Source organism: Condylostylus longicornis, unplaced genomic scaffold, assembly GCF_029603195.1.
Source record: "Condylostylus longicornis isolate FDR11 unplaced genomic scaffold, ASM2960319v2 ptg000110l, whole genome shotgun sequence".
NCBI lineage: Eukaryota > Metazoa > Arthropoda > Insecta > Diptera > Dolichopodidae > Condylostylus > Condylostylus longicornis.
This window is the reverse complement of record NW_026578078.1, coordinates 2,229,029-2,301,117: the sequence shown is the minus strand read 5'-3', so window position 1 is coordinate 2,301,117 and position 72,089 is coordinate 2,229,029. Positions and strand designations below refer to the sequence as shown.

Below are 72,089 nucleotides of genomic sequence, written 5' to 3'. Positions count from 1 at the left end.
ATAAAAACAATGGTGATTTGAATAGACTTGTAATAACTGCATGGGAATTTAAAAAAAAAATAAAAGTTTTACCGACTAGAAATAGTAGTCTTACAGTCATTTTTCACAAAAATTTCAACAAATAAAAAAAAAAATTAACTGTTATTTGATATTTTATATAAATTAAATTATATTTTCGAAATCAATTTGAAACCAATGAAATATTTTAAATATTATAGTTTTAAATATTAAAAATTAAATTTCATAATCCACAACAGTATTCTTAATTAGATAACAGAATACATAATAGTCTTGAAAACACACCCATATTACTAACAAACATAAATTCAATTTATAAAATATTAAATTTCAATTTAAAATTTTTTATGTCTTCAAAAATTTGTTTCCCTACAACAAATTTTTTGGTAATTTTTAACGATCCAAAATAACATTGAAAATGAAGACGGAAGTCTAAACATACATATTGATAAAACAAACCAATATTAGAACCAATAATAATTAGAATTAAATTTCTCATAATAAAATGTGAATGTCAGCGAAATCAAAATACATACTATATTTAACGAGCAATTTTTTAATTTTTCTTTCTCATGGGAACAATAATATCATACTAAAAAGCGACAAATATTCAAGGTTCTACCATATATGTACAACTATATATGAGACTCTTCCCTATTCTATAATATACTTAAAATATTGTACTTAAATATATAACGCTAATAACAAAACAAATTACAAAATAAGTATTTTTTTTAATATTAAGAACATTATTTGTATACGCACTTTTATATTAATATCCAATTATAATAGAACGAGCGGCCCTTTTTGTACACATACGAATAACAAGAAAATTATTGAACCAAATGTTTGTGAACTTGAATTAAAACAAGTAAAAACGTTTCAGTCGGTATAAACCGATTGAATAATACCCTGCACCTTTCGTTATTGTGTAGCAATTACTCGAACCTGTGAAGTCATTCTGTAGAAACTTCACGGATATGTCTGACCTATAATTGGACATCCGACTGCCAAGTTTCATGAATCTGACTTTATAATTTTTCCAAATATTTAAAATTAGCTTTTGGAGTTGTATGGCAAGTACCTGAACCTGTCAAACAATTCCATCAAAACTTCACAAATATATCTGATCTACAATCGGACACACAACTGCCAAGTATCATGAATCTGACTTTATTATTTTTCCAAATACTTATTTAAAATATGCTTTTGGAGTTGTTTGGCAAGTCCCCGAATCTGTCAAGCAATTCCACTAAAACTTCACAAATATATATGATCTATAATCGGTTATAGTTTTAATAGTTTTATATTTAAGTTTCATCAATCTGACTTTATTATTTTTCCAAATATTTAAAATTAGCTTCTGGAGTTGTATGGCAAGTACCCGAACCTGTCAAGCAATTCCTCTGAAACTTCACAAATATATCTGATCTATAATCGGACATCCAACTGCCAAGTTTCATGAATCTGACTTTATTATTTTTCCAAATATTTAAAATTAGCTTCTGGAGTTGTATGGCAGGTACCCGAACCTGTAAAGCAATTCCTCTAAAACTTCAGAAGTATATTTGACCTATAATTGGACACATGACTGCCAAGTTTCATGAATCTGACTTTATTATTTTGCCGAATATAAAAAATTTGCTGTTGGAGTTGTATGGCAGCCACCCGAACCGGTGCAGCTATCCCATTATAATTTTTAGAGCATGTGTAGAATATGATTGGACACATGTATACAAAGTTTTATATTTATAGCTTTATTAGTTTTTGAAATATTTAAAATAAACTCTTTGAGTTGTATGGCAGCTACCCGAACCCGTTGTCCGAATTAGTCCAATAACAATAGGGCTCGTCCTTGGCACAAAAGAAAAAACTTGTGAAAGTTTGGTGTCGATTGCATTATTCGTTTTTGAGTTATCGTGCGAACGGACGGATGGACGGACGGACAGACGGACATGTCTAAATCGACTCAGAATTTTACGCTGAGCAAGAATATATATATATGTCCATACCGCAGATGACTCCTTCAAGTAGTTACAAACTCCATACCAAAGTTAATATACCCTTCACGAAGTGCAGGGTATAAAAAATATCATTTTTATTTTTGTAATTTTAGATTTACATACATATAAGTACATTATGTATATACGATATAAATATGTAGGGATCATATAAGTATATACATACATATATATAATATAGATATTAAATTTAACATAATTTACTACAACCTTCACGTGTCCATACCTTAATTTGGTGACGTATTTTGTCATGTTTAATAACAATAAAATTTAATTCAATTGTTTAATAACTGATGTAATGTGTTTCTTCTCAATATTTTATGTACGTACGTACTTGCTTACTATTCAAGAAATTTTGTTTTGTAGGTGTATTTATTTAGTTATAGTTACTGATAATTTTAATTACTATTTAACATGAGAACTTTTAAATATGTGAAAATTTACTTAAACACCACTAAATGCGAATACTAACTTTTAATAAACATGCATATTGTACTTTAACAAAAAAGACTTCAAAAATGAATTCGACAACCGCAGAAACTTCGGCTTAAATTATGAAAGCTACCAAATTTTATATATGATGAATTAGTTTCGAAATTTAACTTCTAATTGTAATAATAGTAATTACCATAAACACTCACACAATTTTATTTTTTTTTTTTGGAAAATATGGATCTTTTAAAGGTATATGGCAAATTAAAATGACGTTAGTATGTACATATAAAACATTTTCATTCTCAACTACTCGGAGATTATTTTTGAGTAACAAGACCTACATAAGTACATATTATAAATTTATCCTTCTAACCAAAATAAAATTAAATTGAATAAGTATGTTCTAATTTAGATCTACTAATCTAGTAGATCCTTCCTAGGATTTTTTCTTTTTGCGAAAATGATCCATTAATTTTTTTTAAATAAAATATCATGCTATAACGTAGAAGGGGCGATAAATGATCTTTTGAGTTAAAACAAAATCAAGTTGCAACAAATTGATTTATTGATCTTCACATCTAAGTAATTTTCTTTACATCGGGTTTCATTTTTTTCAAAATCTTTTAATCGAACTTAAGAAAAAATTTACCATTAATGTTACATTTGACTTATATTTAAATGTATGATCTCAACTGTAAAAAATTTTTTCTTATATATCAAATTAAACAACTTTTTAGATCCTGAATAAAATGTAAAAATTCCAAAAAAAAAAAGAAAAACGAAAAAATGAAACCTGTTCGTTGGCCACCTGATGATTTTATTCAAGTGAATCATATTAAGTGAATCACAGTTAAATATTTTTACAAAATGCTTTTATGGTTTCGCCAAAAGAACAACAACTGAACCAACCGATTTATTGCATTTCAACTTGTTTTTTTTTTTAATTATTGTGAATTTTGGGTTCTTGATTAAGAATTTTGTGTTCCCCGAAAGAAATTATTAGTATAAAGAGTTGAAGCACCTTTACATTTTTTTTTTTTACCTGAAACATTAAGATTACAAGTTTTAGTTGTTTTTACCCTTTTTTAATTTTAAATTAAAAACAAAATCGTTATATGGATGTTGTCAAACTTTTCATTTTTGATTCATACTCAAAAGCATTTACTTAATGGAATTAATAACGTACATAACGAATAAAATCATGAGTAGGTGTGCCATTTACATGAGAAGCAAAAACCAATGAATTAGAATAAAATACTTTTGTTTTTTAGATATTAATAATAATTTTTGCTGTCCGTAAATTCAATTCCCAGAACAATTTTAATTTGATCGTTTTTGATAAAAATTTTATGTATACTCGTACGTATACTCGTGCGTATTATTTCTTAGACAGAGTCGTGTAAAAATTAACGAACAAGTATTTTAATAAAAAAGTTAAATTTCACCTTATTAATAATTCTAATGATATTATTAATACTTAATTAAATAAGTATTATGCGGGGATATGTTAAAATTAAAACTTATTAAAAGAACTTTAATGACTTAAATTTCATAAGTATGAATTTTCATAGTTATATTTATATATACCTATTAAAATTATTTGGTAACAACTTATTTGATAACGCACGATAGAGCGAAACTATATACCACGTCTAAGACTGCCTTTTTGATATTATAGTCACATTTGTATTTTTTAATATATTAAAACTTTTTTCATGTATTAACGGACTAGAACCTTTAACAGACATACTCAAACTATAAAATTTTAAACACTCTGTGAATTCGCGTAATTTTCATACAGAACATGTACACTCTAATAAGTAGATATATAAAAATTGTCAGTTACTTGAATTTTTGTTCTTATTTTAATAAAATATTTCTTTTTATTGGAAATCCCTTTACCAGTCCATATCGGAAATAAAAACATTGGTTGATTTCACTTCATAAGTTCATATACATATATATATATATATATATATATATATATATATATATATATATATATATATATATACATCTACAAATCTGTATATATACATTGATACAGATGCATGTTTATTTTATGATTTTACAATGTAAAAATCGTCTATCACTGTCAGTAAACATGTCCATAAATGGTCTTGTAAATGGAAAATTTTCATATAATAGCCTAAGTTATTAACATACTACATATACACTCATTACACGTATGTTCATATGCATGATGTGTGTGTTTGTCTGCATACAATAAAAACATAGATTTTCGCTCAAATTATTTTGAAAATATTTATTTTTTCATTCATCCGAAACTCGCACCCTAAAAATATATTGTGTGTGCTAAAATGGTTTGAATCATATAATAAAATTTTTAAAATGCCACATGCCATTGATTTTTGATTGTATATTGATAGGAATAGACATTGACAGAATGTAAATTTTGGCTTACAAAACAGCCGCAGTTGTTCACATTTTATTTTAAATGTTCCATTTTATTACCAAACCCAGTTTTTGTATTCATTACTATAATATTGAAATTATAAAAATCTATACTCTAATTTTACAAATTAAAATAAAAACTAAAAAATACATGTCAGCTGCACATTGGTTAAGTATTTCATGGTAGATTTAAACTACATTTCAATATTGGAATTTTTAGAAAACCGGATGCAAGGTGGTTTTTTCTGATATCAAAAATACAATTATTAGAATCAATGAATGTAAAAACACGCGTTATTTTAAACAGAACAAAAGTAAATTAATTGGGTTTTTTGAATTTTTTTTTTGTCATTAAATAAAATTTTACTTACCCTATACATATAACAATGGTTAAATACATCCTGAATAAGGGAGCATTTAATATTATTTTCTTTGCACATGAATAATTGGAAGAGCCAGAAAACATTCAACTGTTTAATTGAAGAAAATCCAACAACGGAATTGTTTTTTAATTGCGTACATATTTCTTCTAAATTATTTCTTGAATTGTTTTCAGTCATACGCGTACATTCCTTAAATTCACATCACCAAATTAAAAAATTTTCCAACAGCTAAATTTCAAATCAAACAGTTTGAAAACACATGAACTCGATTTACAGTTTAAAAGAAAAATTATAATAACAGCAAAATTTCCTTCAAAATGCGTTTCAGTTGATTTTGCAGATATTCCCTTTCCTCACTTAAGTAAATTGGAATAAAATTGTGTTGGGTTACAAAAAATTTTTTAATTTTTTCAGTTTTAATACTTTTCTGTTTTCAAATTTTTAAAAGCACACTTCGAAACTATTTTATTTAATTTTTTTTTATGTCAAAATGAAAATTAGTAAAAAATTATTTTATTAAATGCCCACAGTGCCGCTACTTACTAAAAGACTTTAAAGGATTTTTTGATCTAGGCATATTTTTTATATTTGCTCCTTCGTCTTCGGTTTTGTTGACATATCGTCATCATACATGCATGTATATGTATAACTATCTGTTAAATTTATAATAATAATTTCGTTGCAATCACAGTCATTGACTAAATTCCGATTTTCTCATGCAAAAGGTATCACAAAATCTGGTTAACATGGATTTTTCATTGAATTTGACACATTCTTAACGGAAATATACATATGTACATAGAATTGTTCAAAATGTATTAGAACTTCTATATATCTTTTTTACTTGAAAAGTTTAAGGTATTCAAGGAAACATTAATTTTAATTTTAAAATACTTAAATTTAAGAAATTTAAATTATCTGTAAATGAATCTACATTTATTTAACTAATGTGCAAATAAATCAGTACATAACCGACCGCAATGTGTATTGTCTAGTTAAGTGAAAGTGTTACAGAATATTATAAAAATGCCTGTTAAATACTTCTTTCCAATTTTAGGGCATTGGTGAACTTGTAGTTAACATAGCTAGAAATACATAAATTTGGCTCTTAGTAGAGCTTCGATTTGTGCTACCTGAATTCCCAGAAATGCCCGCCAGTTAGTTTCGGTAGCAACCAGAACTCAAATAACAAATTTCAGGAAGTTCTCAATTCGTTCCGTAGATTTGATAAAAAATGTAAAATCGACCCTCAGATCAGTTTTAACTTTAAATATTAAATTTCAACGAAATCGATTGATTATTTTTCTTTTATACGCAAAAATGTATATTTAACCCAAAGTAAACATCCAGTTGCTGGCACTTGATTTCTTCCAATAGTTAGGAGATTCCGTGTACGGTCGAATGAAGCTTATATATGAAATTTCACGTAAAACGGTTGAATATCTTCTTCAAAATGATCAAAAATATGAAACAGACCCGCTAAAAAGTGCAGTTCCCGAGACCTGATACATCCCAAAAGTGCCATAGTCGAAATCCGTGTCATAGTCGAAATAAACTTACATAAAAAATTTCATCAAAATGGGTTCAGCCGAACTTGAGATACTCGCGTGCACACACAGACTGACAGATCAACAGGTTGCTTCCCTACCATGGAAGTGTAAAAAAACTCGATTCTTGCGGAACATGTGTTCTGACCGAAAACTCGATATGCAAAATTTGTTGGCATTATATAAACTAACTATTGTATACACAGTGCGGTCGGTAAAAATGTATTATCCTCAATAACTTTTTCAATGTTGGAATTTGAAAATATTGTTACTGGCAGTAATATATCTAATACTTACAATAACTTTAATTGGTCTGATGAACTATAAGATATTATTTTAAGTTAATTTTCAAAGCTTTAAATCAGTTTTGGAAAATTTTAACGATTTCGCGAAACAATTAACTATATGAAATTATATTCGTATTTCATAATACATTCCAAAATTTTAATTTTAATTCTTACTTGTTATACTGAATTAATTAATTAATTAAATGAGCCTCATTGAGTTCATTGACATCACATTGTTTTAATTTCTATTTTTTATTCAAATTTAATATAACAACATTATGAGTCAGTATAATAATTAGTGTTTGTATACGGTAAATATAATTTGAAGGTCATCTGCGCAATAAAGATCATAATTTCACGCAACTGCTACTAATGTAATTCATATAACAGTGAATAATTAACCTGTTTTTCCATTCATAAAGCTGAGGAAGCATTTTGAAACATTGATACAGTCATTTATACGGAATTGTCCTCATTTATGTTTGTGCGGTACTTAAATGAAAAATCTTACAAATTTTTTAATATGGGCTTTTTCTGTACATCTGTATGTATTTTTGATGAAGAAAAAATTAAATATAGTTCCAATTACGTGTAAATCATTTAACTTGATTTCTTATAATTTTATATATTATTTGCTTACTTGTCAAATGAACTATAGCTGTAATGATTTTTATTATTGACTGCAGTTCATTCGACATATCCAAAATCTCTCAGATTTAAATCAAAAATATTACAAGGTTATATTTTGACATTTAATTTTTTTCTTTCGATTTATTACTTTTACTTTTTTATTCAAAATAAGTAAAAAACAGTTTCTTTTAATGAAAATAACAAAAGCTAATAAAATAAATGTTTTAACAGTAAGTAAGTATTACAATATAACAGATTTTTTGTATAATATTGTTGAACTACTGTCGAAATTCAAATTAGGTTTTTTATATTGAGTATTGTATTAAAGAGCAACAAATGAAAATATTTTTCTCATATACGAGTAGTACAAAATAAAACTAAATTCAAATCATCGTGATAAAAATGAGGTCAGTATGATTATTGGTGTTTTTCATTAATAAAAGCAAACATTTTATTTGTAAAAAAGTATTAAAAAAAAACCATAAAAAATCTTTATGTAAACACTAAGTATGAATTCAAAACATTGTCACGTGGATTTGAATGAATTTTTATTTTTACTGGAGCACATCAATGAAAATTTAATTACCGTGAAACTTTTTTGTAGCAAATTAAATTTTTTTTATTATTATTTATAATGTGAAATTCAAAAACAAGGTTTTCATGAAAACTCAATTTAAATAATTAATTTGCTAAAAAATTATGCATTGTTATGAATTTTTTTTAATATGCATTACTACGTACGTAATGTGAATTCATAATATAATGTTTAAGGTGCTTTTGTAAATACTGTTAAGATAACAAAGTAACAATAAATTAAGGTTTTAATGATATTATTAATTTTTATATATTTATAAATTTATTTTTTGAAATAATATAGTGATCTCATATCAAATATGTCAAATAACACTATTGCTGAAATAACACTTGCATAGTTTATGGAAGTAGGCATAGCGTCGGCAAAACTATGATACCACGTTAAACTGATGCCTGGTTTATCACAATTTCGTCGATGATTTTTATGTACATAATTTCTTTTTGAAAGACACAAGTAAGTAAACAAATTCTACTAGTATTGGTCATAATTTAAAAAATTTTAAACTAAAATTTAACTTAAAAAACATGTGCCAAATAAATATGTATATATGTAAAAAAGGGAAAACGAGGCAAAAAAATTTTTAATTTCTCCAAAGTTAAAATAATATTGAAATGAAAGTTTCATTAAATAACTTTTCAAAGAATCAAATGAATTAATAGAACTTTATGTTGATGCATAAGTAATTTCATGGAATCAGGTTTTAACGTACTATTTAAGTAACTAAGAACTTGTATTTGTAAAGCTTTAAATTTTTTTAACATGCAATTTACGAGTAGTATTTATGAAATCGTAAAAATAAATCAAATTTTCTTCAGGTCAATTACAAATATTAAATATCGTCATGAGAAAAGTGTCGTTAAAATATTGAACAACAGGTTAAAACGAATAATAACGCTTCTGTTTCACTAATGAAAAAAAACTAATCTCACAATAATATTCTTAAATAAATAGTTATTCTTATACAATATATTACAATATATCTGTGGGTGGTGAAAAATGATAATTTTGTAATTTAAACAAAATCAATTTGAAAATCACGTTCAAAATTTTTTATATGACACTTATTCACTGGGTAACCACGTTTCTCAAAATTAAAAATTACGTTATTGTAATTATATCAGTAAATATATGAGTTGTTTACCAATATTACCTATGTACTTATAAGTTTGATTATCGTAACTCAAGCTTTATTTTAATAATTTAATTTTGAACATTCTATTATAGGTATAGACGAATTTAATATTCTGGCTGACATTCAACACTTTTTTCAATGTTAATTTTAATATTTTGCATACTAATATTGGTAGGCGATAAAATTATAATAAATTAAAAAAAAAATACTATATAAAAAATTAATTTTCTAAATTTACAAATTTTAAGAATTTGCTTCTTTTTTGTTTTTGTACAAATTGGTATTTTTTTTTTATTTTATTGTTTTAAATTTTTAGGTTTTTAATATTTACACTGTGTATTTGTACATATAAGTACAATTTAACTCAATAACTCATGACACTGAAAATTTTAAAATCTTAATTAAGGCTCCTGCTTGTCACGAAATTTAGAAAATGTCATGACAGGCAAAACAAACAACAAAAAGACAAAAACAAACGAAACCAGAACAGACGAAAAGATTTTGATGAAATGGGAATCCTCAAATAATAGAGCATTATAGGTAAATGTCGCTATTACGTTCTCAAAAAAACCAAAGAAATGTCAATTTCAAAAAACGAATTTAATTATATTTAAGAGCTTAAAATTTATAAATTATTTATATTTTACTTATAGGTATGGATAATTTACTATGTACGTATTATCGACAATTTTAGTATTAAAAATGAAAATTATTATTAAAAATAAGTACATTTAATTATATAAGTACATTCACTGTACTTATACTTAGTTATAATTAAAATCTTAAAAAATAAACACGTGAAGCAATAAAGTTTTTCACCACATAAATAACTTATTAAAATAAATGAAATATTTCCCGGTTAAGTGGAATTAATGAATAAATTAAATTTTTTTTTCTTTTACTTACTTACCACAAAACATGCAAATAAATAAATGTGCTTTTAAGAAACAAACCTAATAAAACCATAAAAAAATATTTACAAATATTTACATAAATAATTCTAATAATGACTAATATGTATGAAGTGAAGTAATTAATGTAATAAATAATTTATTAACATACATACATAAATTAAATTAAATGCACGCTGTAAACATTATAAAAATATTTTTAAGTACATAACTATGTACATACACATTTTGTACTTATTTATTTACTAGATACTTACTTATTAGGTTTTAGCTTTTATTTAACGTTATTGTATGGATTTGTCGTATTTTATACCGTAAGTTTAATATTTATTTATTGCGAACATTCACTGGATCTAAACATTGTCAAATTTATTTGGTACTTTAAGTAACTATTTTAAAATGAAATTTCATTTTCAATTGATCGAATCAATTTCAGTAGAACGGTGATTGCTAGGTATATCAATTAATATTTCTCATTTTGGCAAAAATATTATCATATGTACATGTATGTATGTATGTATTTGTTCTGCTCGTCGACAAATTAACAAACAAATAATTTTTCATGAAAATACGGTTCTCGAGGCTTATATTTTTTGGAGTTATACATATGTATATTCCGTACAAGGCCACTAAATTTTAAATGTATGTACTTATAAACGATATTTTCACTATATAAAAACGATATTTAATTTAGATAAAATTTATTGGAATTTGTTAATATTATTTATAAAATACACAATAGTTCACTATTACGATATTTCAGTTATAAGCTTCTTATTTCTTATACTCTTTTATTTCTCTATATTTAAATCAATTTTTAGTTTATTTAGTTTTGAAAAAAGCAGATAAACTTAATAATATTTAAATTTTCACCATAAAACTAAAATCAATTGAATTACAACTTTTCTATTTGTAACCCATTTCCCGTTATTGATCATCACAAAAATGAGAAAAGTAGTAAAAAAACGTTTGAAGAAGTTTCCAAAAACACGATTAAAAAAAAATACAAAAAACTTCTTTTTTTTCTTTAATTTGATCTTGCACTTAATTTTGTTTTTTTTTTGTGCTTGGTTATGTTTTTTTATGTGTTTTAACCTCGCATTCCTCTTATTTATTCGCGTTTAAGTTTTCATTTTGTTTTTTTCTTCGCTGAGTTGTTTATATTTTTTTTTTTTTCGTTGTTAAATTTTTGAGTGTGTATATCTTCATAATACATAATATGTATATAATTTATATGTATTTACTTTTATAAATTCTTAACACAACATTAAACGATTTGTGTTAAAAATTCCATTAAAATAACAATAATAATAAAAAAAATAAGAAATAAAACATAATCAGGTAAAAAATGGACAGGTTAGTTACAGCGGTCTTTATAATTTAACAAAATTTATAATCATTTACATACATATGTGTGTGTGTATAATATGTAAATTTATATATATACATAGTACATAAAAGCGTAAATACAAAACCTAATATATGTATACAAGAGCACATTCTTTTTTCACAAATGTATGGAGATATAGACCAACAACAAATTTTGTATTTAAGTTTAATCCGTGACTTTAAAACATAATTACTTAATTTTCCCCTCAACAGAGAGACTCATTATGAATTTTATATTTTTTTATGACTTCGGCTTACTCATATTTCTTTCTTTTGTTTCATTTCGTTTTTTCTTAGGAATTTTAATTTATTAATATGCATACCTGTACATTATAATGAACTATAAACTTTATATATATTGTTGTACACTAACAAGCACCCATATATAATATAAAAAAACAGCATACTTTTTAATTTAAGTTACAATTAAGTAAAGTAGAAATTGTAATTACACAAAACCAACATCAAAAGAAATTTTTAAAAATGACTTAATTGTAACCCAACTTGAAAAACAAAAAAAAAACTTTTACAACGTGTGAAAAATTTTGAAGTCGAGAATTACCAGAATTACTTTAATTAATACTCATACTTACTAAGTACCATTTTTGTTAAAAACGGTTTGATGAAATTTTCGGACTTAAAATGATTTATTTTTATTTTCTAATTATAAAACACTAAAATTATATTTGCTTTAATTAATAATTGTTGATTTTTATCGTATACGAAGAGTAGCGTCAGCACTGCTATCAGGAAATCTTTCTTTATTTAATTAATATTTCAACTTAAAATCTTTGTTACTTCAAGCTTTACCATTTTCTTATTAAGTTAAGTCAGACGTTAAGTGACCTGAAAACTCATTAAAATATTTTATTATTTATGGGAAAAATAATTATGTTTCAGCTTCTTTTATAAAAATGTAAGTATAAATTAGATGTTGTTTGAATTTTTAATTTTAGAGTTTGTGCTTAAGTAATGTTCAAAATTAAATCCAGACTATGTAAAATTTTGGAGTTTACTAAAAATTAAATACTGATTCTGTAGTTATTTACCTATCATTAGAAATCATAAAGTTGAACACACGCACATATATAAATTTTTTATAATGAAATGAAAATTATCATTGATGTAAGTAACAATATTAGGTAAAGTATATGTAAAACACAAGTATGGCATACATATGAAGCAGCTATCTAAAATATCCAAACCATCTAAGGTATCTAAAATAAAAATTTTGAAGAATTTTAACAACATTTCTTTTTTATTTCTAAATCATTTTTTTTTTGTTTTTTTTTTCAGAGATACGTTATGTACTTAATTAATTTACAAAGTGATAAAATGGTTGGGTACATAAACATGTATTAAGTATTATATCGAAACGTGGTGTAATACTTAAGCATAATTTTTTAATAAAGGTGAATCCATCCTAATTTACTATTTACGTCCATAATATGTCATAATACAATTAAAATAATTTAATAATTAAAAATATTTTTGTTCAGACATACGTAAGTCCGAATTTTATATAACAAGTTCATAACTTCAATGAGGGTAATACACCTTATCTCTGAAATAGCAAAAATATTTCAAAATATTTAACTTTATAAATTGGAAGATAAGTATTTCGTTTAAAATTCAATGTTATTTATGGCAAATGTAAATCGCAAAACGCATAACTGCGTTATAAATAATTAATTATGGTGGCATTAGCATGGTGTTAAAAATTAACTTCTTTTTGAACCATATAGAATTTAATATTTGAAGTTGTTGTGTAATTTCAATAAGAACTTGAATCTGCTTTTTATGACATCAATTAGATTTTAAAATTACACGACATTGAGCTGGTAAATAGTAGATATTTTATTGCGATAACTAAATAAGATACTTAGTGTTTAAAATTTTTACCAAAACTAGTTTTATTTTGAAATATTTCACCTCACGCAAAGTACTCCATTAGATTTTACAAGCATTCAATGCATATTATGTATAAAAAAAATATAGCTCTTTCTGAAAACAATTACACAGACAAAGCGTATAACTTAATTAAAACTAGATTAGAAAGATAAGAAATATTAAAAAAAAATTTCTCAATTTGACATGTTAAAAGAAAGTTTAATTTTAGTACAGGTAAAAAGGTATATGTCTAAGTTTATTACAAAATATCAAAAAAGGCGAAATTTTAAATAAAACAAGATATAAAAACATAATATTACCATTAATGTAATTTAGTAATTAAAAAAATTTAAAAAAGCTGAAACCAATCTTCTTTTTTTACATGACATATTTTTTATTCGTATATGTAATTAAGTTGATTTCAAAATAAATCCACACTTAATTATTTTGTAGTGTCTAAACAAGTTACAAGTAAGATAATAATATCAATTTAAATTAACAAATAATTATTACTTACTTTTACTTTTCCTTATAAGTTCACATAATAAAGGGCCATAAGTTTTACAAAAAGGAGCCTTTGTGAAATTATTAATAACTTTTTCAATTGTAAGTAAGTAGTTACTAACGTTGTATTAATTATGATGAATAGAAATTTAACTTTTAGCAAGTGCGGAAAATGTTAAATTTGGGTTATGTACCGCTTACATTGCTTGCGATTTCACATGAGGGACGATTGAAATGTTAAAAATTCAATTCTAATTTCTTGTTTTGGAATGCTGACAACATCAAGATAAAATTTACACTTACATATTTTCTGATATTCCCTATAATCACACTAAAACTTCATTGGATAATAAAAGATTTTCGAGTCGTCTCACATACTCATGATTGAGAGAGTTGTCTCATTGAGAGAGAGTACTCATTTTTAATTTTAATTAAAATTCTTGTGTAAATAATAGAAAACAAAATCAGGTAAGTATGCTTCTAATTAATTCAGTTCAGCTCTTCTCCATAATTTAAATGTGAATTAAATTTCTAAATTTTATGTGAATGTCAAAATTAAATCAGTAAAATAAGCACAATTTTTTTTGGAATTTATAACAATTTACGTTATTTAATACTTTCCAGGAAATGTGCAAAATATTAAATTTTATTAAACAAAAAGCAATTTACTCTTTTTTTAAACAATTTAAGCAGATAAATTTATTTTATATGCGTACATATATACATAAATGTGAAATACAACTGACAATAAATTTAAAATAAATTTGAAACTTTTTTTTAAATTTTGCTAAAGTAATTAAACCGCACAAAAAAAGCTTCTGAACTTGAAACCACAAAAATGTGGTTTCAAGTTGAGAAAATCATGTTTTAGTTTGGGACAAATATGTACTCATTCAAAAAATTGTGTACTAATTACAAGTAAGATAAACGACTATAATTCGGACCTAGTTTTTACACCTCAATTACATATGTTTAAAAAGTTTGATCTTTTCCCTTTATTATTACTTTGCTTTCGGTCGGTTTCAAAAGAATTTTTAATTGAAAATATTAATTTTTAAGTTTTAGTATGAAGTGTCGAATCGCCCGTTAAAAATTTGTGAAAAATTATTAAAGACACAAATATTTTGTACGTTGTAATGGTTCGCGTTTGCAGTAACAAATTATTAAAACGGTTCATATTTGCAATGATAATTTAATTAAGAAGCACATTCTTACTGTTTTTTATATTTTATGTAGCAAATATATATATCTTTGTTAAGTAGAACAATACGTGTCGATATCGTTGTTTCTAATATTATCCTAAGAAAATGTACCTTAAAAATAACGTCCTATTTTTTTTTTAATTACATTTTTTAACCCCAAAGGAACACCAAAGAACCAAAAATGGTTTTTATTTTTTACAATAAAGAATTTTTTAAAATTATAGTTTAGATAAATATTTAAATAATTTTAAGAAAGTATTTATTTAAAAATTTGAAAGTCGTTTCCGAACGTAATTCTGAGCTATAGGACCACTTAAGGTACATGTCAAAATAAATTGCCCATATTTGCTCCTAAAGTATTTCAACTGTTTAAAATAAATTACTACAAAAATTGGAAAAAATGTGAGTAAGTATAAGATTAGTAAAGTTAAAACTAAAATCTATGTTCTCAAATCGAAATTTTGACTTGAACGCATTTTTTAGAACACTTATCTCACTCTTGTTTTGCGTATGTAAACTCACTCTAGCTGACGAGCTAAGTATAAATTATTTATTAATTTAATAAATAATTTATTATAAATTATTTATTAGTTTAAAAAGAAATATAATTAATTAAATATGATATGGGTACTAATGTACATTAATTAAATAATTATTCTATTAATTATTCAATAAAAGTAAACGCTTATTAGAATGTGTGGCTCTTTTATCAATAATGAAATCAAAGTTAAATTAAAATTATGTTTGTGCATTTATGCAAATGTTTTTCTAAATTTTTTTTAAAGTAATTTTCAATTCAACAACATAAAGTGAAATAATAATGTAATACATATACATATAAGTGTACATGCCAATTTGTATACATGGCTATATAAAATTTATTGAGAAGGGGTGTGGTGTTAGGCATAATATGAAATGCGATACTTAATTTACTTATGCTTCAAAGAACATTTTATATTATTTTTTTATGCGATTGTGTACAAAAATACTTATTAAATAAGTATTTTATTACTTAAAATGCAGTTATTCAAAATAGATGTTGGGAATAACTGTAAATATTTTAAATTGAATTCATTTCTAGGAAAGAAAATATTATTGAAGGTAAAATATACTTACATTAGCACGTATTATGTATATGTATGTAAATTCTAATATGCATGTATTTACATGCATAAATATTAGAATTTGGTAGAATAATGTTTTAAATTTCAATATTTAATTAAAATAATAAGTTGTAATTAACTTGTGAATATGCAATGCAATCTAGACTTTGCCAGGAAGATTCGTTTATTTTGTTTTGAAACTCTTAAGCAAATTTACACTTTGCGAAAATATAATTTGTATAAGATAATATATAAGGTACAGTTTCATCATAAAATCGTTTGAAATTTTATGGCTTTCTTTTATAATACATGCTAATGTACATAAATTTATTTAGTACGTAATTTCGTAATAAATAAATATACCATTAATCGTCATAAATCAAAGTTAGGTTCTAATAATGATTCAAATGTTAAGAATACCTATAGAATCTATTTTACGCTGAATAACTATGACTAAAAAAGCGGCGGGAGAAATTGCAAATTATTTGTGAAAAAGTTTTTTTTTTTCTAATTTTATGTCGTTTTTTTTACTGAATTGCAGTACATAATTTTAGCCATCCGCATATCTACTAAGAAATCAATTAAATTTATGTTAAAAATGAAGAAGTAACAATAACTCTTTAATCTTTAATATTAATTCTCTATTAAACGCTTATTTTTATTGCAATTTGTTTTTTTAATTAAAATGAGAAAATATCACTAAATCACTGTCATAATCCATAGCTCACTATATCACATATACTTAGAAATCACTTCCAGTTCGCAGAACCTTTAGAATACTATAAAAATAATAATTTTTATTAAAATCAACAAGCGTGTAAGTGAAAGTATTTATAAACATTTTTATATTATTTCATATTATTCTTACGTTCACACAATTAATATAAGCAAGGTTATTCACATTAGTGTTAATAGGTTATGAATTTGTCCTTTCAATGTAGATAAAGTTTGCATTATATAAAAGGATAAATTTCTGCATACTAAAATATTTTCATTACTCTTAATCTTTAAACTGACCTAAATTGAGCCTGCTTTATATTTTACAATAATACTTGTTCTTCTTTGGAATAAATAAGTAAGTATAGTTATTACTTTACTAAACGCGTTATTTAAAAGAAAAAAGTTATAGAAACATAAAAAAACTTATATTGAATGCAATTGTTGGCAGCGATAATGCTATTTCCTATGACATAAAAAACATTTTATTTCTTCAATACACAAATAAGAATAGAAAATACGAATGAGCTAATCAAATCCTTTATAAAGTTTATTTTCTAAGATAGAAATGAATTACTTTGTTTTTACCGACCGTATTGTGTAAACAATAGGTAGGTTATGTGATGGCAACAAATTTTGCATATCGAGTTTTCGGTGGGAACGTACTTCTCCATAGTAGGGAAGTGTAAATAAACTATTTTTAGCAACCTGTCGGTCTGTCGGTCTGTCGATCTGTATGTGCACGCGTGTATCTCGGTTCGGTGTATCTAAGTTCGGCTGAACCGATTTTGATGAAATTTTATATGTAAGTTTGTTTCCACCATGGCACGGATCGATCAACTTTTGGTTTGGTCAGGCCTCGGGAACTGCACTTTTTAGCTGGCCGATTTTACATTTTTCACCATTTTGAAGAAAGTATTCAACCGATTTACTTGAAATTTTATATATAAGCTCAGCTCGACCGTCCGCAAAAATTCGTATGTTTTGGAAGAAATCAGGCATCGGCAACTAGACGTTTACTACGGGCCAAATATACACTTTTGTGTGTATAAAGAGAAATAATCAACCGATTTCATTGAAATTTAATATATGAATTCCTCATATTAAAGCAATGAACATATAACTTTTTTGGAAAGATCAGGGCTCGAAAACGGATTTGCGGGCCGATTTTACATTTTTCACCATATCCACAGAACAAATTGATGGAATTTCTTGAAATTTGATATTTGAGTTCTGGTTGTTACCGAAACTAACTGGCGAGCATTTCAGGGAATTCGGGTAGCACAAAGCGAAACTCTACTAAGAGCCAAATTTACATTTTTCTAAGTATGTTAACTATAAGCTTACTAATGTCCTAAAAATTGGAAAGAAGTATTTAACAGACATTTTTATAATATTCTGTAACACTTTCATTTAACTAGACAATACACAATGCGGTCGGTTATGTGCTGACCACATCAGATTTTTTAAAATTGCGGTGCTTATTTAATTACTTATAAAAAACTGTGATTTGTTTTAGTTGCATGCAAATTGGTAAAATAAAATTATCCGGCTTTCTATATGTTTGTAAACACAGGCACATATACCTATTTGAACGAGCATGTATAAAATCAATTTCACTGGAGTGTAACGAAAATTCATAAGCTATTTAATTAATGCTCAAATATTTACAAAAATAATATTATTTAATTAAGTATATAGAGTTACTTAATTCATACACGTGCGAGTGAAGTTGTCAAAATGCGATTGAGTTATTATCTTCATCTTAATGGAAATTTCTTCATGCAACTGCAGAACAGATGGATGACGTAATCAAAGGAACGAGTTAAAGGCAGAAAAATTATTCATTAAAAAAATTTTTCTCCTCGAACTGGACTCGAACCAGTGACTCGAACGAGCGGTAGGTCACTGGTTCGAGTCCAGTTCGAGGAGAAAAATTTTTTTAATGAATAATTTTTCTGCCTTTAACTCGTTCCTTTGATTACGTCATCCATCTGTTCTGCAGTTGCATGAAGAAATTTCCATTAATATAAATTAGTAGTGTAATAGGCACATTCTTATTGATTCCGCAACTATGATGTTGTATTAGTAAAATTCATAATATTATTATCTTCATTTAAAGCTAAAATGAAAAATTAAAAATTGCAGCTTAAATTTTATTGCAGTTTAAATATTATTCTTTTAGAATGGGATTCTTTTAGATGGGAACACATTGATTGTAAAAAAAAATAATAATAAATTTATATTTGACATTTATTTTGTTCATTTTATTTTTATACCCTGCAGTTCGTGAAGGGTATATTCACTTATATTTACTTTTGTCCGTCCGTCCGTCCGATCGCACGATAACTCAAAAACGAATAAAGCAATCGGCTCCAAACTTTCACAAGTTTCTTCTTTTGCGCAAACGACGGCTGCTCTTGTAATTGGGACAATTGGAACAGCGGGTTCGGGTAGCTGCCATACAACTCCAAAAACTAATTTAAAATATTCAAAAAAATAATATTTCAAAAACAAATTTTAAACTCAGATTGCTAACGTGCATGGTATAATTCGGTCGGTTTATGCCGATTGAAACGTTTTTACTTGTTAACATTTACATAATTTATTTTCAGTTTCACAGTTGCAAAAAGCATCTAACTATTTAATGCATTTAACTTAAAATTGTGTAGCTTATAAGAAATAATTTAATGTTAAACAAACCCTGATACAATGAGCGATTTAATGTATTGTATCGTAAGTACAATGCATAAAAAAACGGAAATTTTTTACTTAAATTTAGTTTTTTTATTAATTAAATTATTTACTTATTACATAATAGGGAAAAGTAAGCATAACAAATGAGTTATCAGCACAATTATATGTTTGTAAAAATTATTAATTTTAAATGTCTGAAAATTATATAAAAATTAAAGTTTAATTGTTGTATTTTCTACCATAGTATGCATTGTTGTAGGTTTCTTTAAAATACAATTAAATAGATTTTGCTTTCCTGAAAAATCTTTTTTATTTGTAATAAAGTTGTTCTACGTAGCAACTATAGCCTTTGAATTGTTAAATACAAAGGAAAAGCCAATATGAATTTTTCAATAGATGCTTAATTAATTTAATTATTTTTTTTTTACAAAGTATTTTTCAATGTTTTGAATTTTTATTTTAATTAAATATGTTCAATTGTAATTTATTTTTTGTTATAAATAATATTCTTAATATTTTCTTAATATAATTTTCTTAATAAAATTTCTTTTATATGAACATATACATAGTTGTATATATGTACATTTGCTTATTTAAATATTACTTAATTGCAATATTATTTCTCTCTCAAAGACCGTTTTTTAGTGAGACAAAAAAACTACATTCCTTAATTTAGAATATGAAAAGGATTTTTTTTGCTATGGGGACAAGTAGTAAATGTCCTCTTTCAAAGATTCTTTTAATAAGGTTCACTTGTCTAAGTACATAACTAGTTATATTTTTTCACTATAGTTAAGTAGGTGTTGTTATGTTTATGTAAATAATTTAACTATTTTAAAGGGTCATTCATTCAAATTTCAAAATTTACTGACTTAGTTTTTTCTTTTATTATTTGAATGGTACGAGCAACTATGAATAAGAAAAATTTAAAGGACAAGGACATTTTAATTTTTTATAGTGTTTGTTGTGCTTTTTTTTAATTCTTTTTGAAAATGACTTTATTTATTTTTAGGAAACTTGTATAGAAGTGCCAAAATTTAGAAAAAGGGAAATAAGTACCTACTCTCTTAGGGTTGTAAAAGAAATAACTATATAGTTATATTATGCCTTTTACAAATATATTTTCAACTCTTCAAAATATTTAACAGTTTGAATGATTTAAATTTTCATTAAGAAAAATTTTGAATCATTAAGCAATCTAAATAAGTATTAGTTAAATATATGCACCTTTAATTTTCAATAAAATATCGTATTAAATAAAAGTATAAGTAACTGGTATAAGACGTATATTATGAAGAGAAACACTTATAGATTAATTTAAATAGCAAATAGACTAAAAATTTTTGTAAATAAATAAGAACCACTTTCAAAATTCTAAACGAAATCAAGAAATATTCACAATATTTTAACATAAGAAAAGATTTAGAACCAAAATATTGGATAGGAATCAGATAGAATTAAATATGTAGTAAAATAATTTATTCTTACAGTAAATACTTATTTGAATACAAAAAACATAAAAGAATAAGTAAATTTAGTTAATTTTATAAAAAAAAATTGAGTATTTAACTGGCTAATTTAAGTACATTACGTATTTCGTTAAAAATTATTAGAATTAAAAGGATGTTAAGTATATTTTTACTTTTCCTAAATACAGTTCCGCTTTATTTATGTATTTTTATATAGCGATATGCGTACAGCTGTGCAAAAGAAATTATTTTAATATCAGAGTAGGAACAAATTATAATTTTAAATATCTGATTCTAATTTCTTCGATTAATTCAATTCGAAAAATTGCAATAATTAACTAATTTTCAATATTAAAACTACTATATCATTTATCTCATTAGCTTCTTATTTATCAGTACTTTTTTAATAATACATAAAATCGATGATAACTCAATTACCAAATTTGTCAATGATGCTCATTTCACCTTAATATTTCATCTAAATTTTTCATGTAAATACATAGGTACATATTTAAATATTTAAACTTGTTAACAAGTAAGACTACTTAATTCCATATTTCGTTAACAAAAATTTTACTAAACTCTAAAAATCACCATTATGGTAGGTTGCGTATTTGTAAGCATTATATTTATACGTTCATATACATATGTATGTATGTATGTATAAGCTCAATTATTATATAAAATTAAAAAATCAAAGTAGTGATATGCGAACAAGCTAAACACCAAGTTACCTAATGCAATCAAATTTGTTAAATGTGTTTGTTTAAATAAATAAAAATGAAAAATAATTTCAAACATTTTTAAACATAAATAAAACGTAGAATATCTATAAAAAAAAATTGACAAGAAAAAAAAATACCTATTTTTTAATGATTTAATCAACAAAAATACAAACAGGTGGTCTTTTAGACAAAAATTCATTTGGTTGAATTTTTTATATTATGCGACTCACGATCCACATACACAAATATATATGTGACAAAGAATAAGTTAGTGTTAATAAAAAGTATTTATACACAGCATATTACACCCGAATTCTTATTTTCTTCTTATGATATCATTATTTTTATTTTACCATTTTAGATTTTGCATTACAAAGTGCATAGAATTTTCATTACAAAAATCTAATGTTATGGAGATCAAATATTTATAAAATTAATGAGTGACTACACTAAAGTATGTACTTATGAGTACCTTTAAAACAATGTATCAACAACGTGAATTAATTTAAAAAACAAAAATTATTAATTTAATCTTTGTATAAGAAAATATTTATATGTAGTCAAGTTCATTTTATAATTACTTAATTTATTAATACATATATGTATATGCACTTAGCTTCAATTTTAAAACACAAGTGCTTACATGGTGTCTAAAACTTCAATATTTACTTCTTTTATTATAAATTTTAAATAATAAAGAGAGATTGACATTTGAAAGGAAACAGAGAACATTTCGTCGGCCATTTCTTCATGTCTCTGTAGTTCAGGTAGAGCGTCCGCCTAGAAAGCGGTACGTCATTGGTTCGAGTCCAGTTCGAGGAGAAAAATTTTTTAATTAATTTTTCTGCCTTTAACTCGTTCCTTTGATTACGTCATCCATCTGTTCTGCAGTTGCATGAAGAAATTTTCATTAAGTTAAATTTATAAAACTTAATTATTTAAACAGAAAAATTTATCATATATTTCCTTAATAACCACTTTCGGAGATGCTTTACTTTGGAAGCAATGCAAAAACATCTTCATATGAAAACTTCTTGTTAAAAGTAGATTTTTTGTTTTTTCATACTTGAATAGACAAAGAACAAAACTGGAGCAGATAAGTAAGTACAATATTTTCTTTGAAATACAACTAAATATAATGCATTGCATTTCATCTGCATAATTCTTCTTGCTTGAGTAAGTAATACCCTTAGTATTTTTAATTATTTTTCCTTTCTTTTCTCTTTTTTTCTTATAGTTTAAAATCTATTTGAAATTTAAAAGATAAGAAGAACAAAATATAATCAAAAATATTTTATAGATCGAAAATAAAATACTCACACACACAAATATGTAATGAGTATTAACATGCGGACATAAAAATATATTTAACTATAACCATGCATAATTATAATCATAAAATTATATACATAAGTATTATAAAACAATTTTGAAAATTAAATAAAGAATAAAAATTTATAACTATTTTGGGAACATCTATAAAGACTGGAATTCTTTGTAATAAAAAATGTAAAAAATGCCATTCTATATAAATAAACAAATAGAATGGCGGCATTAAAATAAATTTAAAAGTTAAAAATATTAAAATTTTTTTTTTTAAATAACGACAGTTCTTAGTTCTGTTTCAACTAAATAATTTAAAAGTTAAACGATAACAAAATGTTTTTTTCATTTTGTCTTAATATTTAAAAGCAAACTGGCACATTCAAAATACTATAAAAATAAATCTTAAACTTTTAAAAACATGTAAAAACATTGAAAAGAATAATTTAAATGTTTTATTAACAAGATTAATGATAGGATTTGTTCTCTGTTGTCCAACAAAAGAAATAGTTACTGCAAGAGTGAATATTATTTAAAATTTTAAAATGTCAGAAATGTTTGCATAAAATATACTTATACATACAATTATGTGTACATCCGTATGTACATTATCTAAGTACCTGTTTATAATGGTTCCAACTACTGATGCATTTTATGAAAATTAAAATTTTAAAATTTCTTTAACTTTTGCAATATAAAAATAAATTTAAAACAGAAAAAAGAATATATGAGTACGAGTATGTATGGTATTGTTGTGGATTTAAGTATGCTTTCCCGATTTTAAATACTTATATATACTTACATAATATAAGTATATCAAAAGTAACATTAAAGAAAGATCCTTAACGTTAAAATAGAAAAGTACGTATGTAATACGTGTTTTATAGATCTACAAAATACATTTACTTACATACGTATGTAAATGTATTTTGTAGATCTTTTATAAAGATTTTTTTAATTATTTCTAATTGACTACTTTTATCTTTTTCAAATTGTGATCTAGGACTTTACATCCCCGCTTTATTTCGTATGCACTTTCATATACAAGTACCCAACAGTTATTTTTAAAATAGTTTTCAGCTTTTTTTGTAATCTTTAACAAATAAATTTATAATCCTTAACATACATACATATATACATAATATATGTACGTATATGTATGTTTGTGCTGTAGATCAAAAATACTTATGTGACGTGGCAACACTTATTTCTGTTGTAAACAAAAAATAAGACTAAATACATACATATGTATTTCATCAATATGTTCATAATATGTACGTACTTATGAATGTTTAATATGTATATATATATAAATTTATACTGTACACATTCACATAAAAAAATCCTTTAATGGAATTATACTTATATTACTTATTTACAAAGAAATATGTAATAAGTATGTAAAGTATGTAAGTATGTATTATTTTCAATAAAACGTGATATTTTAAATAAAATCGAGAAGCATGATCAAAAAGTTGTCGTTACAAAAAATTTAAAAGGCAAAGAAAGGAAAAGGAAAAAAAAATAAGAAAAACCAATAAAAAACAAAATTTTATACTCAACTATAAAACTATCATAGTTTCTTCCATCCCAAACATGTGCACCTACACAACTATAACAGACATTTGCACTATGTATGTATTCATATTTCAAAACATGATACAAGTGCCTGTAATATGCGCATCATAAGTACTTGTATATAATGGTATTTAGTGCAGCAAATTGTATATATTATTAGAAAAATAAAACAATATTGCTGACCTGCTGACTTAAAAAGAACAATGAAAACATGACTCGGAATATAGAAACTCAAATATAAACATAAATGCGGAATCACAACATGCCTACTTACATGCATTATGCTTAAATACCTACAAAATTGTTTATGGACATTTTCGTATAATAGCCGCTACTTAATAATATGTAATAGGTAATAATAGTACAATAATCGTTAATTACTTACCTCTGTTTTTTTTATATCAGCTATTCCCTTTTTTTTCCCAAAAAGTATACTTAGGCAAGTATTAATCTAACAAATTCCTCAGAGCTTTTCTTCGTTCAATTACCACTAATTTTACTAAAGTTGTTTTTAAGCACGAAATCAACAATGTAGCTGCATATCTACATACATATATACTTATTTACTTTTATATAAATATTTTAACACTTATTTTATATTTTATCCAAAACAAATAATTTCTTTTTTGTGTCATAAAATATGATCAGCAGATATTTTATAACTATTATGATTGTAGACATACATAGATCTGTTTACAATATGTATACATACTTTTATAACCGATTCATACAAAATAAGTTTATATATACATATATGTATGTATATAACTTACAATATTATAATATGTTCATCAATATGTCGATATGTACTCATAAATATTAATTAGCACATCAAAATTTGAATTACAAATTCAAAATTTATTTTTTAATATTTTTGTAAGTAATAATATTGTGTTCAATATTTGAAGTTTTATTTTATATTTTCTTATATCATGATATTACATATGTACCTACATTATGTATTTATTTCTACATATTAAGTATACATATTTAATTTTTTACATTTTTATTTTGAATGTAAATTCTTAAAAATTACTTGTTTTTTTTTCTTTTAATTTTTGGTCCTCAAAAAACTTGATTTATGTACTTATCTACTTTAAAAATATATTAATTTATTCACCTTTTTTTTGCTTTAAATGAACCAATGTATACAAGAATATATATAAGTACCATAAATTTAAAGGTGATTAAAATACCATCAAAAAGTTTATTGTACACTTTTTTACATGAGTCATAGGGTATCTATAGGTACAAAATAGTGTAAATATGTACATATACCTATTATGCTTATATCTTTTAACTACTTATATGTATATTAAGCAAATTTATGTTTTTAATTATTATTATTATTATTATATTAATGCATTATTTTATATATACTTATATATACTTAGGTTCAGTTTATTTATTTATTTTCGAAAACAAGGAAAACGATCATTCTTTTTTTTTACATAAATATTTTCATGATTGTATCATCTAAAGGTATACAAAAAAAAGGAGGAAAATTATAAAAAATAAAATAAAGAAAAGCAGTTAACAAACTCTCATCTTAAAACATACGAAAAAAAAATGTTAAACAAAAAATAATAATAAGAATGTAGGCAAAATAAAGTAGAATAACAAGAATTTCAAAATACAAGTTATAACCTCACAAACGTTCATACATATGTAATCCTATACGAGTATATTTAAACTTTCGAACATGTTGCAAGTATCCATATATATACATACATATGTATTGTATTACGATCTTTCATACAAAATTTAAGCACAAAATATTTCGGTAATTGCATTCGATGTTGACTATTAAAATTTTGTTTAACTGTTTGCTGTTGTCATATTAAAACACCACTTTGTTCATAATTTATATTTAGTTGTAATTTAAATATTAAATATTTTCGAAAACACTATTTTTCTACTGTATATATGTATGTTACATAGAAAGTAACATAAAAATTTTCAATAACTAGTTAATTTCTCTTTCAAAAATTCAGTAAGACTTTTTTTTAATTTCTTTCACAAAATAGAAAAAAAAAAGGAAAAAATTGTACAAATAAACATATGTACATATGTATGTATGCACATATAAATTTCGTTTCGATAAAATAATATTTTAATATTTTTATTTATGCATGCATGTATGTATGTATGTACACATGTACGTATTTACACAATTAATTGTTTATACAACTGCGAATGTTTAACATAACGATATCAAAAAACATTGAATGACGATTACGATACCAAAAAAATTTTCGTTCTTAAAAAATTCTTAATTTTTGATAAATATGTAATTATGTAGGCATAGACACATGTTTGTACGTACAGCTTCATATTAATTTTCCACGTTTAAATTTTTTTTTTTTACAAACATATTAACATAAATATGTAACTATGTACATAAATTCTTTTTCAACTGCACACATACCCATACACATATTAATGAAATATTTTTATTTATTATTTAAGATTAAATTACATTTAAAAAAAAAAATATTTTTCTCATAGCATATGCAACACAATTCTTTTTAATAATTCATTTTAATGTAAAAACACCGCTTAGATTTTCGAAATTTAAAAAAAACTTTTTGAAAGAAAAACAAAAAGGTTAATTTCGAATCATAATCGATTTTTATTTTTTAATTTTATAATACACGTTGCACTCACGATAAATAATTTCTTTTCACTGTGCCTAAGTATGTAGGTAAAATTTTTTTTACAGGTTTAACAATACCAACACACTTGCATTTAAATATTATTAATTACTATTAAAAACTTTATTTTTTTGTTATTTTTAAGGATTTCTTTGTATTACAGCACTATGTGGTTAGGTACCCAATTTTTTTTTTTACAAGAAATTGAAAATAATATGGAATGAAATATGTATTTAATTTGTTGATTTTTTTCAATTTAAATTTTTATACCCACAGCACTAAACACAATCTTTAAAACTAAAAATTTTAAGAACAAAAGAAATCCGTTATATACAGATAAAAATACAGGAAAAAAATTTCTCAGTAGTACCAAAAAAATAATATTAAAACTATTTATAACTTGCACAACTATTATTTTATTATTTTCTCTGTTTAAATACTACTATTTTAGTATTAATAATTAATCAACAATAACGTCCGAGGCACATCTATTGATTCTGAGTGCACGAATAAAACTACTTTTTTAAAACAAGTTTTAAAAATACAAAAATCAAGTAAAGCAAGCAACTTGATGCCTGCCTGCCTGAACTGAATTTTCTTTTTTGATTTTTTTTTCTCATTATTTTACCGCTTTTGTTTAACTTCAATCGTTGGAACTTGAAAAAAAAATAACAACAAAAAGCAAAAAATAATAAATAAAATATGAAAAAACAAACTAAATATTCACTTCAACAAGTCTTCTATATTATACTAATAGCAGCTAAAAGTCTACACATACCACACAATATTGTTATATTATGTCTGTATAGTGTACATGCTACATTAGCGTTAATATAGGTAAAGGTATGTATACATTAATTTATTATATACAAACATGTATATCTACACGATTTACAATACGACACGACGATATAAAAATATGGCCCGCTCTTAAAATGTATAGCGTGTATTTGTTGGTTTTTAGTTTTTTTCTTTATTCCTGTTTGTTTGCTCTTCTCTTGATTTTTGTTTTTATTATTATTGCTGTTGTTTCTATATTACCTTGCTTTGCCATAGTCAAATAATATATTCGAAACAATCTTAAAAATTTAAAAAAAAATTTGGAAGATATTTTTATAGTGGACGACTAGTTAGCTAGGTAGTATTAGCTAGTTGACTTGACTATAGTGGTATTGTAAATGTGTATGTGAGTAGAAAACATGAAAGAAAACTAGAAAAATAACAAACGAAAATGGTCTTTAATGTTTCTCTTTTCTTTTAGCGCTTTGCTTGCTCTGCTCCACTTGCTTATACAATTACAATATGATTCCTTTTGATATGTTTTTTTTTCTATTTTTGGAGACTTTGGTGGAGAGTTTTCACGTTTTGTTTTATAAGCATTTTTAGTACTTTTCCAGAAAAATTAAAAAAACAGTGCTTATTATGTTCACTCTATCTGTTCAACCATCCGTCGGTGAATCTGCTTACAAAATTTCTACACCCTTTGAGATAGAAAGCTGAAATTTTGTATATAAATAGAAGGAAATTGTTACCAATCCCCACCCTCTAAGAGTTAAAGCCCTTCAAATTCCTTAAAATGCTATTTTTTTGATTATTTATATTAACAAAACCATAAATTTTTCCACTCTGCGAATGGAGAAAAGTAGTGGGTGGTTTCTTCTTTGCAGCATGGAAATGACTAAATGGCCGTTAAGATCAACCGTTATCTTTAGATAGAATTTAATCTGTTTTTTTTTTACAAATTTTCTATACCAGTTTTTTTCTAGACAATAAATCGTTGGAGTCTTAAATTTTAATAATTTTTAAATATCAAAAAAAATGTTATTTTATTAGAAGAAATTTCTTTCCACCTCCATCCCCTCTTAATTAGAATTTTAGGCACCTTATATTTCCGAAACTGTAAGTTTTTCAAAATGTCTATAAATATATAAGGCTAAAGGTATCATACCATCAAAATGTTTAATTTTTTATCCTAACCCGCACATTAAGCACTTGAACACGACCTCTATGTTAAAACCTTTTTCTTATTTTTTCCTGGTCTCATCCGAAATATATGCAATCATTTCAAATATTTGGGTATATGAATGAAAATAATTGAATAATGTAATAAAATTGTTTTAAAGGGCAGTATTTTCATTTGTTGAAGAGAAAACTGCTACTTTACAAACCATTAGTTTGACCCAACTTTATTTTAAGCTGTTTGCAGTCGCTACACTATTCACTAGTCAGCAGGTTATACATATGTATGCATACGTTTTTTCTATTTATTATTTTCTGATTATTGTTCTTATTTTCTAATAGTATTTTGTTTATAATCTTTATTTCTTTTCAAGAGTTTTAAGCTGGTTTACTTAGTTAAATTTAAACTACGAGAATTTCATGAATATTTTTTTGTTTTGAGTGTTATATGTATACAATATGTAGTAAGTGAATAATCATTTTTCATTTTAGTTATAATTTTAAATTTATTTGATTTAAGTAAACAAATATTAACATAACATCCAACACTCATACATAAGCTGATATCACACAATTATGTATAATTTCCATATGAACCAAACATGTTGTATGCAGATAGATATAACTAGTTTTATTTCTACAACTGTTTGAATAGCATTGCAATTGCAATGTTTGAAAATATTATTAAATTTTGAAATATATTGCATTTTTTTATTTTTGTCAAAACAACTTTCAATTTTCGCGACAGTGTAAAAGTTTACATAGTGAATTATATTCGAACATATTGTGTGCCCATTAAATAAAAAAGAGTAAAAAGTTGTAAATTCTAAATTGTAATGGTTATTCTCCAATGACTAATGTTAAAAATTTTTGAAAAATTATAAGTATGTACATGCATATATGCGTACATAAATATGCATATACGTGTGAAGTATATATATATATATATATATATATATATATATATATATATATATATATATGTACATATATGCTAAACTTAAAACTTATTGCATTGATTAAAAAATTTAAAAGTGATTTTAAAAACCGATCCCTCTACTGTAACTGGCTATTCGTAATTTTAAAAGCAAATACGTACATATGTATGTACATACATATGTAGGTATGTATGGAAATTTGCTAAAATGTTCTTTCATTCTTGTTCATTTTGAAAATGACAAAAACTCGTGTTATATTTAATTCGTGTACCATAGTTCAGTTTTAAAAATTCAGCTGATTCAACCTTTAAACACACAATTGAAGGTAATGTTTAATAATACAAATATTAAAAATGTTTAATAAATAAACATTTTTAATATTTGTATTTACGACCAAACAAAATTTATTCATTATTATCGACAAGGTCTGGGCGAATAAAATACATATAGAAGCATACATATAGAAAAATTGTCGAAAAGCAAAATAATTATGCAAAAATTTTCCATAAAAATTTTCAAATTAATTTTTATTTTTCCAGCAAATAAAAAACTTTGTTCTTTTATCGGTTTAAAAGTTCTATTTTAATTAAAATTAAACTTACTATTTGATTGGTAAAAAAAAAATGATAGAAATTATTCTTATTACTCCGAAATCATTGAAACTTAATTTTAATCAATGAGGAATACAATTTTTATATTTTTTGTTTGGACCTCCCAATAAAACAAAATTAAAACCTACAAGTTTGTAACTCAAAGCTTTATAATTTTCCATTTCCATTTTGAATTGAATAAGTTTCTTAAAGTCCTTTTGAATTAATTTCACTTTATATCCGATTTCCTTTTATATAAATTTTTGATTCGTGATAGCTACACCAATATCATAACAACTTTAGCAACACGTTTGTAATAACATTTATTATTGTTAGAAACTACAACTGTTTGTAATAATCTTTTTAACCGTTTTATTTTTTTCATAATTGTTCTCCATCTAAAGTACACATCTTTTTGTTATTACAATGAAAATTTTGAATCAAAAATCTGAAAGTATTTTAGTTTTCTAAATTAAAAATTCGAGAGCGGTCTATTTGTGTTCATCATATAAATTAATTATTTTTTTGTGTTAAATGGTAGTTTTAAAATTATTTTTAAAAAATTGTTAGAACTCTGTATGCACTGTTGTTCATACAAATTAATAATCAAGTAATATTACTACTACAGCCATGTTTTTTAATAACAACTATCGTGTTAACACACAATCATACAAAAACAATTATATAAATTAAGGAAAATTTACTATCAAGTTTGCCTTTTTAATATTTTATGTACCTATTCTTGTTTTTGTTATTGCAATTGGTAACGTTTTTGGTATGAATCATTTTTATCAAATTAGGGTTACTAACTTCTTATAAAATGATTAAACTTAAGAAATAAAAGTGGTTTCATAATATTAAAGAAATTGTTGATATATGTACATACTGTTCTCTGTTGTATAAACAAAAAGATAATAAAAACGAGAATATTATGTCAGTTATCATATGAGCAGTTTTTGTCGGGAAATTTTAAGGAAACAGTTAGGAAAACACTTTTGACAACATTTTAATAAAAATTCTTATAGTTTTATTATTATTGCTTCGAACAAAGAAAGTAATGAAAATTTTCATGTATATCGAATTTTATTTCACCTGGTTTTAATAGGCAGAGAAATATGATAGAGCTAAAGTAATGGTTACTCAGTTTGACTATAGTTTTAGGAATTTATGACCATCCAGAATTTTTTTATATTTTATGTAGATATGGTAACTTCAGAGCATCATGATAGATAGTTAATTTTCTAGTGAGCCATTCATATCTCGTCATAAGCATGCATATAAAATACCAAATAAGTAATATCTTTAGACATGTATGGAAGTGTTAGTATTAAGTACAAGTTACATTTTAAGATGAAAAACAACAAAAACAACAAAAGCAAAACAGAAAGGATTTCGGTATATCTGTTACTTTTTTAAATATTTTATGACGTTTTCCTACACTACTTCATGAACTATATACACTACTTTTATATCTATATATAGATATTAACACATAAAACATATACATGTTGCATGGCAGTATCTATTCGCTCATAATAAATGCATGTAAATGTTTGATGCAGTTAATATTTTGTTATGCTTATTTTGGTTGATTATTTCATATATATGTAGGTAGCGTTGATGCGTTGAATCACAGACATTTTTATATATTTATATAGTACGTTATAGGAGTTTCTGATTGTATACAGGTAATATTATTAGTTATTACTATTATATATATATATATAAATGCATACATATGTATTTAAGTAAATACATAAATATAAATACATTTATTGTCTACGTATAACTTGATTTTTATATTCTGAATGTAAAGAGGGCAATGGACCCGAAATATAGTATACATTTATTTTTTTTTTCGTGTTTTTATAATTATTATTTTGTAAAATTTTCAATTGAATACTAGTTGAAAATGAAAATATTTCAAAAAATGTGTTTTTTTTTTTAATTTTCATACAAAAAAGAAATATCGGAGTTTTTTTAAAAGTGTTCAACAGAAAACAAAACAAACTTGATTTTTTTTTCATTTCAATATTAGGTGTTGAAAAAGGAAAAAGTATAATTATATGTATATAAGGAAAAATTCAATTTATATAGGATAACATTATAATTAAGGTATATTACTCAATAAAACCTATTTGAGATACGAAAATCAAAAATAAGAAACATTAAGAAAATTTTTTTATCAAAATCCGAAAATGCTGCCTGGCGCTTTAATCACATGTATATACATATGTATGTTTGTGTAATATATAAACATTGTCTTTGAAAAACCACGAAATTATCGTAGTCCAATCAGTAATTTAAATTTTAGACTTTTAACATTTTATAATAATTATACTTGAATAAAACTAGTCTATAAAAAAAAAATGTATCTACAAATACCATTTTATCTTTAAAAAGTTTAAGGGTCTTCATATATTTTGAAAATTTATGTTTTAAATAAAAAGGGTTTTTGTGTCTTAATATTATAAAATTACATTGCACGATAGATAAAAGTCATGATTTAACAAATAAACTATTCTAGTGAATGACTTCAGTTTTTAAAACAATCATGACTTTAATTTTAATAAAGTAAAACAAAAGGAAGGAATTTATCATAATTTTGGAAGAGAGTTTTTAATTAGGAAAAAAAATATTTTGGTGGCTTTTGGAAAAATTAATTAAGTGTAAATTTAGTAAATAAAGAAAATTTTTTAACATTATTCTTATAGGTTGTATAAAATAAATTACTATTTATTTCAGACAAAGTTGATTTAAATGAACGAATATTTAAATTAACAGAGCTTGTTCAACGCTAGTGTATTTATTTATGCGAATAATTTTTAATACAGGTTATGCAAGGCGATAGAATTGCGCCAGACCAAAAAAAAAATATTGTTACAGTTTACCTCTTTATAGTCTTCTTTATATTTTTCAATATATTTTTAAAAAATGTTCTTGTAATAAATTTATAGTAACCTCATTCTAAAGTCCATAACATCTTATACCTTTTAGCGACTTTTTACCTAAATAACAAACTTTTTGAAATATCTGCGCAACAGCAGCGCACAACAAACTTTTTTTTAGAATGAAAGAATTGGTTATTTTAGCCGTAATTCAAGACTATGCATTTAAACCAGCAGTTCTGCCCTTTGGTTATTGTATATATACATTTATGTAATATATAAAACAATGAAATATCATTGTTCTTTCATAATAACATTGTGTCATAAACATTGTTCATCATAATAAAAATATAAAAAGGCCTAATATTAATTTGATAAAACAAAAAACGAACTCAAAAATGCAAAGATTGTAATAATCTTCTAATAGCCGTAATCACCGTAATCTAATAGCCGTAATAAATTTTTCAAGTCCTTAAATTAATTTATTTTTGGGTTGTATACTATTTTCAAATATTATTAGAAATTACGCCAGAGATTTTTAATATGTGTATGTATACTTTAATTTTATATATTAATTTTATACATATGTACTTTAAATTTAATTCCTATGCGCTCACAAAGTAATTAAATTAAAAGCTTTCAGTTAAAAAGAATTCAATAAAATTTAGTTCACACACCACTTAACATAACACTTTTTATGCACATTTTGCACTTCATAAAATAATTTATCATTACTTTAGCAAATCAAAACGAACAAATATTGTCATTCTGCTATATACACATAAATAGTTGCTGTACATACGTTATGGTATATAAATGTATTTACATGCATGTAAAGAAATAACTCATGTTCCTTTTTACTGAGAAGATAATACCTTTAAAGCACATACATCATATTATATTTTATTTTGTAATTCAGTATCTAAAAAGTACATATGTATATACATACATACCAATTTTCATTTAAGAAAGTGGCAAGAGTAAAAATTCTAATCCTTACAATTAAAATTATGTTTAAATTGTTAAAAGGATTCTGTCGCAAATGTAGAGATTCAACAACAATAAATATTATGCTTGAAATTTCAAAGTGAATACCCACATACAAACATATTTTATATTTTATTGCATACTCGTACTACCATTAATTCCTTATAAATGATCTGTTTTTTCTTAACATTTGAAAGCATAATACCTATGCAATAAACATCTAGTTCAAATATTATTTATAAAATTTATGTAAGTACAATTTTATACGCTATTCATTGAACTGAAAATAATTTGGAAAAATTCTCTATGGCTTTTATGCAGTTTATTTTATTTAGGCAAAAAATATAGCACTTTTTATTTCACTTTTCTGCTAAAGTGAATTAACTGCAATACAATAAAGACGCATACAATAATAAAATCGTTTAGCTATTTGCATTTCTTTTCAAATTATTTTCTGTACGTAATGTAAAAAGTTACTGTCACGAATGCAAAACAAAACAAAAACATAAAGAAAATCATGTAAACAAAAAATTGTTTTACTTTCATGATAGTTTACACGTTTATACTGTGATACGCAATGACTCTATAGTATGCATGTGTATTTAAATTTATACATAGTTGTTATTATTTTCATTTTTATTTCAAGTCATCAAACTATATAATATCTATCTTTGCTTTGATGGCGATGATTATTTGCCACAATAGCACTTGCTTATAACAAAATATAGAGGGAATAGAAATAAGAAAAAGATGTTAAGTATTCTTACAGGGTGTTTAATTGATATAATTGATTTAATGTATAAAAATTTAAACAGATAAATGAATCTAAAGTTTTTCTCTAAATTCAGTACTAGTCCAGCTTAGTCGTTTTGCGCCAGAATTTCAAAAATTTTAAAAATTACGATTAATCTTGCATCTGCTTGTAGTTTTTGCATCTTATTTACTTGCATCTTACCGAATACTTGTATCTAGTATTCGGCAAAAAATCAATTATTTAACTCATATACATAATACTACGTCGGGCATAATTATGTAAATAATCTACTGTATGTAGCTTGTACTACTAAGTATATTAATTAACTATATTTTGTCAATCAAAATATTTTTTTATTTCCATATTAAGTTTGTCAAGCCTTTGGTTGTTACTTATTACTTACATATATATTTACATCTTAGATCTTCTGATTCCAAAACACCTTTATTGTCTTACCTTAGTGAAAATAAGCTCCATAATGCAGTATGGTGGTATTTAAATGTTATTCAAAAATTTGTGACTAAGCTAAGTTCAGATTTAAAAAGCGTAATACTGTAATGAACTTAAGAAATATAAAACAGGAGATGTAAACTACTTTTAGATTACCCTTAAATATAATTCTATCAATGAATTCACTTTTGGAAAAAATTTTCTATCTTTCATTTTAAAAAACAATTTACTTAAACATAATCTTCATATTCATGTAGATAATATACACTTTTTAAATTGTAAACTTTATCTAAAGAAAACTATTTGTAATAAAAAAAATTGAGCTATAAAACATATGCATTTGCATGTTTGTATACATGTACATAATATGCATATGTAATTATTCTTGAATCTTGTAAATGCAAATATCGTATGTGACCTGGAACTCATCTCTTTATACTTTACTTATTGTACAAGTTCATTGCTTGTCTTCTTTACTATAAGTAAACAGAAGTAGAAAAATATTGAATGTAGTAAAAAGAAAAAAAATACAACTATAGAAAATTGCATGAACAAAATGTACTCTTTTTTAGATTCCTGCTGTAATTTAAAAGAAAAAACTAAATCAAACAAACATTTTGCATTTTATTCTTAGATTCGCTCCAATGAATCTGCTAGGTGATGCATTCTTAAGGTCTATACTCCTAATAATAGGTGCATAATATATGAATGAAAATTATTATGTAATGAATGTTTATGTGAATATTTTAAGAGCTATATTGTTTAACTATTTTTGACAAAAGTTACAGCAAAAAATATTTCAAAAGAAAGCAAAATTTGATGTTTGAATTCAGAATAATTTAAAAGATATGGAAATTTGAACACCTACTTTTACTTAAATTATAAAATTAACTTAGTTAGCTAAATTTAAAAATGCATACTTATTAATATTAATTTGAATTCAAAATTTTTTAAATTAAAGCAATGTTCAAAAGAAAAAAGGTTAACAATTTTTATTTCACTTTAAGTAGTTACTTTGTGTAATGAATTTAATCGTCTAATGTTATAATCATTTGAACTTCAGTATGTTCAAAATTACAAAAAAACGGAGCGAGGCAAATCTAAAATTTTTAGGATTAAGGAATATCACGTCTTGATTAAGTAATTGCGATTAGTGACATCCCTTCAAAGAACTGCAATTATTTCAATGTGCAAGGATTAAATAAAAGGTTAATGTGCAAATATTGTGAATAAAAGGTTAAAGTACTTGTAATATCTAGGGTTTTCTATCAGAACATGATATCTATACATTTTTGCCATTTCGAGTAAAAGACCATTGAAATTTTTTTTTGCGTTATTTTTGTTTTACTAAAACATTAACTAGTGAAAGTTAAGTGAAGATGATTTAAAGAGTTAGCATTTTAATATGTTTATTACTAAATATTACATAATTTTAAAATTTTAAATTTTTTTTCTATATCAAATAAGATATACATTTTTTTCTAATTGCAATCAGAGCTGAATAAGTTCACTTATCTAGTATTGAACGTTTTTAAGAGTGCGTTTCACTTATATGCAAATAACCAACATGAACATTTAAATATGAAATGTAGAAATGAATATGTGCAGATGTTTCATTTTCAACTTAAAACGAAACGGTAAAAAAAACTAGAATATATATTTTAATTCACATGACATATCTACATAATACATTTCAATGTTTTCTTAGAAAATTTTATAATCTCGAGAAGTGAATAATTGTTGATATCTATTTTTATCAGATAATTAGAACAGTTGGTTAGTTGTAATGCTCTACAAGGATTTTTTTTTTAAACTACTGGAAAAATTAAAATATTTTTGCATTAGAAAACACTTAAAATTTTCAATAATGCAGCATTCAATATTTTTTTTTGTTAAAAATGTAGATATCATGTTTTGACAGAAAACCCTAGATACAAGTAAAATTACAAAAACCTTGATTACATTTGATATAGGAACATTTTTACTATAAATAGACAGATAAAATCACAGAATTTTCCTGTATGAATTTTTGAACAAATTCAGATGAAACCGTTTGAAAAGTAATGCATTTCTCTTAAACAATTGGAAATAATTTTTTAAGGAACAAAGAAAATTGTTCCTTAAAATTAAATTGCTTTCATCAAAAATAAGTAAATGAACAATTATATTAGATTATATTAGATTAAATTAAGATAATGACACATATTGTATAATTAAATCATTTTTTTGATGGTTATGACATTTTTTTCAAATTTCTAGAAAATGTGCCGAAATATGAAAATTTGCTAAAATATAAAATTGATCTTGAATTTTAGAAAACATTCAAGTTATTCTATACTACTTTATGTGTAATTAAGTTTTATTTTAACTCTCCTATCTCAGTATTTTATACAAAATTTATTACCACATGAATGATTTACAGTCTAGAAATGATTTAAAAATTAGAACCTTTTATGTATCAAGTTTTACTGTATGTCTGTGAAGAATATATGCAATGCATAAATTACGATTGATGCATATTGTTTAGAATTAGTTAGTATGTTCTGATTTTCCCTCAGAATAACTTAAAATAAAAATTTCTTTTGAAAAAATGTAATCAACTTATACGCATATATGAACACTGTAAGGTACTGCATCTTACAATTTACAAAGAAATCAGTTCCTTATGAATGAGAAAAAGATCCTTGAATAATCCTTTTAAGCAAACGAAATTCATATATGTATGTATGTACATATGTATATAATGAATATACAATGTTATGATGAATAATGCAAACGAATATGTAATATAATGTAACTAGTATAAATTATGCTTATCATTAAAGGCAAACTGATTACAATATTCTAATTATGCTATAAATATAGTGTATAGAAAACAGTGTGCAAAAGTTATTATAACTATGTACACCATCTTATACTTTTTAATTTTATATCTATTACATATTTTTATAAGATTTCTTCATGTTCTTAGTTAACTCCAAGTAGCTTTTGATGTTTTCTTTAACTTACATTTTCTCAAACGTTTAGCGAATAGGGACTAGTTTAGCGAATAGGGGTTATAGTATGTATATTAAAAATATAAATATGTAAATATTTACAATTACAATAAGAAATGTAGTAAAATATTTTGAATTTCTAATTTAGAAGTTGATCAATGATCATACATGTGTTTGATCTAAACTTTATTATACATACATACATATGCAAATAAAAACGTATACTTAATTAAAAAAAACTCTGAAACGGCTCAAACAATTTTTAAAAAAAATCTGAAAAATAATAATACAATAAAAGAAAAATAAAGTTCGTTTTAAATGAAAACATGTTACCCACCAAAATTTTATATGTATGTATATGTATGTATGTTGGTAATTGAATTTAGTTATAGAACAAATAGCGTGATGAAAAAAAAATCGACATTAAAAAAGTTTTAACTGTTCTGAAAGTTCTATCTGTTCATAATATTATGTCATTACAAAATTTAATTTTCAAAAAAAACTTTAAATTTTATTTTTGAAAACAAAAATTACCTTTATACACTTTCACATACAAGGTGGTATTATTAATTAATAAAATTAATTAAGTAATCAAACAAACTCAAATCAAAACGAGATATTTAAATTATAAAATCAAACACGATTAATTAAGTAATAAAAAAATTTTAATTTTTTGTAAATTATACTCTTTAGCACAGTACTGAAAAAAATTGAAGAAATTAGTTTAGCTCTTTTATCCATATATCAGACTGTTTAAGAAACGTTAACCAATAAATTTTAAAATTAATTTTGACAATTCATACATAATTGTATACACTTATTGGAAAATTTTTTCAAGAGCATCTGTTCCTCTTGAGTTGTTATTCATCTAAGTTTCCTAACTTCAATTTCCGGTCCCTAATTATGTTAACAAAACGAAAGCAAAAATTACTGCAATCGCCTTTTGATTTAACCCTTAACTTAACATAAATAGCATACATGATGACACAGCAAAATATTTCTGTCAGCCGTGATTTAATCTCAATTAACATTGTACAAATACATATGCATGTGTATTTATATAGTTAAATATATGCATTTGTTAAAACAATTTATTTTCCACATGAACTTATAGTGCGTAAGGAAATTGTTATATGTATGTATAAAAAAACGTAATAATCAGCATAGTGTCTAGTTAAAACGACACCTTATGGCAGTTCCTTATGTAAAATGTCAAAATATTCATTTTGACGTATTGAGAAGTAGAAAAGTCATAGTTGTTATTTATTTGGCTACTACTCAATCTCATTAGGCTTTCCTATATGTATTTGTCATATATCATATGTTAATTACATTGCATTGTGCAATAATGTAAACATAATAAAGTTAATTGTATTCTGAGTGAGTCACTATTGCAGTAAACACTATTTAGGATATTTCAAAAAATTATAATAAAAGTTTTGTGGATGAATCATTCACAAAATGGTATAGTACTTCATTTAAAAATTTTCTTTATAATAGAAAAATTGTATTCATTCAAAAGCGGCAAAATTATTAAGGCTAAGAAAAAGTAGCAAATTAAAATGGAAGAAGGAAAGAGTAAAAATATTAAGGATTTAAAAATTCTATTTGTTTGCATCGGTAAATCTAGTTCTCTTCAAAATGGATTAAATTAATATACATACATATTTCTTATTAACTTCAAAAGGAAATTCATGTCGATCGCCAATGGCGGAAAGTGTTTTGAAAAATATAACTCATAATAAGGATTTGAATTGGATAATTGATAGTGCTGCTTTACGGTCTTGGAATGTGGGATATCCTCCAGAGCCTAGATGTTTGCAAATATTAAGCGAACATGGACTTACAAGTGATCATATCGCTCGTAAAGTAAGTTTTGTGTACCGTAATTTTGATGTCTTTTAGCTATCACTCATCACAATCAAAAATACATTATTCCGCTAATAAATTTGTTCACGTATCGTGTTGGAAACGAAGAATTATTCCAGGATGTGGTTGTCGTGATTCTTTGAAAGTAAACATTGAAATTGACTGGATACAGGTACCTAATATCTTATAGTACATATAAGTACATAAAAAGCTTATTATTTTCGATATCCAAACTCCTAAGACCTTATTATTTTTTTTAATCACAATTACTATGAGGTTATTGCGCTAGATAAATTATGTTAAGCTACATTAGGTGAGATAAATTTTTATAAACTAGTTTTTTTGTTTTTTGTTGTGCATTCTTAAAAAGTAACTGTATCCCACCTGTCCTTTCTTCCGTGATTTAAAATTAATCTAATTTTTTTTTTCCAGTTTATAGTATGTGATTTATTTTTAAATTTTTGCTTTTTCAATTACATCAACGTTTTTCATGGTACAAAATATTTTCATGTTTATTTTTAGATTACCATTGAAGATTTCAGCAACTTTGACTATATATTTGGTATGGATGATCTAAACATGACGGAGTTAAAAGAATTGGCACCAACAAATTCCAAAGCAAAAGTGCAATTATTAGGAGTTTATGGAAATCCGAAAGACAAAATAATTTTAGATCCATATTTTGTAAGTTTTATATTTTTCATATTCAATGGGTAGAATATTAATTATTTTTTTACGATTTTTGATTAAGGAACATGGAATTCATGGATTCGTTAGATGTTATGATCAGATTTCACTTTGTTGTAAAAATTTTGTAAATACTAAATTAAGCAGTTCTGATAATGATAGTAATTAACATTTGAGTTGATATTCTAATTATCTATGTATAATACTAGAAAATACTTTTAGGACAAAATTTATATTGCTTTATATGGTATACATAAAAAACTAAAAAGCCTTTAATTATTAAAAATGAAGTTTTTTTATTAGAATATATGATTGTGAAATAAAAATATGAAAGTTCGAAAGTTAAGTATTTCAAAGTTGTAAATAGTTTTCAATTGATTCAGTTATCGAAAATTGTGTCTACTATAATTTTATCAACTACTTCAAATTGAAGTTCTTCCTTTAGTTGTTTGCCAATAATTATATTTCCTTCCAAATTTGTTAAAAAACCATCGTATTTTGAAATTAAAGTAATTTTGTGTTTCTTGCAAATTTTACAAATTTTAAATAAATAATTCCGAGAATTAGACATTGAAATTTCTTCATTTTGGAGTAGGGAGCGGGTTGCTTTATCTTGCAAATAAAATATTTCTTCTTTTTCCTTTAGTTCAGTCAAATTATCCAAAAACAGCAATTTCATGTTTAAGGCTTTTGCCATTGAGATATTGTAAGCTATTTTTAATAAAGTCTTGATGTACGGTTCAGCATTGGTCCAAACCAGTTCTTGTTTGTCAAAATTATTTAATATTATTGTTGTGACATCCTTTAAAAAATTGCCATCAAATTTCTATGAATATGAAATTAATTTATAATTGAATAGTTTGAATATTCAAAACTGCAAATAATCTATTCAATCTACTTGATTGATATTAATGCATTGCATTTAAAAAATTTCACAGTTTACATGATATTGTTAAAAATAAAGAGTTAACATATTTAAACAGAGATTATAACAATTTTGTATACGTACTGCATTCAAGGAAACTGTTAAATCTTCTTTAATGTATTCAGAATTAATCAAAAATTTTACTTTGTATGTATTATTTGTGAGCTCTGTAAATATCGTATTAATAAGTCCTATTAATTGCAGAAACATTTTGAAATGATGTTCTTTCTTAGTTTTCTTTATATGTCCGGTTATATATAACGCAGTTTCTAAAATTTCCATAGCGGGATGAAGTTCATTACCTATTGTATAGTATTCACGATGCAAATCGCAAATTTCCTCAAAAATCTAAAAATAAGAAATTGTAGAAAAAAGTAGAATATAATTCTGCACGTACGGGAGGCCTATCATCAAAATGGGTGCAAAATTTTATCAATAAATTTTTGTTCTCGCGATCAGTTTTTATAATTTTTATGAATTCACCTTCAGTTTTCCCAACATTCATTACAGAATAATGAAAATTACTAATAGAAATAATTTTAGAGATTCCTTTCTTTAAAAAGTGTATATATGCAACGTCATCCTTTTTTCGACTAACCCAGTATTCAGTTTCAAGATCATTCTAAAATTTAAAACTAGTTTTTAAACTTAACGATTTAAATGAAATGATATGTTATTTTTGAAAATTATGAATTACGTAATTGAATATATTACATGATAAGAATATTTTATTTTTACTTCGGCAGCTTGCGTTTTATTTAAAAATGATGTGGCTATAGAGCTGTCAATAAAATCCGGGGAAAAAATAAATTTCATTGCCTCATACAGACATTCCATTTCTGACCCAAATTTATCAAAATTCTGTATAATTATCGGCATTTGTTCCTTAAAATTTAATTTAATGGCTCCGAATTCCAACTAAAATATCGTAATGTAAAATATGATATTTACAAGTTTTATAAAAGCAATTGAAATATGTAGTATGTATTTATACTAGAAGAATTTACATGAAGAATGTTCATTTTTATAAAAATAAAGCTGCAAAATTTTGTTATAATTTTCTTTATTGAAAAATAGAAAAACTGGTAAGGTAAATCTGTGTAAGCGTTTTGTTAGCCGTTATTGAATTGGGATACGTACAGCTACTGGAGTACATTTTCTGAACGCATTTTGAATTGAAGGTTACTCATGTCACCTACAATATAATGACCAAAGCAGAGCAGAGAAATTTAAACATTCCGCGGCAAAAGATTTGTGCAAATTATTTTTTTTTTTAAATGTTCAGGTATTTTCCATGTGGAAAATATTATCAAGCATATTTACAAATTTTTAAAAAATTTATTTCACTGAAGTTGAAATTTTTTGGTTTTGGTCTATCTTTTAGAAAAATGTAACATTCAAAATCATTTACGTACAATTCCATACTTACCTTGTGAATTCAACTATTGCCGAGTAAACACAATTCATAAATATTACAAAGTAAGAAATGTAAGTTTTTGAATAAATTTGAAGTAACAGCTGTTTAGTTTGTTCTTATTACAATAAATTTTTATTTTTAATAATAGATAATATATATAATTAATAAAATAATACAATTATTTAATGCAACTTAAAGAAGTTCGAGAGAATGCAATAGAAAAAATGTATACGAATTAGTAAACCGCATGACCGCTAGTAGCGCTACCAGGCTACTGTAGCACTTGTATTGACAATAATTGAAGCAACAAGTTTGTCCGTACGCTATGTAAGGTTGACAGCATTTAAAAATATATAAATATTTTGGTTATGTGAAGATGTAAATATTTACATATATATATTTTTAGTGTCAAAATCCTTTCAGCTTTCTATGTACATACATACTACATAAACAAAAGATAACAAAAAGAAACTTCGGTTTGGTTGTTTGCCATTATGCCGAGCAAATTTAGGATAAAAGCCTTAATTAATGGAAAGTGAAAACATTGGGAATTTAAAAATACTTTTTGTCTGCCTCGGTAAGTAAGCATTTATAAAACTACATCTAGAAATCTTGCATATATGATCATATTTAAAAAAAAATTTAAGGGAATTCGTGTCGATCTCCCATGGCAGAAAGCATTTTGAAAAGTTTAATTATGCCCCATAATGAATTAAATTGGACAATAGATAGCGCAGCTTTACGAAGTTGGAATGTTGGGTGTCCACCGCAATCTAGATGTTTAGAAATATTGCGCCAACGAGGATTAAAAAGCAATCATGTTGGGCGTAAGGTAGGCGTAGGCCTTTTTTTCATCTAGTTTTCAATACAAGTACCATAATTAGACATTATTCTATTAAGTTTGAAACTAGGTTAGAGCCCAGAATAATATTTTCTAACTGGATTAGCAGTTTGCGAATTTTAAATACCTAAAAAATTAGGAATTTTAAAAAAGTTTTGTTTTTAGATTACTATAGAAGATTTTACTATTTTTGATTATATCTTTGGTATGGACGAAATGAACATGGCTGAATTGAAAGAATTAGCTCCTTCGAATAGCAAAGCCAAAATTAAGTTACTGGGACTCTACGGAAATACTCGCAACGAAATCATTTTCGATCCATATTTTGTAAATGTTATATTTATACTATATATAAATACATATATATAAAAAAATTATTTTAGGAGCGCGGGGTCCATGGTTTTATCAAATGTTACGATCAAATTTTGATTTGTTGCAAAAATTTTATTAGTTCACAACTAAGTAAATTTGACGTTAAACAGAGTTGAATAAAAACATACGTTTAATTAGTTTTTTGAATTGTATAAATTATAGTTTTTTATTATATGATCTAAAAAATTATTCCATCGTTTGTGAAAAATTTTTATTGCAATATTTTTATCGTTAGAAGTCATTGCACTGTATCTAAAAGTAAATTTTGTGTTGTGATAATAACTATAAATATTAGAGAAAATTACTTTAAAGAATTGATAATTAATTGCTTCAATAGTTTTAAACCAGCTCTATTTGAACCGACAGCCATTAGACAGTAATAAAAATCATAGCTTAAACCTTTAGCATTCCAAAAGCCTGGGTCATCATTTGTTATAACAATTGGTATATTTTCAGAAATATAAAATGCCGCAGGATGATTTCGTAAATCCTCAACTAAATGTAGAATTTGATTTGAAATCAAACTAACTTCTATAGCAATGCCATAACGTTTAACAGAATTCCAAAGAACCGGATGTTTTACTAGTGCATAACCATGTCCAATCCTGGTCGTATTTAGTAAAATAGCATCCAAGATATTGTAATCAGCAGCAACTCCATACCAATCTTATATGAAATGAAAAATTGTTAATGATCTTATATGAAATTTCAAAAACTTATAAAATTTACTTGTTTCGCCAGCATGAAAGAAAAACCTATTGGTAGGAGATAACTGTTGCAATAACTTATAATAATAATACAGAGAATTTCCAGTGTCTTCTTGCCCCACTAAGTCAATTCCAATTATAAATTCTGGAAAATATGAACTAAATTCACATTTACAAATGGGGTTTAGGAGAAGTTTTTATAGTATAAATTACCGCAGTGTTAAAAATTGTGAAATTTGTTGTGACAATTCTTCGATTGTGATGCGTCTTTTCACTTGATAAATAGCTCTAAGGTCAATGAAGTCTGGATGTGTGCGTTTGAAATCTTTGACAACGTTTAAAAGTTCTAAGGTCATTTCAATAGCGCTTAAAGAATTTTTATGATCATAGCCCTGTATGGTAGAAAATATTTTAAAAATATTAAATGTAAGTTATAACGAACACGTTTAAATTAGTTAATTAATAAAAATGGAAATTAAATAATTTTTTTCATTGTAATTTCATGATCAATAAATTTACCTGAGAGAATGTATGCCTCATTTCAATGTAAAAAATTCCATCTTGATACATTTCTTCTAATAAGCGATAATGATAGGCTTTGAAAACTGGTAAAAATTTAATAAAATCATTTACAGTTAAGAATATATTTTGAAACTTGTCCCAAACTACTTTAATATTTGGATATTCCACTTAAGTAAAAAAAGATATAATAAAAATAAAAAAGTTATTAAATAACATGCTTAATTTACGCATACATATGTGAATTGAAGGCATAACTACCTTCCGGTCTAGGAACGTATAAATTAATAGATTTTTCCAAAATTCGATCATAAAATTCAGGATTGTTAGAGCGATTTCTTTCATTTGCCACCAATTCATAATTTGTGTTACAATTATGTGAATCAGATTTTCTGAATGAAAATATAACCACTCCATCTTTATTAGTACATTTTAGTAAACCAGGATAATAAGTTAAATTTTTTATAATCCATTCCGATGAAACCATAGCTGCATTATGACCGTGTAAAAGACCTCCTTTTGGCATTAATTTTAAAAGCTTAAAAACTTCAGAGTTATCAATCAATTGCTTAGCCTTGAAAAAATGCATACTAGCAGCTAACTTTTCTAGATTGTTAAAGCCTTCATTAAGCTAAATGTGTAACTAATTTTACTAATCGTAAAGAATTAGATTAATTCAATTTACCTCATCATTTTTGTATTTCATTAAAATTCTATCAACAAAAACTTCTTTCGTTGAAAGGCGTAAATTACCTCCGGTACTAAGAAATTCTTCTGTTTGAATTACAGAATTTCGAATTTTATTCCATGCTGTGTATTAGATAATAGATAGAAATTATCTTCAAAATTTATTCAATTTAAATTATTTTTTTTTATAGGTACTTACAAAGATTATCAGTAATAGTAGTCTTCATATAAAATATTAATAGACTTAAAATTATAAAAATTTTATTAATTTTAATGTTTTTCATTTACAATAGACTTATAAAAATAAACGAATAGAAAATATAATGTGTATGTAAGATTTTTTTTGATAATTGAAAGCAAAAACAATCCTTTTCGGTTACTGAAAAAAAAGATTTTAATACATCAGAAACTGAAAAAATGGAATTTTTTTAAATAAATAACTACGTATATGATTACATTTGGAAAATTAAATTAAAATAATTAGTTTGACAAGTTACTAATGTTCAATAAGATTTTAATAAAATAAATTCCTTCATTAAATTTTTAAGATGTTGGAAGGAAGATCTTCTTAAGTTTTCCTGATTATTTAGCTATTTTATTATGATCACAATGGTCAAAGTGGGATACTCAAAGTGGTGGGATGGTAAAAAAAAAAAAATAAAAAAAAAAAAGTATTATTTTAGTTATTTTTTAAAAAAATAACTAAACAAAATTTACCAAACTTTGGAAGTAAACTAACGAGAATATTTTTATATTCAAAATTAAATTAACTAAAAATTGAATCAAAAACTGTGCAAATTGCTATCAAAGAAATGCATAGACTACTATGTAGTAACGAAAATTTCATTAATAGAAAAATAAATTATACGTTACTATTTGAAATTGGTCTTATTTAAAATTACATATATTTAATTTTTTGTTAAAAAAATTTTTAAAATTCATTAGAAAATTTTCTTGAATTTTAAAAACCATGTTCCGAAACGCATTTTTCTCTCCTATTAAGTGGTGGGATGGATTTCCAATTATTTAAAAGTACTGGGATGGCATCCCACTCCATCACGCCTCACTTCGAGCACTGTGATCAATTAAAAGAAGTTTTAACTCATATTACATAACATAGGCGCTTATACTGATACATTAATAATAATAATATTATTATATTTATTTTATTTTAAAATTTAATTTTTAAAATTTATGAGTTGTGGATTTTTATACAAAAAGGACTTAGGTTCCTATTAACAATAATATTTTTAAAAATTAATTTGAATATGTTACGGGTATTTTGCGAATAATTAGGACAAATTTGCAAGACAATTTTAAAAATTTTTAATTGAACTAATTTGAATTAATTTTGTTCAAGTTAACTGTGATTTTTTTTTCTATTAAAATGAAAACAAAATTACTTCAATATTTATTAATCAAATTCGCAACAACTTGAATTTTAATATATTTCACGACAACAGCTCCAAAAACACTAAAAGTTTATTAAAATAAAAAATATTTTATAACAATAACTAATTTCTTGTAATTTAAATATAACTTTCAAATACCTATTTATTGCAGATGATCCCTCAGAAGTGTAGGTATCGCAAAAAAGAAAACAAAAAACAAAGAATAAAACCAAATTAAGTGTTTAGATTGGTTAAAGTCTATCAATGCCTAAGCGATGAATTTAAAGCTACTGTTATTTTATATATATATAGGTTTACTTCATTGTTGTATTAAAATTTATCTTACCGAATAACGTGAAATATTATATAACAGCAATTTAAAACGAAGGTTAATTTAAAGTTTTAAAGCATTCTTCAGTTGGGGGAAAATCATCAAATTTAGCGAAGTTTGGTCGAATTCGAATTAATTTATTGTATTTAAAAATAACAGAAGTAAGTTAATGTTAAAAATATTAAAGAAAACTTAAAAAATAGCTAGAATTTGAATTAAAATTAATTTTTTTTATTAAAAATTCTTTTCTTTTTAACCAGACAAATGTTTTAGATACATTCATATAAGCTATTAAACTTTTTAACCGCTCTTAGTTGTGTGGATCAAATGTGTGCATACACAACATGTGTATGTATGTTTGATAAAAATAAAATTGTTAAGTTTTATATTAAACAGTCCGTGAAATTAACAAATTATGTAACTTTATTTCACACCCGAATATCACAAATCTTTTATATTGGAATTTGCAATCTACTACTTCATAAATTTTGTAAGAAGAATTTGCAGTCTATACTTACCATATTAAAAATTTAAATTTTTATGTAGAGTTGAGCTATACAATTTACCAAAAACTAAAATGTGTGCTAATTTAAAATTATATATTTTTATATGTTATTTTTGTTGATGAAGACTTTAAGATTAAATAATTTTTACTTGTCATATTGTATATATGTATGTATGTAAGGTTCAAAATTGCGTTTTACGATGCCTTTTGCTTCACATATTTTAACATTTTATTGTAAGAGTAGAATTAATTAATCATTTACACTGCATAATTCGGTAAATAAGTCATCCTATTGTTTTTTAGGCGAAATTCATATTGGCTTCAATTTTTTTTTTTGATTTGCTGCCAATTGTTTCTGCTGTGATAAATTAAAAATTAAATTTAAGAAATGAATTGTTTGTCATAAGGTAAATTCAGTCAAAATTTTTTATAAATTTTAATTCCTTATTGTATATCAGGCGGACATACTCGTATTATATATACACGTTATGTATGTATATCTTGAAACAATTTCTTAATCGATATCATAATGCAATAAATTTAAAATTCGATTCTTGAAAAACAAATAATTCAATTGGATTATAAAAATTAAAGTTTTAATAATTTATATGGAATTTAAATTATAAATAAATGTATTTAACATTTAAAATTTACTAAAATTAATATTTTGAATTGATTATTTCATCTATAAATTTATCCCATTTTTTACTAAAAATTTTGTTGAATTGTCTTTTTTCTTCTGGTGTTAAAATTGCATACCTAAAAAAAATTAATCACAAAAATTTTATTAATAAGTTATGTGCTAGATTTATAATTATATTTAAATTTTGATACCTTATTGAATTTAGAGCGAATTGTTTTAAAACTCTTAAATCAGCATGTGCTGAAGTAAAACTCATAAATGCATAATAAAAATCGTATGATAATGCTTTTCCATTCCAAATACCTGGATCATCTCCAGAAATAATCAATGGTAAATCTTCAGCAATATAAAATGCTGCTGGATGATTACGTAAATCCCAAATATAACCAAGAATTTGATTTGATATAGGATTTACTTCAATTGCGATTTTTCTTGATTTTATTGTATCCCATAGTTGAGGATGTTTTGCTAATGCATAAGCATGTCCGATACGACGAGTATTTAATAAAATTGCATCTAACATATTTAAATCGGTTTTCCCGAACCAATCTAAAAAATAAATTTAATCATGTACAAAATATATTTTACAAAAAAAAAGAAATTATTTCATACTTGTTTCACCAGCATGAAAAAAAAAATTCGCTCCTTCTGGTAACTCTGATAATTCATCAATAAACTTTTGTAACGGTTCACCCAAATCCTCTTGTCCAACAATATCGAAACCAATTAAAATATTCGGTTTTGCTTTGCTATAACAAATAAATCAAATATGTTTTTTAAAATTTGAATATTGCATATTTGTGTATGGAGCTGTTCATTTTAAATATGTATTTTGGTTAAGTAATAGGAGGAAAAACAAGTTTGAAAAAATACTTATTTCATTTATAAGTTTTATAATTTTTAAGAATAATATATCAACTTTTATATACTTACTATAATTCTTTAAAAGTATCTATTCTTTTACACATTTCAGCTTTGTTAGCATTATTTTTTTTAGCATAAATTATTTTCATACCAATAAAATCTGGATGAGTCTTTTTAAAATCCTTTACAATTTGTTCCAATTCATTTAAAACCTCTAATGACGAATAATTACGATTTCGATCACAATAGAGCTACATATATTAAATATTAATTTATATTTGTGAGCAAAAAATAATTAAATTAATTCATTTTTATATACCGGTGATAAAGAGGATCTTATTTCTGCATACATAATATTATCTGCATATAATTCTTCTAATATTCGCTTATTATATTCACGGAATACTGGCAAATATTTATAAATATCTTCAGTTGCATAAAATATATTCTCGAATTTCTCCCAAAGTTTATTTCTTTCCGTAAGACCAACTGAAAAAGAAATGTATACATTCCGTGTTAACATTAATAAAAAACATTGAAACTTTTTAAATTTCAATGACTACGAGTATGTACACATCGCCGAATCCATTTTATCCCAGCAGATTAGCTTTGAATCACTTCAATTTCATATTATAACAAAGATTTCAGAGGTTAATATCCCAAAAATTAATTTTTTAATTTTAATATATCATTTTTTTTTCCATTATTAGTTTAACCTAATTTTTCTTAATTCACTTGACGTCATAGAACATGCATGCAATTTTTCCTCTTCATTAATAATGTAAATAAAAAAATAAACATAATATGAAAAAATTTTCACTATAATAATAAATGGTAATTGAAAACTGACCTTGGACTTGGAAATAAAAGCTTAATGTGGTTGTGATTTTCTTTTAAATTTAAATTATAACAAAATATTTGTGTATATAATACAATATTTACATGTTATGTACTTTAAAATATAATATGAAATATATATATATATAAATAAATAAATAATAATATAAGTTTGTTTTTATTTACTTTCTGGATGCAATGTAAACATGTTGATATGCTTTTCTAGCACCCTATCATATTGTTTTTTATCTGGTGAATTATTTCGTTCTGTGCAAACATTTTCTAATGGTGTTACACATTTTGTATGATTACGAGCTGTGAATATAAAAATACCACGTTGATCACGACAAGAGAATACATTAAATTGTGACATTATATTTTTTATAATCCATTTTGATGATACCATTCCACGTTGATGTCCATGTAAAAATGAACCTTTTGGCATTTTAGAAATGATACGAAAAACTTCAGATCGACGAATACGTGATTTAGCATGAAAGAAATGCATTGATGGTGCATATATATCAGGATTTCTTAATCCTTCAGTAATCTATATGTTAGACAATAATTATTATATTATTAAAATAAAATAATTTAAATTACTTCTTGATTTTTAGCCTTCATTAAAATTGCGTTAGCTTTAGCTTCTCTTGCATTCAACCATATACTACCACCAGTTGCAGCTACACGTTCGCTTTCTAAAATTTTATCTCGAACTGATGTATAAGCTATATTCATATATACATATATTTGAATAAAGCAAAAATATGATAATCAAAAAAATCATGAATGTAAATAAGTAATTACGAATTATTAAAAATAATTAGTTTTGTGTATTTTTTGGTATGCGAAATTGAGAAAATTTAATGCTAAATAAATTTTTTTATTTTAAAAAGATGCTAAAAGGAGAACTTCTTTTAATCTGTTTAAAATTAAAAAACAATTCAATAAGAATTTATAATTAGAAGTTCTTGTTTAAATTATTATAAAACTATTCAAGATTCTTTAAAACATAAAAAAGAGATTTTAACGGAAATGTGGCCTTAATGTTAATGTAATTTTTCTAATTATAAATTTTGATCTTACGATAATTATGCACAATCCCAATTACATAATATGTATAATACCCACATATGTAAACAATTATCTAAAAATTGCAAATGATGAATTAGAATTCAAATATTTTACATAAGTAGATTCAGATTATTTACTTTAACATACACACATATATGTATATATACATATATATCGACATACATTAGTTTATTCATCATTAAAATTCATAATTAATGTTACAAAAGAAATTAGGTTACTATATTGAATATCTAATTAGTATTTTAATCAATTTTAGTTTTGTACATTTAAAAATTCTTATATATGAATAGGAATACAAAAATTAATGTGTAATTGAGGCGTTCAGCGCATTAGTGGCATATCCAACATTTTTACAAAAATGAGTTATTATGCTCAATTGAGCTGTAATGGCCTAAAGAATTTTTCTATATTTTTAAAATACTTAGTTTACTTCATTTTTCACTTTATTTTGACATAAGTTTGCTTTTGCTTTTTAAAAATTTTCTTAAAAATTAAATATTTAAATATTTCAATAGCGATTTAATCGAAATGTCATTTTTGCAAGTAAGGCACTAATACGCTGAGTGCCTCAATTATAAAGTTGCGTATGCCGATGTACGTGTAATTTTCATTATTAATAATAGGTCTTTAGTAGGTATCGTAGTATAAAAGGAACTAAAATTTATAATTTTATTTATTTTTTTCACATGTGCTATATATACCTGCCTTAATAGGTATAAAAAAGAGCTTTTATTTATTATCCTATAAATATTATGATAATAAAATTTTCCCAATATATATAATACATATACATATTTATGAGTTATATATGGCCACTTTATATATGTTAAATTAAAAGCTCTAAAAAAGCTTGAAGGCTCTTTCAAAAATAAATTGAAGCAAAATAAAATTTATAAAATTTTATAAGCATAATATGAAAATTTATGCAGTTTACAAAAATTTACATACATAAGTATGTGTATGTACGAGTATGGTGTTAAAAGATACACTTGAAAAATTTTAATACGTTATATAACTGATTTTTTTTTTATTAATGCATCTTGGAGAAGGTTTTTTTATTTCTCCAACCCAGTGATTAAAAAATTCAAATATGAATATTTTAACTTCATTAAATTACTGTAATACGTTTTTAATACACAAAATTTTTTAGTTTATAAGTTTTTCCTCATGAGTAATTGCTAAATTGTGCATCCATACAATGTTAATGTAAATTTGTAAAGCTAAGCAATACTTAAAATTAATTTCTATTATGTAAAAAACAAACTTACAAAAATCAATTGAAGCTGCAATTAAATTATTTGAAATTATTATTAAAAGAAATGAAAATTTTACAAAATCCAAGAAATTTTTAAATATAAACATTTTCAGTTTAAAACACATATTGAACGTTAGTTAATTGGGCAGTTTTTTTTTTTAATTTTTAATTTTTCTCAAAAATTGAAATTTTCCAATGAAATTTTGTAATATTCATTTGAATTTTAAATTTCTTTTTCTTATCATAATTTTTTTATTCTTATAAAGAATTTATACTTTAATTTGAATATAAAAATTTTGTTTTTGCATTAAAGAAATGTTATTTTTATATTATTAATTAATTTTATGTATAATTTATTATTGTTTAATGTAAATTTAATAAAAGGAACAGCTGATCTAGTCGATCTGTTTGCTCTTAAAATAATCCAAGAATTCTCTTTTTGTATTGTGATTAGACTGAATGAAAGTGCAAAACTGATTGCAAAAATTACAAGTAGAATTTAGTCAAAGCTTAAATTTTGTTTTTTATTTTCTAAAATTACTATTTTTTAAATAGCAATATAAAATTTAATATTGTAGATGTATGTATATAAACTCTTGGTATTATTAGGTTATTGTAATACAGGGACTATTAAAGTTCTATTATAAAATGAATATAAAATGAAATAGAAAAATTATTCAAACAAATCTTAGGATTTCAATTATACTTCTTATTTTACTTAACATATATGAGGTAATCAAAAATTCAAGACTTTTTAAAATTATTCATTTTGTTAATACTATTTTTATGGATGCATATAGCTAATTAAATTGGATATTTAAATTTTTTAAACATTAGTTAAGTAATTATAAGATTGCAGTAACACAACAATGTACTCGGATCATTCTAAGTCAAGTACGCAATAGATTTAATTTAAATTGAATATATAAAGTCAAAAAATTTGTTCATAAATTATTTCTCGGTTTTGATATTTAACAAAAATAATATTTGATAACGATATTAAGTAAAATATTCAATTTTAGTATTTGAGTAGTCCTCATAATTTATAAGAGTTCATTACAGCTGTTTTTTAAAATTGCAGTTTACAATTTTTTCATATCCTTATATAATCAATATGAAGAAATTTTCCAGAAACCATGAAAAAGATATTCCAAACGGAAACAAAAGTCATCTATAACATTTTCAGAATAATAAATATGAACACTATGCTAACATTTTTTAAATTACAGTACTAGTAAAAAATTATAAGAATATATTTTTAAATATATAGATTTATAAATTTTATTCTTTTTAGTTTTTATTGTTAATAATTGTTATATTGAGATTATTATTATTTTATTATATTTTGCAAATGATTTTTATTTAAATATAATTTAGTAAGTATTTATTTTGACGGTGAAAAATTTAATTTAATTTTGAATGCTTTTAACTTGTATAATTGAACGAATAAAGTTAGTGAAGTTATTATAAAAAAATTACATACATATATTTATTTTCTTTATTAATTAAAAGACTTCGCTTTAAAAAACATAAGTTATCTGCTACTCCTAAGTTTTGGACGTATTTCTATATATAGGGTCAAAAAAGGATTTACTCGCCTGGAAAAGCACAGCAATTTGTTAACGATTATCTAACTAAACAAAGTAGGTGAAAATATTGATGAGCGAATTGGCTTTAAAATGCTTTTCCCCAGTCTCATTGGATATTCTCTGTCATTTTCTGAATTGTCGTATTGAAAATACAAAAAGTGGTTAATATACTTAAGAAGGAAAGCAAAAGGACTGGTAACATGCCATAATAATTTATCATATCTTCATATCATATCTTCTTCAACTACCATCGATTTTAAGCCAAAACAAATACTTTCAAAAAGTACTGTACTTTTAGTAGAGGAATAGAAAAATTCAAGTTCATAGTAATTTATTTAAATAATGTAAATATTGAAATGTTGTTGTTATATAGTTTTTTTTTCTTTCATAAACAAAAACATGTCACATTCAACCTTTTTAAATTTTGTAATAGGCTTTTAGAACTCTCGGATACATCTTTAATATTTATCTTAAATTTAATCCATGTTCATCTAGCATACACATGATTATGTAAACAAATAGTATACCTATATGTAAGGCACATTAACATTATATTTATGGTTCCCAGAATATAATTTTGCATAAAAAACAAGCAAAACAAATAAAATAATAAAAAAAGGAAAGCTTTCGCGCTGTGAAACATAAAAAAAAAGACTAAAATCATAAAAAAAATTTATTGGCATTTTAAAATTTACTTTCTTTTAGAATTTTAGGTTTCACGTATGTTTGTGTACGAATTTTATGCATACGTAACCCATAGTCAGTGTTGTAAAACGAAATTTGAAAGGTAAAAGTTTTTAATAATTTTAGAAATTTTGAGTTAAATCTACCAGAGCACAACCATTGCAAATCTAACAATATTAGCCTATCTTCATACAGCGGCAACCTGAAGGGATCGAACCAACTTCAACTACACAATACGAAAAGGCAAAACTCCTGTAAACGAGGTAAAAAATGAGGCTAATTATGATAAATAGAAATGCTTCCCTAGGGGTCGGCAAAACGCCTTTGCTTACCTGATAACGAAACCTAAATTAAAGTTCACTCTTAATGAAAATTTTAAATGAAATATTGAAAACGTTGGTATTTCAAGCATTTTATTGAAATATTTATATAAAAAATAAAATAAATTTTCTTTTTTACACATAAATTTTTAGAAAAATAAGTGATGAATAAGCGGAAAATTCGGTAAAAATATTATACATGAAGCTCACGACCACATTCTGTGCTCGGGGCGTACCAACCATGTAAACATTTTGGAACTGGTCCAGGACATTTAAATACACAACGACCAAGTTCAGTCCAAGTTTTTGCATCAAGAACTAATAAACCAGCTCTATCTTCTTGTACACTACCCCAAACCAGAGCAGCTAACACGACTCCATCGTCTTCATCCTAGAAAAATATCAAATTTAATCTTAAAAATTTTATGCTACTTAGGTATTAATCAATAGTAACAGAATTTTTACCTGTGAATTAGGGCTAGATACAAATATCGGTTCACTTGGGTAACAATTATATTCACTCCATGTTTTTTTAGTTTTAGTAACAACATCAATTTTGATTAACTGTATAAATAAACAAAAGATTTATTTGATTACATATAATTACATATATTTTTTGGGTTTTTAAATTACTGTTCCAGGATTTTCCATATCAACATCACAACTTATTGCATAAAAATATCTATACTTTTGACCTATACAATTTATTAAAAATTTGCAGATTAATAGATTTTCTAGTTAAAGTTTTGTAATTGTATTTGTTTACCTAAATATTTTTCATAATTAATTCTTGGAGTTTCACATCCAATATCGCCTAAAAGTTCTGGTCTAACAAATATTCCACCATCTTGTAATTTATATGCTTCTGCTCTAGTATTATCCAACGTAATTAAATTACGTAAAACAACATCTCTTGTATCCAACTCTGGATTATTGTTACTTAAATCTAAATTTGTATTAGCTGCTAAAAATGTTACATCATGTTGAGTAGATTCTGATCTTTTTAATGAAGGTTTTGTATGCTGCTGATGATTATAATGATAGCCAGTTAAACGTCCAGATAAACTTGTTAAAGATAAGGATTTCATTAAAGTATTTGGACAATAACTTTCAATTTTTGATAATGGTAATATAAATCTAAGTGGACGTGCCCGAAACATTGCTGCATAATTTGGATTAGTTTGCATATTCATCATACTTTCAATATACATACAATTTAACATTGCAGGATCCTTATAACAGCATATGTCTACTATAACATGTTGATCTTGTTCATAACAATTAATTATATGAAGATAAAAAAATGCTTCTGCTTTGTAAGTGTAATGAACTTTTCCGGTTTTTCTATCCATTAAATAAATTATTGTACATTTGTCTTCAAAAAATTTCAATGATGAAATCATTGGTTGATTTGTCATTTGTGCCTTAACATAATCTTTAAGGCATACTGTCATTGGTTGTTCAACTATTACAAAAAAACGTTTTGTGATTCCTATAAAAATTTAATAAAAGTGAAATTGAGAAATAAAAACTTCAGAGTTACAATTGTATTTTGTTCTTGATAAAATATACAATGCGTCTTTGGAAACAAAGCAAAAATTTTTTTTCAAATTAACCAGAAAGGCTATACAATGCATAGATCCAAGCATAATTGCAGTTGTACTTGAATTTGTGTGTTATATTTTGCATTGAAATATAAGCAAAAATGTAATAAAAATTGAAACTGACGTATTCAATGAAAGCTCAACGAAAAAAATATTGCATATTTTTAGGGAAAATTAAATACATAAAAATATTGCAATTATTAATATAATTATAATACAAAATGAATAATATATGCTTATAATAATATAAATACACATACCAAATGTGTGCATGTAGCACGGATGTATTTTCCAGCGACATGGAATTGAACCAACAATATGTGCATTTTTAAACATATTATGTCCTTTTGGAAAACATATGATGTTGTACACCGGACCAAATTTTGTTACTGACATTCCTAAATTATAAACAGTTTTATCTGACATCACATGTGGATGAGATGTATGATTTATTATTCCTACATAATCACTGATTTTTTTTCGATTTTGTGTTTCTAATGTGACTGGATCAATTCTACAACAACAAAAATAATTTTGATAAATACATTATGTATGTTATTTAACAAATTAAAAACTTTTTTCCACAATTTACTTATGCATAAAAGGACCATCTGACATAGCATAATATTCATCACCAAAAGGATAAACTGAAACCATACTATTGTCTGTTGCACCATCTGGATCAAAAACTGCAGCAACTCTTTGAAAAATTGATTGACATGGATCTGGAACTGCTGCTGTACCAAATTCCGTTACAACTATTCTTTGAGCTGCTAGATTCTTTTTGTACGTTTCCGTACGAAGAAATTTACATTGATATGTTACTTCACCATCTTTAATACCAAATCTATGTAATAATGCTGAACTATCAAATAGGTGACGATAAGTTGTATCACCAAATTTTAAATTTCCTGGTCCATTTCGTAAAAGTGATCCATTTAACCATTTTGGAATATGTCCTGAAATAAATTTCTTTTTTCAAATCAAAACATGTTACCATTTCTTGCATGTTTTATGTATTGATTTTTATGTTTCAAAAACTTCTAAGAACTGTGGGTTTTAGACTAGCATTTTAAATAGTGGAATGGAACTTGAATAGTGTAGAGGATTGTAATTTAGATCCTTCCTTAAATAATATTATATAATATTATAAAAGTAAACTAAGTTTCCGTTTTCATTAACACCATCTTTAATTAAATAGTTCTAATTATTTAGTTTACTTTGAATTAGTTACGGAAATATGTGCTTAGTAGAATATTGGAAATACATCAAAATATGTCAATAAGAATCTCAACATTTTTTACAAATTTTATTAAAGTACCTGAAACTTTGCCTTTTAATGGATCCGTGATTTCTTTTTCACATGATCTTAACCATACAGTACCATCGCAATTAGGGTAACATTGACCACTTCCATCGATTCTTTCACCTTCCGGATCATGGGCTTCAGGGTTAAATCTTACCTACGAATAAAGAACATTTTGTAACTTCAAAAAATCTAAACAAATAAAAATATCATAAGTATGAATTATATTAAATGGATAATACTAGTATTGACGAAACGAAAATGTTACTCTATAAAATGAATGCACAATTTATAAATAGTTCTTGATTTAGTTTGTTGTAAATTAAAATAGAATTTAATAAAAAATCAATTACGAATCTAAATATAAAAATTGAATTTGAAAAATATACACATGTAGGTTAACTACTAAAGCATAAATTAGAAATAATGTAGGACTTTTTACTAGATTGTCTCTAAAATCTGATTAATATTGAGAAACTCTGTGCTGTAAGAATTCAAAACTTCCGGAAGGGAACTTAAAAAAGCGACAATATTACAAATTAAGGATTAATGTAAGGATTAATTTTAAAGAATAACATAGTACATAGGTACTTATATTTTATGAAGCGGAAGTGTAAAGTTCTAATTCTTGTAAAATGAACTTGGTAACAGGAAAAAAATTGTTTTTTTTTTTTATTTTTTTATTTAATTTTATTATGTTTTATTTGTTATTGCTTGTTTTATTTTCTAAATAATTTGATGGTCATTACACAAAGAGAAGGTCTTTTCTTGTCATTGAAATTTATTTAAAAATTTTATAAAAGAACAAAAAAATCAAAACAAAAAAAAATTGTTTCAATCAAATTGAATTATTGATTTTACTTTTATAGTTTTGTAAATTGATTTCAATATGTCAAGGGTTCCATTAATATTTGCTCATTACAAGGTCGAATTTGTGAATTTATGTATTAGAATTTTTTGTAATTAGTAGAGCCAGTTTTGTTATAAATCTAATTTTGATATTTTCTTAAGATTAAACATGTACACGCACAATTTTTTTTTTAAATTAATTCCCGATTTAATATGTATGGATCGGTAAAAGAGAGAAACTTTTATTCGTTGAGATATGGCTGTATTTCATATAATGATGCAGAGACACGAGGTGCATTATTTTAAAATGTGAGAGTATTCCTTTAAAAAATCATATAATATTCGTTTTAGCATAATGAAATTTTAGCTTAGGATTTGTAATCCTAATTTAAGTAATCTTGCTTTATTGCATTACATACATATTATATGTCTACACATATAATATGTATGTATGTAATGTATATACATAAAAATGAAATATAAATATAATTAATGATTTATGTTTGCCTTTTAATATTAAAATAAGTTTTTTGACTAAAATTTTAGAGATTTGTTGGCTATGAAATTTAAATTTAGTATTTAAGCCGTTACATAATAATATATTGGTGAAATTTGGCCAATATTAAAAAAATTTTTTTTCAGTCAATATCAAAATTTATAAATTTATTTTAACTAACCGCAAATATTTCTCGTACAAAACTCTTAATAGGTCCATCCATTTCAATTGCTAGAATTTTAAAGAATTGAAAAAAAAATATTAACTTTTTTCTTATTTGTAATTTTTACTTTTTTTATAAATTAATCTGAAATTTCTACTTTATATGTATATATGTAGCTGTTATTAATATTTCTGGAGTTTTAATTTTAATTATAAACGGACTATGTAATTATTAATTTTATATTTTAAAAATTAAATCAAGTTATTTTTTTATTTATTTCATTTTATTGATGGAAATTAAAACAGAAAAAAAAAAATGAAATTTATTTCTCAATTTTCACGCACTAACTAACGAATATTCGATTTAAAATAAAACAATAGCCGACGAAATATTTTTTCCACTGTATTTTGAATTGAAGTAAAGAAAAAAACTTTATAGGTTTCCTAAATTAAACCACCATAGTATAATTCCACCCTCAAAATATATTATGGTCTTTTATTTATTTATTGTTTTTTTTTTTCATTTTAGCTACATTTTTATTTTTGTTATTATTACCATCAATTACTTTAATGTAATACAATTTAAAATTATTGTTCAGTTTTTTTTTCTACATGTCGTTTTTAGCACTTTTCCAAAAAATTTTTTGAAAAAAGTGCTTATTAGTTTCACTCTGTCCGTCCGTCCGTCCGTCCGTCCGTCCGTCCGTCTGTCCGTGTGTCTGTTTACAAAACTTCTACACCTTTGAAGGTAGAAAGCTGAAATTTAATACGTACATAGATCTTCACTAGAAACTTATTTCCGTAGAACAAAATTTTTACCTATCTCCCCCCCTCTAGAAGTTATACCCCCCCAAAACCCTAAAAATGGCCTTTTTTAAATATTTGTTGCAATGAAACCATAAAATTTTTGAAATTTTGCAAACGCAGAAAGGCAGTGGCTTGCTTCCCCTAGCGCGGTATACTATAGTTCAACTTAAGAAAAACAAAATGGCCGCTCAAATTTACCGTTATTTAAAGACCTTTTTTCCAAATTTTTGATGTCGTTTTTCTTCTAGACCCAAGACTGTAGAAGCTTGAAATTTTAGGAGCTTTTAGATATTAATAAATCACCTCTCTCTCAAGTTATATCTCACCTCAAGTTATCACCTCTTGAAATTCGTAAAATTTGAATTTTTGACATCTTATATTTCCGAAACCGCAAGCTTTTCCAAATTTTTATAACGGTAAACTCCATTACATTAAAAAATATAATTATTTTTCTTAACTCACACAATTAACCCTTAAAATCCAGCATTATGTTAACCCCTCTTTATATTAATTTTTGCTCTATTTCAAAGACTGCATAAATCGCTCATCCTAAATATATGCAATCCTAGAAATAGTTTTGTATATGAATGAAAATAATTTTAATAGTGTGATAGGTATACATAGACTGTATTTAAAAGCAGAATTTTCACTTGTTGAAGGGAAAAGTGCTACAATACAAACCATTGGTTTGCCCCAACTTTATCATATCTATATACGGTCATTTTCATAAAAATTTCAGGTTGATTTTAGGCGAATCAAACCGTCCATTATTTTTTCACTGAACTTTTTTAAAAATGTAAAATTTTTTATCAACTTTTCAATATTTTTTTTTGTCAATAAAATAAACAGAAAATGAGTAACATCTACTTGCAGATCCATATAATCTATTTAACTTATTCAGCAATTAAAATTGTAAAACTGCATTATTCTAGTTGCCATCAGATCCGTATTTCGGCAAACGTTACTATAATAAAAATTACATAATTACTCTAATATTTAGTATTTAATATTAAATTAATTTTTGTATGTGATTAAATAAACTATATATAATTTCTATGCACCTAATATCCAACAGTAAGAATTTATAACCTGTGTCTTAAAACCATATTACTTCAATTTTGAAATCAGTCTATCTCAATAAAATAAAATTGTTTACAAAAAAATTACAAAAATTTATTTCAAGCAATTCTTTAAACGATCAAATTTATTATTTCAGCAATATATAGCATGCAGTTACGTGGTATAATTTTATTGATGGCGGTTTTTTGTTTTCAATTTATAGACGTTAATAAATAAATCAACAGGTCTAGGATTTACTAAACCAAATTACTGTTATATACAATGTATATGTATATAAACTTTATTTATACATATATGTACATAAGTAAATTACTTTAATCTTAACCTTGACAAAATAATGATTACGTATATGTACATGTATGTATAAAGGTGCACGGTATACGTAGTGATTTTGTATGTTAAAATTGCGATTGAAATTATACATATAGGATTTTTATGAATAATTTCTAAAAAAAATGACTTATCAAAGGTTATAATTATTACTTTTTATATTTAGTATCCTGCTAATTTGAGAAGAATTTATAATTCTCAGTTTAGAGTTTTATGAGAGTGTTACACATTGCCTTTTTCCTACTGACATGGAATTACTGAATGTTTTAGAATTAAATAAAATCAGAGTAATTTAATTGACCGTTACATTGATAATCTAAATTAAAATCAATTAGATTAAGAATAATATAAGTAAAATTTTTTTGCATGCATAAAATTTTGCATTTATAACCACGTGTATTTTATTGATTTTCATTGCCGTAAATAAAATGTGTTGGGATTTATTCACTGTATACATTATACATACTTATATGAATATCCATTGTGAATGGTAAAGTATTATATATGTATGTATTTTATTATGTATGTACATATGTACATATATTATATTATGTAATTTAACATTCATTTCAATTTATTATATATATGCAATGGTCAAGTTTACAATGTTAGTTAAATAATTTAAAAAAAAGTTAGTAAAGAAACATAATCTTTATTTTACGAAGAAGTGGCAACTGCTATCTTTCCTTCTTCCTTAGTAGTTTATTACTTTTGAAGTAGTAACTGGATAAAAACTTCAAACTTGCTTTTTATGTAACTCAAAATAACTGATTTAAATTTTGTAAAGAATTGAGGTTAAATTCTACTTTTAAATTGACATTAAAGGCATTCGTATTTGCATTTCCTTCCTTCCAGTTTCGTTTCATTAATCAAAAAAATTCATGTTCTTCTTATCAATTGAGAGTGTTATATGCACGAAATATTTACATACATATTTGCATTAATATAATACGAATTAATACGGGCTGCTTAGTTATTTTATTATGCGGTTGTCAAAGTTTCTACTCTTGACCAATCAAAAACGAATAAAATTTACATAATTACCTATTTATATATGACAAACATTACTTTCTTGATCTAAAACAACATGGTTTTGTCAAGTGCTTGTTATATGCATACATGTTATTAAAAACCTATAAAAGTATACTTGTCAATGTTTCTTATTGGGACTAAAAAGAATGACATAATAGGTCTGTCTGGTATAAAACCTGAAAAAATTTTAAAAAGAGAAAAGAATTACGTCTTTTCTCACAAAAAACCAAAAATTTTGATTTATGAAAAAATAAACCAAATGGAAAAGTATAAAAAACTTTTTTAAAAATTTTATAAAATAATTAATAAACCACAAATTTCAAAATAATTAGCAAATATAAATAGTTTGTACATACATAAAGAACAGCATATGTTTTGACAGTTAAAAATTTTTAAAACGTTACAAAACTTTCATTTACCAGACAGACCTCTTTTCTGAATTAAAAATGGTGTCATGGCGTTTAATTGAAGTCATCAAAAATTTTATAATTCAAGAACGCAAAAAATTTTTAGTTTTATATTGTTTTATATAAATACATATGAACCTACTTATATTATTCACAAACTGAGCTAGCCTTCCAAATAAATTCTGTTGGTTTAGTTTACAATCAATTAGAATATGTACATGTTGAACAAACTTTGAAATAATGAAATTTGTGCAAATACATACACAGCCCTGTAAAGTTTTTTTGACAGTTGACAGCTTAAGACAGTTGAAATTAGTTAATCAAACCATTAGTAATCTATCAATCACATATAACACCTGTGAATTCATTTTGTTGATACAAAAAAGAACAAATTACCTTTCGATAATATTTTTTGAATATTTTACATAAAGAAAGAAAACTTGTCAGTTTTGTCTATTTTAAAGCAAAACGATACGATCCCCTTTTAATAGCAAAACCATACTCACGAAAGATAAAAAGGTTTTTATCACAATTTTAAATGATTAGAAGGTTATTTTCAACAGTAGTTGATCCCCAATTACAAAGTTCCACAACAACATTAGATTTATTCAATGCAAAGTCATCAACATTAATATTTCCACCTGGATTGGAAAGCTTAACATGGTTACTATCGTATTCACCATGTTTCCCTGTAAATGGGGATCAGATAAAAATTATATCGGAGCCAAATGTATTTTATGATACTATAATTGAAAAATCTGCTTTAGCAAAACGTAGAATAGTTTTGGCTAGTTTGTACATGGGAACTGGACATTTGGAGAAGGCTTTTGTTCAAACAATACACCAAAATTTAAGTAAAAATCAAAATCTTAAAGTAAATGTGTTATTGGATTTTACCCGTGGAACTCGCGGCGAACAAAATTCGAAATCAATGCTTTTGCCATTAATACAACAGTTTGATAGAAATTTTTGCTTGTCTATGTATCATACTCCAGTACTTAGAGGAATAACCAAAAAACTAGCACCACCAAGATGGAATGAACTTTTAGGTTTACAGCATATGAAAATTTATTTATTTGATAACTCAGTTCTAATAAGTGGAGCAAATTTATCTAATGATTATTTTACAAATAGGCAAGATCGTTATATTTTAATAGAAGATAAGCGCTTAGCAGATTTTTATGAGAAGCTAGTGAATAAGGTTCAAGAATTTAGTTTATTAGTTCAAAAGAATTCTGAAGAAACGTTGCATAGTAATTGGAAATGGTTACCTTATGAAGGACAAAAATATGATTTTGTTAATGAGGCTAAGAAGAGAGTTTGCGAATTAATGGACGAGATATTCGTGCAACAACACAACGAATATGAAAGTCGACTAGGTAAACATTTGAATTAAAATTTGATTAAAATTTTTATTATGACAAAAATTTATTATTGAAAATAATAAATTTAAATAACACTAGATGCAGACACATGGATTTTTCCTTTGATCGAAATGGGTCAGTTAGGAATTCACCACGATAGTATAGTTACCAAAAAACTATTTTCTTCGTCAGTTCCGGGATCTTTGTTTAAACTTGCCACTGGCTATTTCAATTTAACTGATGAATACATGAATACTATTCAAAATGATTGTTTTGCACAATGCAGTATTTTAATGGCACATCCTAACGTAAGTACTACTTTTTAAATAAGGCATTAAGTTGTTATTGTTTTATATTTCTTTTTAAAATTATGTGATAAAGTTCATTTACAAAATTTTTCAAAATACTTCAAAAGTTAAAGAATATGTACATACATATTTAATTTTTTATATTGAGATAAAAAAACAAATACAAATATTTGCAGGCCAACGGTTTCCAAGGCGCAAAAGGTCCTGCGGGTGGTATACCCGCGGCATATTCGTTAATAGCAAAAAAATTTTACGAAAGTTTACTCAACGCACAACAAGCACATCGTGTAAATTTTTTTGAATATCAAAAAGATAGTTGGACTTATCACGCAAAGGGTTTGTGGTGAGTTGTATATTGCTTTTGTATTTATAATTTATAAAAAAATTCATCGAATTATGATTTTAAAATATTGTAGGTATTATCTGCCGAACTCCAATTATCCAAATCTTACTTTAATTGGGTCTTCAAATTTTGGAGAAAGATCAGTCAATCGTGATTTAGAATCACAAGTTTGTGTTGTTACTTTAAATAAGTCCTTACAAAAGCGTTTACAATTAGAGGTTGATAACTTATATAAATTGGGATCAACAGCTGAAAGCGAAATATCTAGTCGTCCAGTTCCAAAATGGGTTCAAGCAGTAGTGAAGCTGTTCAGAAATTTCTTTTAATTCAAAAATTTCACCTTACGCTTAATTAATTATAGTTAGTTAAATTTGTTTTTTGAATAATTTTTATAAAATATTCGCTATTGATGTTTGATATTATTTAAAAGTTTTAATCTAGAATTTTTTGAAACTACTCCATGTTATAAAATGGTAATTATGTCAAATAAAATACAAGACAGTTAGAAAATTAAGAAACTTTTTGATATTTTATGATAGCCCACCTTTTAGTATTTTAAAGTAGGTAATTGAATTAAAATAACGCAGGTTTTAGTTTAATTTTTATTATCGTTTCGTTTTACTAAATCTAAACATCCATTGATATTTTTTAATAATTTCTATGTACTTTTTATGCTTTTCTTTTTATTTGTTTTAATTTATAAAAAATTAATAATTTCCTTATAATCTATCAAACCAAATTGGTTATTTTAGTCAAGTTTTTAAATTCATATATTTTCATTTGTGATCTTATTTTATAAAATAATATTTATGCAGTTAAATAATGCTTATTAACATGATGGTTGGAAAAAAATGAAAAATTCATTATGTAGGTTTTTTATTTAATGTATAGGTTGTTTCTCATCTGAATTCAATATATGTCCATATACTATGAATCTTTCAAATATTTTCACAATTACTTGTTTGAATATATTATTTAAGAATATATAAATGGTAAAAATATTCCACAATTGTTTTTTAGTAAAACTTTTATGCAACATTTTTATGATATCAATATTTACAGTTATAATATAATTGATTTACTTTAAGTTTAAAATTAAAAATATACAAAAAAAAAACATAAAATAAGCATCTAAAAAAAGTGAGTGTTGGTTAATTTTTTTTTGAAACCTTATAGTTTAGAAGTATTAAAAACATGAATCGGAATTTAGAAGTATTAAAAACATGAAAAACATGAATTTTGTGAAAGAAAGTATAAAAAAGATTAAAAATTAGAAAATATTATTGTGGCCCTGTAAGTCTTCTGCTTGCAGTCAGTTCAAATATCTAGAAGGGTCACAAAAGCTAAATGTGTTATCGAAAAAACGAAAGATATAAGTTATAGACTAATTTAAATAAGGAATAAAAATTGATTGGTAAGAAATTGGTAAGAGTGCTCATATGACCAGTGCGATGATTTTAATTGAATGCCTTAATCTGAACTACCTAAACTAGGAACTCATTTGGTCTTAATTCCATAAAAAAATATGTTTTTCTTTTTCTTAAACTTTAAGGACTGTAAAAAGGTTTGTTTATTTTTTCAAAAATTAACAAATTACAGTTGAATATTAATTTTCTTTTAGGATAATGAATCACCCGTTTAGAGCTTAACTATTCTAAATAAAGAGAGTAAATTAAAGGAAAAAATTTAATTTTTACTCATATTCACGGAAGACTCCTTTGAACGATAAAAAACACTTGTATTTGTTTTAGATGAAAATCCATAAATAAAATAAAATTTGGATACAGGATTATTGCGCTTGAAAACGAACTACTAACAGTGCATCAATGAGCTACAAATTGTCGCGTTGAGCGTGCATAGGATATTACTTTAAAAATTTTTTTTGAGAAAAATTAACTTAGAATAGTTCTGCTATAAACAAGTTAATTGAGTATTCAATTTAAATGTATCATAAATAGACGAGTAAAGAGTTTTCTATGTTAGCAGAATTTTTGTGTTTCATAAATGTTACTTTAAATTGTTTGTTCTTGATATTTTTTGTAAACGATAAAAATGCATGTAGTTATTCGAAAAATGTTTTTATTTGAATTAATAAAAGCATAAATTAGAATGTACAAATATAATATAGATATCATAATTATTAACGATATCATTGTTCTTATAATGAATTTTAGTTTGCTTATTGTAAATTACAATAAAATTATTGTACATTAAATGGAATTTTTTGAGCTAGTTTAAATAATGGAATAAATATTTTTTATAAATTAATCATAAACTTAATTATTATATAATTTATTAAACGGAAAAGAATATAATTTGTAATAATAGTGCAGTATTAGACTAAATGAAATTTTTGTATATAGCTATCTATTATTTGATTCCTATAATGATGAAATTTTTATAGGAATTCCACATAATTTTTTTCATTCTTTATATTTTTTCATATAAATAAAAAAAAAATCACTTAGTTTGGAACGATTGAAAACTATGCATGTTAAATAATATTTAGTACGTACTATATGAAATATTTTTAAATTTTATTTAATCTAATATTATTTAAAATAGATAAATGTTTTTTAACCAAAGATGTACATTTGTAGGTCAATAGTTATTAAAAATAAATTAAATTTTTTCCAAATTATTTAAAAGCAAGCTATAAATTTATTGAAAATTGTAATTTTTATTTTCAAATTAAATAATATTATATTTGGACAAGATTTTTTTTTTCTCGAAAATTTTGGTATACAGTTATACACCATAGTTTTCAAATGGAAACCGGTTTTGGAGAAATTGTTTAAACGTTTTTTAGAAATGTTTAAATGAAATATTGAAAGAAATGTGTGAGAATTTATATACATAATATATATTTTTTAAAATGATGTTTTTTAAATCGTAAACAAAATGTTAATAAATTTAAAATTAGCTTGTGAAATCAGTTTATTCAAAAATATAACTTTTTTTTCTTTCTGCTAAGAGCACATTGGCTTATTCAGCACCTTTTTTTTAACAAATTTTGTGTAATTTTCCTTTTAAAATTTCGATTTCTCAAGTACTAAAATATTGTAATTTCTGCGTTTGTTAATTACAACAGAACAATACTGTTTTGTATTTTTAAATAAATAAAAATTTGATAAAAAATATTGTTGATAAAAATAAAAAAAGTCAAATATAAAAAAAAATTATTATATTATTTTCAATTAAATAGAATAAATTTTATTCCTTTTTCTTATATCTTACAAATATTTATTTTTCCTTATTTAATTATTTTTTAAATGCCTAATAAGAGATTACATATTTTCCCAATCGAAAATATTATTTTAAATTATCATTTTTATAATATATTTTAATAAAATATTTTTTTTTTGTTATTAATAATGTTTCCTTAATGAATACTATTTACTAATTATTTATGCATTATTGATTATAAATGTTTATTTTTAAAACGTTTACTTTTTTTTTGTTTTATTTTATCATAAATAGTTTTTAACATTTAATTTGAAACTATAAATAATTTAGTTAAATTCTTCTTTTTAAATGTTGAATGTACTTGTTGAATGTAATTGTGTTTTAAAATATAAATGAGAAGGACAGGAAGTAAAATAACAAAATGAAAAAAAATATTGTAATCACCACGCATTTGGTATGTTGTAAGTTTTTAAAATATTGAGTAATTAATTTTTGGTTTATAATTATTATCAGTAAACTATATATTATAATAAAGTACAATATTTATAGCAGATAATCTCTTATAAAAATATTTTATAAAATAAACTGATAATTTTTCGAATAAATCTCTAAGTTTTTCAAATATTTATTCCTAGAGAAGAAAATCAGCTTTCTCAATGTGCGTGCGTGGCGTATTTAGTAATTGTCTGAGTTAGCACAAAATAAAGGGATTTGATGTACTTCTGATGTAATATAAAAGTCAAGATAAAGATTTAGACTTTTATATTATTACAATATTAATATTCCAAATGGACATTTTTTAGGACAAATTTTAAAAACTCGCATATTTTACAATTATTGTACATACACAAAATAAGAAAATAATACATTCAACATTTTTAAAAATTTGTATTTTAAATTCTTCTTAGTTTAATATCAGTTTTTTCTTATTTTTCATTAGTATTTTTAAATAAAAAATAAAAAATTAGTTTCAATTGTTGTATGATTCTATTACAAAGTTTTTTCTTTTTTTACATCTTAAAAAATTTCAGTACCAGTATTATTTATTTTTATTTGTTATTTATATAATTGTCAATATGTTTTTAATAAATTTATTGTATTTAATAAATTATGCCTTTTTTCATTGGGTAAGTTAATTTAGTTTTCTTTCAAAATTTATTTTCTAAAGTAACTATATACTAAATATGTACTTTAAAAAATGTTTCTGATTTTATGTACTAAAATGTATGTATGTATGTGATTTTCATTTTTTTGAATATTACAAAAAGAAAATATTAAAGAACATTTACATTCATTTTTTTTTTCTTCTTTTGATAATTTTACGAATAAGTTAAACACATACAAAACATTCTTATTTGAATTTATTCTTGAACATTCAAAGTTAAAAATATTGTGAATTTTATATTTTATTTATTATTATAAATATAATATAATTTTTTATTTATTTAATATATTTTTATATAATCATAATGTTAATACATATTTTATTATTCATAAATTTGCAATTTGTTTCACTATTTTGAAAAATGAACATATTCATTTAAAAATTTATTTGCCCTTATCGACAAATTTTGGTTTTTTCCATTTGAATACAAAATTCTATTTGAATTAAATTCAATACAAATTATTATGTACGTATGTACATATACATATATATATGTATTTCAAAATAAATCAAATTTTACTATAATTATTGATTTTATAATTTAAATTTAAAAATTGAGTTTTACAATAAATTTTAAAGTTTATTTTAACTTTCAACCTTTTTTAATAAGAAAACCTTTACTATAATTTGTGCATAACTTTTGTGTTAAACAAAGCAAAAAAAAAAAAAACGATATACATTTTGCTTTAGTAAATAAGAAAATAAAAATTAATTAAGCGTTTTCAAAACATAATTATTATTAATTGTGCGTTTAAGTGATTGTATTCGTGTGTATAATAAAACAAGCATTGTTAATTATTGTTATGTAAGTATAAAGTTTTTTGTAATTAATATTAAAGAATTTTTTGTACAATAGGTAGAATATAATGAGAAAAGCAAATTAGCAAATGATATGCCGTCTGTCAGAAAACAGTTTATCTGTTAG

The 72,089-nt window shown here is 24.3% G+C and overlaps 6 protein-coding genes across 11 annotated transcripts; 3 read left to right on the top strand and 3 right to left on the bottom strand.

Moving 5' to 3' along the window:
* The first annotated feature begins 40,491 nt into the window (after positions 1–40,491).
* Positions 40,492–42,089, top strand: LOC129614536 (low molecular weight phosphotyrosine protein phosphatase 1-like). 3 transcript variants are annotated; one of them, XM_055529188.1, is made up of 5 exons: positions 40,493–40,651; positions 40,726–40,807; positions 40,875–41,056; positions 41,579–41,740; positions 41,808–42,089. In XM_055529188.1, exons 2-5 carry the CDS (start codon positions 40,750–40,752, stop codon positions 41,910–41,912), a joined length of 507 nt encoding a protein of 168 aa, XP_055385163.1. In that variant the 5' UTR covers positions 40,493–40,651; positions 40,726–40,749; the 3' UTR covers positions 41,913–42,089. The 3 variants fall into 3 exon arrangements, with proteins under 3 accessions (XP_055385162.1, XP_055385163.1, XP_055385164.1); XM_055529187.1 differs by having other exon boundaries at positions 40,492–40,807; XM_055529189.1 differs by lacking the exons at positions 40,493–40,651; positions 40,726–40,807; positions 40,875–41,056 and adding an exon at positions 41,067–41,228.
* A 2,413-nt stretch (positions 42,090–44,502) lies between these two features.
* On the top strand, positions 44,503–45,487 carry LOC129614512 (low molecular weight phosphotyrosine protein phosphatase 1-like). The gene is made up of 4 exons (XM_055529160.1): positions 44,503–44,662; positions 44,733–44,917; positions 45,092–45,253; positions 45,310–45,487. Exons 1-4 carry the CDS (start codon positions 44,614–44,616, stop codon positions 45,412–45,414), a joined length of 501 nt encoding a protein of 166 aa, XP_055385135.1. The 5' UTR covers positions 44,503–44,613; the 3' UTR covers positions 45,415–45,487.
* On the bottom strand, positions 45,433–47,438 carry LOC129614485 (adenosine deaminase 2-like). Its single transcript, XM_055529088.1, has 8 exons — positions 47,411–47,438; positions 47,210–47,334; positions 46,786–47,155; positions 46,525–46,694; positions 46,219–46,397; positions 46,028–46,164; positions 45,604–45,964; positions 45,433–45,550 (listed from the first exon to the last, which is right to left on the bottom strand). Exons 1-8 carry the CDS (start codon positions 47,436–47,438, stop codon positions 45,433–45,435), a joined length of 1,488 nt encoding a protein of 495 aa, XP_055385063.1.
* Positions 47,439–50,007: 2,569 nt separating this feature from the next.
* Positions 50,008–54,592, bottom strand: LOC129614517 (adenosine deaminase 2-like). Its single transcript, XM_055529165.1, has 8 exons — positions 54,146–54,592; positions 52,386–52,510; positions 51,969–52,332; positions 51,265–51,434; positions 51,015–51,196; positions 50,694–50,830; positions 50,273–50,630; positions 50,008–50,197 (listed from the first exon to the last, which is right to left on the bottom strand). Exons 1-8 carry the CDS (start codon positions 54,255–54,257, stop codon positions 50,098–50,100), a joined length of 1,548 nt encoding a protein of 515 aa, XP_055385140.1. The 5' UTR covers positions 54,258–54,592; the 3' UTR covers positions 50,008–50,097.
* Positions 54,593–56,801: 2,209 nt separating this feature from the next.
* Positions 56,802–61,510, bottom strand: LOC129614469 (carotenoid isomerooxygenase). 4 transcript variants are annotated; one of them, XM_055529070.1, is made up of 9 exons: positions 61,492–61,510; positions 61,162–61,211; positions 59,651–59,792; positions 58,922–59,288; positions 58,590–58,843; positions 57,492–58,217; positions 57,359–57,420; positions 57,191–57,289; positions 56,802–57,116 (listed from the first exon to the last, which is right to left on the bottom strand). In XM_055529070.1, exons 2-9 carry the CDS (start codon positions 61,201–61,203, stop codon positions 56,919–56,921), a joined length of 1,890 nt encoding a protein of 629 aa, XP_055385045.1. In that variant the 5' UTR covers positions 61,204–61,211; positions 61,492–61,510; the 3' UTR covers positions 56,802–56,918. The 4 variants fall into 4 exon arrangements, with proteins under 4 accessions (XP_055385045.1, XP_055385044.1, XP_055385042.1 ...); XM_055529069.1 differs by having other exon boundaries at positions 61,488–61,506; XM_055529067.1 differs by lacking the exon at positions 61,492–61,510 and adding an exon at positions 61,271–61,480.
* A 3,632-nt stretch (positions 61,511–65,142) lies between these two features.
* On the top strand, positions 65,143–67,321 carry LOC129614528 (CDP-diacylglycerol--glycerol-3-phosphate 3-phosphatidyltransferase, mitochondrial). Its single transcript, XM_055529178.1, has 4 exons — positions 65,143–66,177; positions 66,262–66,470; positions 66,647–66,813; positions 66,887–67,321. The coding sequence occupies exons 1-4, from the start codon at positions 65,337–65,339 to the stop codon at positions 67,137–67,139; spliced, it is 1,470 nt and encodes a 489-aa protein (XP_055385153.1). The 5' UTR covers positions 65,143–65,336; the 3' UTR covers positions 67,140–67,321.
* Positions 67,322–72,089: the final 4,768 nt, after the last annotated feature.

Coding starts and splice junctions, on each gene's coding strand:
- LOC129614536 (XM_055529187.1), top strand. CDS start 40,750: ATGGAAGAAGGAAAGAGTAAAAATATTAAGGATTTAAAAATTCTATTT. Junction 40,808..40,874: donor AATTCTATTTGTTTGCATCG/GTAAATCTAGTT, acceptor TAACTTCAAAAG/GAAATTCATGTCGATCGCCA. Junction 41,057..41,578: donor GTGATCATATCGCTCGTAAA/GTAAGTTTTGTG, acceptor GTTTATTTTTAG/ATTACCATTGAAGATTTCAG.
- LOC129614512 (XM_055529160.1), top strand. CDS start 44,614: ATGGAAAGTGAAAACATTGGGAATTTAAAAATACTTTTTGTCTGCCTC. Junction 44,663..44,732: donor AATACTTTTTGTCTGCCTCG/GTAAGTAAGCAT, acceptor AAAAAATTTAAG/GGAATTCGTGTCGATCTCCC. Junction 44,918..45,091: donor GCAATCATGTTGGGCGTAAG/GTAGGCGTAGGC, acceptor TTTTGTTTTTAG/ATTACTATAGAAGATTTTAC.
- LOC129614485 (XM_055529088.1), bottom strand. CDS start 47,438: ATGAAGACTACTATTACTGATAATCTTT. Junction 46,695..46,785: donor ATACGTTCCTAGACCGGAAG/GTAGTTATGCCT, acceptor TTTTTACTTAAG/TGGAATATCCAAATATTAAA. Junction 46,165..46,218: donor TCACAATTTTTAACACTGCG/GTAATTTATACT, acceptor ATGTGAATTTAG/TTCATATTTTCCAGAATTTA.
- LOC129614517 (XM_055529165.1), bottom strand. CDS start 54,257: ATGTGTTTTAAACTGAAAATGTTTATATTTAAAAATTTCTTGGATTTT. Junction 50,631..50,693: donor TTTTCATGCTGGTGAAACAA/GTATGAAATAAT, acceptor TTTATTTTTTAG/ATTGGTTCGGGAAAACCGAT. Junction 50,198..50,272: donor TTCGCTCTAAATTCAATAAG/GTATCAAAATTT, acceptor AATTTTTTTTAG/GTATGCAATTTTAACACCAG.
- LOC129614469 (XM_055529070.1), bottom strand. CDS start 61,203: ATGGATGGACCTATTAAGAGTTTTGTACGAGAAATATTTGCG. Junction 58,844..58,921: donor GATGGTCCTTTTATGCATAA/GTAAATTGTGGA, acceptor TTGTTGTTGTAG/AATTGATCCAGTCACATTAG. Junction 57,290..57,358: donor ATATGGAAAATCCTGGAACA/GTAATTTAAAAA, acceptor TTATTTATACAG/TTAATCAAAATTGATGTTGT.
- LOC129614528 (XM_055529178.1), top strand. CDS start 65,337: ATGATTAGAAGGTTATTTTCAACAGTAGTTGATCCCCAATTACAAAGT. Junction 66,178..66,261: donor CGAATATGAAAGTCGACTAG/GTAAACATTTGA, acceptor AAATAACACTAG/ATGCAGACACATGGATTTTT. Junction 66,814..66,886: donor TATCACGCAAAGGGTTTGTG/GTGAGTTGTATA, acceptor AAAATATTGTAG/GTATTATCTGCCGAACTCCA.